At 55.9% G+C, this 69,805-nt stretch overlaps 1 protein-coding gene across 1 annotated transcript; it reads left to right on the forward strand.

Moving 5' to 3' along the window:
• Positions 1–16,038: 16,038 nt before the first annotated feature.
• On the forward strand, positions 16,039–56,847 carry KLF13 (KLF transcription factor 13). The gene is made up of 2 exons (XM_081228463.1): positions 16,039–17,174; positions 56,353–56,847. Exons 1-2 carry the CDS (start codon positions 16,586–16,588, stop codon positions 56,640–56,642), a joined length of 879 nt encoding a protein of 292 aa, XP_081084589.1. The 5' UTR covers positions 16,039–16,585; the 3' UTR covers positions 56,643–56,847.
• Positions 56,848–69,805: the final 12,958 nt, after the last annotated feature.

Below are 69,805 nucleotides of genomic sequence, written 5' to 3' on the forward strand. Positions count from 1 at the left end.
TCAATACCTACAATCAGCCAACATTTGTGGAACTAGATCCACTTTACAACTGTATTCCAGTGGGGAACACTGCAGTTACCCCGGCTTTCAGGAGAAACATTTAACCTTGTGTGTGTTTCCAGCTCACCTGGAAGGGCAAGGGTTGGGCTGGCCACAGAAGCAAACGCGCCCACATGCCTGGGGGAGCGCACGTGGCCTTGACAAGGATGCTAGCAAGTAGGGAAATCACAGGGACAGGACATCCCCTCGGGGAAGTAAGAGCAGGCGAGGGGCCATTACCATCCAGGGTCCTCATGGGGCAGGAAGGCAGTGCCTGGAACCGGGAAACAGCTGAGTGGAAAGGGGTTCCATCAAAGCCATGACCTGTTCCCAAGGGACACAGCCAATCTACATAGACCCCAGGGGAGGGCCCCTCCTCCTCTATCCCTGTGATTTCCTTCTGGGACTCCTCAAAGTCCAAAACCGACCAGAGGCCCAAGGAAGGTGGAGGGTGCCTATGATCCCCGGTGGGGCAGGTGGGGGTCCTGCTGGAGGAGCCCAGGAGCACAGCCCCCCTGTGAAGGCCTGAGCCCAGCACAGCTAATGACAAAAAGATGTGGCCATGGGCAAGATAACTCTCATCAGCTGGGGAAGTCAGGGCTGAGCCCGGGCCTCAGGAGGAGAAATGGGGGCCAGAGAGGAGCACAGGCGAAAATGGGGGTGTGTTGGGGGGAGGCTGCAAGGAGAGGCTGCAGGTAGGCTGGGCCTGGAGGGGAGAGGGCTGGCTGGCTGGCTGGGAGTATTGGGAGGGGTCTGGTCACCCCAAGCCTCAGTGTCACAGTGCAAGGGCGGCATTTAGGGCAGCCTGGCCGCTGGACCAGGAATGGAGCCCTTGCCAGGGCCACTCACTTTACAGTGATCCTGTGTGACATCATTTATCTTAGCAGGAGAAGGTAGAGCCCTGATGCATAGCTGGAGGAAGAAGGACCTCCAGGGGATCCCCCGTCCCACCTACGGAGAGGTTCCATGTGGCCACTGCCACCTTGACCAAGCCCATGGCGAACTTGAAAATCCCTCCAACAAACAGGCCATCAACCCTCACCATGAAAACCCTGGAACATTTCAGAGATGGGCCAGAGGTATGGAATTAGAAACACCACATCTCTGCCCCTTCCCACTAGGAAAACTAACCCCACACGCCAGAGCATGCTCATTTGCTAAGGATCCTATGAAACCTTACAGGGCACTGTGAATTTCAATGACTTCCTGGACAGTCCCGAATTGGCAAACACCCCGAGTCAGAAAGCAGGCTCTGTAACAGGTGCTGGGTGGGTTGGGGGGTGAGGCAACATGGGACATGCCCCAGAGAATTGCTTCATCAATCTGCTCAGAGACTGGCATAGCCAGCTAAGATAAAGCAAAAGTCTTCTGGGAAAGCTGCTGCTTCTTACAGAGGGTATAGGTCATGTTCTTCTGTGTTTCCCCCCAGCCCCCAATGCAGCTTCTAGCTCCAGTTGCAGACCTGGAGCTGTGGCCAGTGTTTCTAGAGCAAAACGCCAACATTTAAAGATGGTGAAGGGGTAGGGAGAAGATGCTGGGCCCCCATGGGCACCCTGAGCACTTCTCCAGCCCTGTCATCTTCTGATGGGAGATCCCTGTTTATTTAAGTGACTGTTGACTGGGTTCTGTTACTTGCAACCCAAAGCATTTCCAACTGGTCAGCTGGGCTTGGAATCCGGACAGCGCTGCAACCTAGGCCCTGGGTGTGACTTGGTGTGGCCCCTACACCTCTCAGAGAGGGCTTCCCCTGTGCAATGGGAAAGTTATCCCCTCCTCACAGGCTGCCTCAGTCAGCTCTGGCTGCTGTAACAAAATCCTGTAGGCTGGGTGACTCAGACAACAGACATGTACTTCTCAAAGTTCTGGAGGCTGGGAATCCAAGATCAAGATGCCGACAGATTCAATATCTGGTGAGAACTCTCTTCCTGGCTTACAGACAACCAGCTTCTTGCTGTGTCCTTATGGGGTGGAGAGAAGAAGCTCTGGTGTCTCTTCCACTCCTGAGAAGGACACTAATCCCATCATGGGGGCCCTACTCATGACCTCCTCTAAACCTAATTACCTCCCATCTCTTAATACATTGGGGGTTGGAGCTCCAACAAATGGATTGGGGGGGACACAAATATTCAGCCCATACCATGGGGCCATGGTGGGGACCAGATAATAGTGCTTGGTGTCATCCGTGAGTGGACAAATGTAGACTACTGATTTCTTCCAGACATAATCCCCTTCCTTCTGGAAGGCAGTTTGAGGGAGGGGATGGGTGTTCTTCTCTGTCTTTATAAGAAGGAGTGAGATGGTGACCAGGTGGGGACAAGGCTACAGATGGCTGGGGGCCTGAGGGCAGCCCTGTGCCTTGAGATAGCCCAGGTCTACAGTCTAAAGACTTGGTCTAAAGACCAAGCCGCTTAAATGTAGGAAAACCCATGGCGCCTTTGTCAGGGCTCAGTTCCATCCCTTCAGGGCCAGACCAGGATAGCAGGGGGACAGTGAGATATCCTGGTCTCTGGTGACTCCCTCACCACCCCCCACCCAGTGTCAAGGTGGGCAGGCTCCATAGAAATACCTAAGGTGGGGCATGTTTGAGTGAGAGTGTGGCTTTCTCAGTTTGATTGATAAAGAAGAGATGTGTGGCCAGAAAAAAAGCTTAAAAGCCATTGCAAAAAATTTAAATATGGTTTGCATATTATGTAATTACCATAAAAGGACGATGAACTTCTTAGATGCAATTATGGCTTTGTGGCTTCTCAAGGAGCAAGTCCTCATTTTTGGAAATATTTATGAGTAAGGTGTCATGATGTTAACAACATACTTTCAAACGATTCAGGAAAAAATAGATACAGAAAGATATATGGAAAGGGAAATAAAGGGAAGCATGGCAAAAACTCAACAACTGGTGAATCTGCATAAAGGGTGTTCAATGCATTCCTCTTTCAGGGTGAAAACTTTCAAAGTAAAGTGTTGGGGAGAAAAGCAAGAGCTGTTTGGCTAACTCTGTGGTGCCCCCGAGTTTGAAGGTGTCCAGGACAGCCCAGGCGTGGTTCCACCCACACCCTGCCCTCTTGTCCCTTCTGCTACCACTGGTGGCTGTCTCCCATGGGTGGGGCATCATCCGGAGCCCTTTCTAACACTGGGGTGTTTATCTTCTGATGGAGGAGGATGCTTCCGATTTTAGGATGCGGATGCCAGGTGGTAGAGGTGGTCCAGCTGGGTCTCCAAATCAGACAACCCCTCCCCCTCTGATGGCTGCATCACCCCTCTAGGAAGCCCCCAGCTCCAGCTACACGCTTCTCCCCATGCTCCCCCTGCAGCAGGGTGGATCCAAGATACTCAGCGGGGCAGCTGCTCTGCTGACAAGGGCCCTCAGGAGGCCTGCTGTATGAAGCACCCAGCAGCAGGACTGTCCCTCCGTCCATCAGGCCTCCTCCTGGGGCTCTGTTCCCTGGAGACTCAGAGGGTCAGCAGAGGGTACTGAAGCTGAGCTGCATGGAGAGGGCTGTGAGAGGAAGCCCGGGGTGCAGGAGCCGATGTGCACAGCAGGTGGAGAGAAGCAGCCGCAGTGCCCACAGAAGGAAGGACCCAGAGGACGGCCAGGCAGCTCTGCTGTCCACATGTCCCACTGTTGTGCTTCCCCAGGCCTTATCCCTCCAGGCCTTCCCACAGGAAGCCCCAGCACACACGGCGAGCAGAAGGTGACAAGGGTCCACCTCTCCCTGTCCTGGGGTTTCTGGGACGCCATATCTCCATGGGCCCCCTAAGATCCCATTGGTCCAAGTGGAGTCAGAGGCGTGCCTAGCTCTGAGGGAGGCTGGGAAGACCAGAGATTAAATTTTATCCTGTCTCTCCTGCAAAGGCCCTGGGAGACACATCCAGGGTGCAGCAGAGCTCTGTGGGGGGCACTCTCAGCATGTCCCTCTGGGAAGTGGCCTTGGGTACCATCTCAAGAACTCACCCTCGGACTGCTGGAACCTCTCTTCCACTGGGCCCAGATTCCACAGTGACCACAGTTTGAAGCGGAGACGTATCTCACCTTGACACATAAAATTATAGTTTATCTTTAAAAGAAAATAACACCTCTTTTTCTCAAAAAGAGCTTCGGTTTCTTGGGAGGAGGGAAGGGAGATAGGGCTGTGGCTTTTCAGGCCTCCCCAGTGTCCTTACGAACTGCAGTAGAATTAGACACCATCCCACTTCAGCAGGGAAAGGCCTCTGGCACCCTCACTCCTTATGGCAGGTTTTATTTCCTAAAGAATGCCACAGAAATACATCCCATCCCATACACTCTTCTAGAACCTTGCTACTCACCCATCAAGAGGCGTCCTCCCTGAAGCAGGGAACCCTGTGACTGCCCCAATCCAGAGAGTACTGTGGAAGTAAGTACTGCCATGTGACTTCTGGGTGCCAGGTTTTAAAAATGCTGTGCCCTTCCATCTCCATCTCTTGGGACACTCGCTCTTGGAAGCCGGCCCACCAGGCTGTGAGGAAGCCCAAGCAGCTTGTGGAGAGGCCCACTTAGAGAGGGTCCATGGGCCCAGCCCCACAGCTCTGTCTGAGCGCCCAGTGGATAGCCAGGACCGACTTGCCAGCCCTGTGAGTGAACCATGTTGAGGCAGATTCTCCAGCCCCCATTAGGCCTTTAGATCAGCGGTCCCCAAACGTTTTGGCACCAGGGGCTGGTTTCGTGGAAGACAATTTTTTCATGGACGGCGGGCAGCGGGGATGGTTCTGGAGGTAATGCGAGTCATGGGGAGTCATAGGGAGAGGCAGATGAAGCTTCGCTCACTCACCTGCCACTCACTTCCTACTGTGAAGTCCAGTTCCTAACAGGCCGTGGATCTGTACTGGTCTGTAGCCAGGGGGTTGGGGACCCCTGCTTTAGATGACTGTAGTCCCAGCTGACGTCAGGACTATAATCTTATGAGAAAGACCCCAAGCCAGAATCCCCCCAGCTTAGCCACTTCCAAATCCATAGAAACTGTGAGTGATAGTAAACGTTTATTGCTATCTTGAGCCACTGAGTTGTGGGGCACTTTGTTATGCAGCAGTAGCAGAGTAAGACAGGAAACAATTAACAATGATTGTCACAATGAGTAAATAGAGAAAACTGGTCTGTAGATGGAAAAGATGACAGAAAAGAACAAAGAAGGGATTCATTTCCTGGAGAGAATGGAGATTAATAGCAATTTTTACTTTTTAAGCTTTTGAATATTTTTCAAATTAAATAATGTTACAGTAAGGATGCCATTGAAGGGACTTCCCTGGTGGCACAGTCAAGCTCCCAACGCAGGGGGCCTGGGTTCAATCCCTGGTCAGGGAACTAGATCCCACATGCAAGCCGCAACTAAGGAGCCTGCTGGCGGCAACTAAGACCTGGGGCAACCAAGTAAATAAATAAATTAAATAAATATTATTTTTTAAAAAGGTTGCTTTTGAAGCCTGGAGTTTTAGAGAGTGTGTCAGAGGGGCTAGGCCTGGGACAGCCATAGTCCCAATCACCTTCCTGAAGATGCGGCTGCTGCAAAGACCCCAAATGGGTCATGTGCCAGATAGAGGTGTGTCATGGAGATGGGTCCACAGAATGGTCTCCACCCAGCCTCTCAGAGGAAGGTCTGCGGGTCTCGCCACTTGGGTGCTCTCCCTGAGCCGTGAGGGGAGTCTCAAGTCAGTCTCTAACAGAATAGGTCAAGTCCCTTGAAAATTCCTCAGCTCACATGTAGAGTCCAGACCTCAGACCCAAGCCCACCATCTTGGTCTTTCCCTCCCCAGGATCAAAAGACATCCCTTTACTTTGATCCAGGCTAGGTCAGTCATTTCTTGGTTTAACCCTAAATGTAATAGCCTAGAGCAACAACCATTGTTCTGTGGATCAGGAATTTTAACGGGGCCCAGAAGGGATGGTTTGTCTGCTCCACTGATACTTGGGCCTCATCTGGGAGGTCTGGAGGCGGCAAGACCTGAGAAACAGCTGCAAGATGCTTCTTCACCCACAGGCTGGCTTCCAGATCAGGGTGGTTGGAAGTCTTAAATGGAAGCTCAGGGTTCCAAGAGGGAGCCTGTGATGGGTGCACTGCAGGGCAGCCTGGGGAGGCCGTTGCCTTTTAGGACCAGAGGTCACACCACTCCCCTTGCACGAGGCTCTATGGGTTGAAGCAGTCGCCAGCTGCCCAGAGTCAATGCAAGCCTTATCAAAAGGTTTGCAGCCATTTTTTAAAACTACAACAATATTGCAACAATATTTTAAACTGCCTTGTGATATTGCAACAATTTCTGACTTGAAGAGTGAGCTCCCCTTCAGCTTGGCAGCCTCAGGGGATCCCCAGGTCCCTCCCACTTGCCACTGTGTCCCAGGCACGCTGAAACTGCTGTAGGTAGAATTGTGTGCATCACTGGGATGGTTCATATGAGCCTGGCTCCCTCCCTCTCCCCACCCAGGAGTCTGGGCTGCAGTCTCTGAGTCAGGTGCTCCCAGCTTGGGAGTTACTGCTTCATAATGACACGTGGGTGGATAAAGGTCTTTAAGGGGAGACTTCAAGGACACAGCAGAATGTGTGGACCCATTCACTGAGGACCCACTTCTTGAGGGACTGCATGCCCCGAGGCACTGAATGTCACGCAGCACTGTCCAGTGGCTAGCCCAGAGCCAGGGGCATCCTTGTCCCCTTGGAGAGAAGCCGTTGGAGGGCTTGCCTCCTGGTGACCCACCAGAGCCAATGCAAACCACTCAAAGGGCCTCCGTCAGCCGTTTCCAGTGGGAACTATTTCTGGACTTTCAGGAAATGACTTCTGGTTAGAGATGGCAGCCTCTTGGCTGCTCTCAAGTTACCTGAAATGTGATTAAAACTAATTCATTTTCAACTTCTCCTTTCCTTTTCCTTGGGGGAAAACACTTCTTTTTTTTTTTTTTCTCCCTGGAACATCAATAGCCCTGGTTGTGCAGTTCTCTGCTTTACATACGAAAGAAGTTTCATACCAAAGACCAAATCCCAAGTCAGAAAGCTCCAGTTCAAAGAGCCTCGAGTAGAAAGAACCAACACATACTACATTTGGAAAAAATTTTAAATCAACTCGTTGAACTGTAAAATCAGGTCTAATAGCTACTGACTCTCTCAATGTACCATCCTATGTAGGAAGCCCAAGCCCAGAAAACCAAGTGAATGTACGAGGATGTGGTCCCGAAGGTAACCACAGACCCCCGGTGCCCAAACTGAAGTGCCCACCTGACTGGGCATGACCCAGCCCCACTTTCTAACTCCCTTCATCACTAACAAAAAGAATACTGCTTCCCTTGTGTCCTGTCAATCATCCTTCGGTTCTTCATTAAGTCCTACATGCAGCCAAGAATCAGAGTCTTTATCCTACATCGTTCATGGCAAATCCACCCATTCCCATTAATGGGAATACTTATTAGATGGGATTCCCACGAGAGCCCAGAATGGACTAACCTGGCTCTTATTTAATGGAGCTGATAAATCCCCACATTAATTAGCTAGCTTCCCAGAGGCTGGGGATGCAGGTACCATGATGAGGCCAAAGAACCCGGGCTCTGCATCTTGCTAGGTATGGCCTTGGGGAATTCTCTCTGCCTGACTGAGGCTCGGTTTTCTCACCTGTAGAGTGGGAAGGAGTGGACCCTTTCTTGTGCCTTTTCCACATGTGTCAACGTGTCAGGGGAGCTATGAAGCATTACCTGAAGGTTGGGACTTACTGACCTTGACTGGTGCTGGGAAAGAATCTCAGAGTCAACTCAAAAGGATAAAATGCAGCATCTGGCCCAGAGCATCCACCAGGGAGGGGATTACGAGTTACGAATGGCAGACTACTAAGGGTTTATTGTCGGGGCAGAGGGGGCGGTTCACAAAAGAACAGACAATTACCATTGAGACCAGAGACCCTCCCAGATCATCGTGAAGTCGGGGGGGATCCCACGTCACTTGAGCTCAGGAGTGGGAGCCATCCACTCCAGCAAGCCTGGAAGGAACTATCCATCATTTTAACATGCTTTCCTCATACATTTGTTGCCGACCCTGTAAATATCTCTTAAGTCTTTCGATGGCTGGGTCTCAGAAGCATTTCTGGTTTTAATCTTTCCCCATGTAAACGTGCACCAGATGTGAAGCTGGCTTTCATCATTTGGGCCCTGATGAATTATTCTGCACTCCAGGACCACTGGGAGACAGGACGTGGAAAAGGTTTTCTGCTCCACCCCCATGTCATACAACAGAGAATGGCTTGTTCTCCTATTAGCATGGCAAGCCGTCAGTGACTCCCTGGGAAGGAGGAAGGATGATGCCCAGAGCTGGCACCCCTGGCTGTCACCAGGAAGCCAGCCCCAGAGAAGAACACTATAGCACAAAGCACAGACCTCACTCCACCTGCCACCAAGCCCTCTCCTCATATGCCTTCTTCTGTTGTTTTCCTTCCATCCCCTCCCCCCTCCCACCTTTGTATTAGTGAACGTAGGCTAAGCTGCAGTAACAGGTAGGCCCTGGATTATTATGGCTCAAACACAGTGACCATCTGCGAGCACCCTGGGCCAGATTTCTGGGTTCCAGCCTCCTCTATTTCGTGACTCCACCATCCCCTAGGGCTTTGTTTATATAAGCATCCAGCAGGCAGAAAAGAAATGAGAAGATGCAGGAGAGAGATCCACTCTCTTAAAAACCCATAGCCCCTCTGCTCATAGTCCCGCCCTGGGGACCTAATTACCTGGTCACACCTAACTGCACAGGTGTGTGGGAAGTATGGTTGCTCACTGCTGTGGAAAGAGGGGATGGATTTTGTTGATGTCTTAGTCCATTTGGGCTGCTGTAACAGAATACCATAGACTGGGTGGCTTATAAACAGCAAATATTTATTTCTCACAGTTCTGGAGGCTGGAAGTCCAAGATCAAGGTACCAAGCATGTTCAATGTCTGATGAGGACCTGGTTCATAGATGGCTGTCTTCTCACTATGTCCCCACACGCAGAAGGGGTGAGGGAGCTCTGTGGGGGTCCTTTATAGGGACACTAATCCCATTCATGAGGGTCCCACCCTTAATCACCTCACAAAGGCCCACCTCCTAATAGCATCACTGGGGGTTAGGTTTCAACGTATGAATCTGGGGGGGACACAAACATTCCACTGAAAGTAGTTGGGAGGCTGGTAGTCTCTGACATGATCTTTCAATTTTAGTTTTTCCTTACATCAAAGTTCTACATGAAGATAGCTTAAAGCTGCAAGGTTAGGAAACATAGTCATCCCTAATCCCTTCCCTTCCCTCCTTCCCCCTCCCCAGAGACAATCCTACTTGCCTCTTTTACCTGATCGTTTCCACAACTCAAACAGTATATGCATTTGTTTCCTTCTGCTGCATAATAAATTGCCACAAGCTTAGCTGGAAACACACATTTACAACCTGCGGTTCTGTAGGTCAGAAGTCTGGGCATGGTGCAGCTGAGTTTTCTGTCTCAGGCCAAAACCAAGGTATTGCCTGAGCCATGTTCTCCTCTGGGGCCTGAGGCCCTGTTCCAAGCTCAGGTGGCTGTGGCAGGATTCTGTTCTCTGTGGTTGTAGGACTGAGGTCCTCTGTTCCTGACAGTCTGCTGTCAGCTGGAGGCCACTCCCAGTCCCCCATGTTCCTTGCCATGAGGCCCTTCTACCTTCAAAACCAGCAACAGAGAATCTCCCGTGCCTCAAATCCCACTCTTGCTTCCAATCTCCCTGACCTCCCTGTCTCTGACCCTAGACCCAGATGAAAGGGCTCATGTGATTGGGTCAGGCCCACTCAGATAATCTTCCCCATCTTAAGGTCAACTGATGTGGCCCTTCATTCACATCTGCAAAAGCCCTTCACAGAAACACCTGGGTTGGTGTTGGGCTGACTGGAAGGAGGTGTGGACACCAGGGGTGGGGAGGTGGGGGGCCACGGTGGAATTCTGCCATCACACACGATCACACTGCCGCCTCCCAAGGTTTTGGTCTGAGGTGATGTTGGTTGATCTCCAAGATGTAGGTGTGGACTTGGCTTCCTTTCCTCCTGCTGCCTCTGGCCACGCGGGCATCTCTGGGGGCCTTGTTCCTCCATTAGATCAATGTTCCTTGTTTACAATGATCATTACGGAAATACTGTCTGCAACTGAACCAAGTGGTCAGTGACAATGGACTTTCTTTTGTTCTCTCTGGAGCTCTTGATTATCTTCCGTTTGCTTAGTTTTCTATCTCCTTACCATTAATCCATTCCCAAACTCTTCGCCAGTTTTCTCAATAGCCTCTCAGGTCACATCAGGTTTTGTGTAAACCATTAATGCTTTCGGCATAGCTCAGCTCCTTGCCTTCTGGGGACATCGTGGGTCTGCCCCTGGCTCCCTGTGGGCAGGACGGTCCATGTGACTAGCTAAGAGCGCAAGTGATGTGTGTCATTTCTGGGCCAAGCATTTAATTGCCAGACCTTCCTTCTTCCCTCTGTTGTGGTGACTGCCAGTGTTCCAGAGAGGGATTGCTCTGTCCATCTGGATGCTGGGGTGGGAATGATCATGCCACAGAGCAGAGTGCTCAGCCAACCCTCCAGGTACTAAGAACTAAACTTATGGTATTTCAAGCCACTGAGTTTTGGAACTATTTGTTACTGAAGCATAACTTAGCTGCTCCTGACTGGTACAGAAAACGGTAACCAGGAGTGGGGCATGGCTGCAATAGAAAAAAAGGCATGTGACATTGGCATAAAGGCTGGTCCAGTGGGCAGTGAGGACACTGATTGTGGAGGCTGGAAGGATGGCCATCACATAGCCAGTGGTAGAACGTTGGGTACATTGTCACCTGGGATAACTTAGAAGTTTCAGAGACTAAAGAGACTTGAGGGTGTTCCTCTACCATCAAAGACCAAGAGGCTGAAAGAAGCTGCAATTCAGTTGAGACAAATATGTCTTGTGAGGGCGTTGAGAGTGGCCATTGACAATGAAGCAAGCTGGAATCGAACAGATTAGGTAAGACATTAACTAGAGTTTTGAAGAACTAGTAGGGCAAAATAAACCATGTACAAGCACTAATACAGTTTGTGGCTGGAACTTAAGATGACCCTTCATCTCTAACCTTCTACAGGCTGAAAGCGGGCTGGGGAAACTGCTCAGTCTCCAAGGAGGACATATTCCCATTGCCCCTCTCCCACAACATGCAGCCAAGGAGGATGATGGTGGAGGAGGAACCCCGCAAGGTGGAGCAGGGCCCGTAGAACAATTGGGTGGCCGGGACTCCCAGGGAGCGGGACTGGGACTATTCACCCAGTCACTCCAGGATGAGGGGCAAAATCTGCCCAGCAGGGTCTCAGGATTGCTAATAGACACTGTCTGCTGGGATCTCCCCCTCCTCCCCTTTCTGATTTGGGCTGTTTGTTGTGTCAGTCTGTCCCTTTCCATCACTGAATGTTGAGATTGTGTATTGGAACTGGGAGTGGGGTGGAACAGCCTACAGAGGTCCTGGATCTCGAGCAGGATGCTACCTCCCTTGGCCTCGCATCCCTGTTTTCCTTCTCATCACCGATTTCCCTGTCTCTGGCCCCTAGGTCAGGATTTAAAAGTTTTCCCACCTGGGGAGGGGGACAGTGTATCTTGTGTGAAAGAAGGCATGAGGGACACCTCTGGGTCCCTCTACCATGGCGACCAGCATGTTCTAGACAGAGGCTGCTCCATCAACCTGGGTGTCCCCAGGCAACTCACGATGGAGGTGTAGCACGGCCAGAAAAAAACTTTGAGATTTGCAGGTGGTTTGTACTTTGGGCCCAGCTTCTCCTGATGGGTACGGGGATCCTGTCTATTTCACCTTCTGAAGAAGTGTCCAGGGAGCATTTGACCTGCTCCAGCCTGGCCTGGTGGCTCTCTGCACCCCTCCCCTCCCTTCTGCATTGAATGCCTCCTTCCTGGATCACATGCCTCCCTCTTTTTCGGTTGGCTTCTTTATTTTGGTGAAGAATTATCTCTGGTAGCATCCTACCATGAGAAAAAACCCATGGGTAAAAATTTTGAGATCTCATTCATCTCAAAGTACTTGGTTTATATTTTCACTGGGTAAAGACTGGAGAATAATTTTCCTTTAGATTCTCAAGGCTTTGCCTCTCACCTTCTGGCTCCTGACCGTCTCTCTGTGACCTACTTCTAATGTCAGGACACTTTGGTCTCCATTATTCTGAACTTCAACAGTGATGTGCCTTGGGGTAGAACTATTTTTTCCCGTTGAGCTCCCTATGGGCCCTTTCAGTGCATGCTCCTGAGTTTCAGAGATTTTTTTAAGGATGAATTAAATGATGATTCCCCCCACTTCCACCCCCCACCCCGCTACCCATGTTTCTCTGGTCACTCTTTTGGGGTTCCTATTATTTGATCGATGGACTTTCTGGATGGTCCCCCTTTATTTTTTTCTCTCCTATTTCCCATTTTTGGGGTTCCTTTTGTTCTGCTTTCATAGAGATTTCCTCAACTTTATCTTCCAATCCCTCTCTGGAGGTTTTTTTGTTTTTTTTTTTCATTTCTGCTACTTTAAATTTCCAAGAACACTTTTTGCTTGTTCTCCGAATGTTTCTTTATATGTGGCCTCCCTTCGTGGGTTGCCATATTTTCTCTGATGACATTATTGATGACTACTTTGCCATGTACTTCTCTCTGCAGTCTCTGTTTCCTCCAAGTTGCTTTTTAAAAATCTATTGGGGCTTTAAGTTTCATGACGCAGGCTTTCCTGAGATGCTGGGTCAGCTTCGGCTGCCTGTGAAACCCCAATTAGAAGCTCTGCACACGTGGGGGCTCATTACTTGCGCCCTTCCCTCTAGGGTGGTCTGGCTGCTCCCTTGGGTAACCACAGGTGTCAGAAAGTTTAGGTGTTCCCCTCAGCCTGGTCTAATGCCCCAGGAAAGACCCTTTCAGCCTCCTGGCTGCGGGCAATCTGAAAACCCAGAAGAGGGGATGGGGCATGGTCTCAGCATCTAACACTTATAGGTTCATTTAACCCCTCTGTTCCTACTATGACACCTCTGCCCTTAATTGTGAACGGTATCTCTCAGCCCAAGATGTGCCCTTTTACCTTCTTTAGATGACAGACATCCAGTCTTTTATCAGGATGGGGAAGGCAGCACAGATATGGTGAGAGGATCTGGGCATCTGGGTGCTTCTTAAGCAGACTTTATGCCAGTTATTAGCTTAGCCCCCATTCACACCCGCATCCAGAGGTGCCTATTGCCATCCATTGGTGAACATTCTGGGGACTCCAGAGTTTGTTCTTGGCTTTCCTTCCTGGCTACCATTTCAAGATTTCATTTTCTCAGGCCTGCTAAGTATTTTAGCTTCAACAACCGTGTTGCAGTTACTTCTTCCCTTGCTTGCCCCATTCTTGCCAATTTCTGCCTTAGAGCAAAGCAAACTTACTGCTGTGTCAGGAGGCTCCAAAAGTCAGAGTCAACACATACCATCAATCCACCACCTCCAGCGGAAACCTCAGCCCCCTTTCCAGTCCAGCCTCTTCACTCCAGACACATCCCCATCCACTTTCTCTGGGCTGATCCTCCCTACCCTGCATTTGTTTATCCTGTTCCTTCCATCTGACACTAGATCCTCACCCATCTCATACATACAGAAGCCACCTCTGTCAAAATCCTCTTAAGCAAGGAAAACATGGGCCGGTGGCTATGGTGAGATTTTCCTCTGGGGAAGACAACTATATGTATCTGGAAGATATTCCCATGTGGGATTGGGGTAGTCTGCTGGGTCCTGGGGCCTCTTCCATAAACAATCATTTATTTATTTATTTAATTTTGTAAAACATTTATTCATTTATTTGGTTGCACCCGGTCTTAGTTGCGGCATGCATGTGGGATCTAGATCCCTGACCAGATATCGAACCTGGGCCCCCTGCATTGGAAGCGTGTCTTAACCACTGGACCACCAGGGAAGTCCCCATGAACAATCATTAAAGGCCTGAGAAATAAACCAAGGGGCTGAGTTTTGCCTCCAGAATGCCACGGGGGCACAGCCAAAATCCTCAGGGAGGCTGCATCCATGCGGAGGCCTGTGGGCTGTTTCGGGCTGTGGATGGGGCTGGGGTATGTGTTAGTGCAGACGACCCTTGACCCAGGCTTGCCTCCCCTCACCCAGGGCAGGTGTCTTGTCCATGGTCAAAGCCCAATGCCTAGAAGGGTGCCTACTCCTAGGTGTGTGCAGGCTGGGGTGTCCCGAGGGATCATGGAGAAAGTGGGGAGATGTGGTACCTTGAAGACTGGGCAGAATACTGCTGGCTGGAGAGGGAGGGGGAGGGGATGGGTGGCTGGTAAGTCAGCTAGGGCCAGCGCCATCCTTAATGAAGTGACTGATTGTGACATGTGGTGAGACTGCTGGAATATTCTGAATTATTATTTGGTCAGAACACAAATCTCTTAAATGTCATCAACACAATCTGCCTGGGAGAAGAATGACTACTTCCTGCCAATAGGAGACTGTCTTAGAGGAACCTGACCCAGCTGGCTGGTACAGAGCCCCCCCCCCCCCCGAATAGCCTGCTGTGTGGTCTTCCCGGGGGAGCACGGACTCCACCAGGGAGAGGGAACTTTAGGGTTTTAGTCACAGATACCCAGGGCGCCCAAACGTCCACACCAGTTTACAGGTCACCATGACATGCAACGCAGAATGCCTGTCTCCGTTCCTCCTTAGTGACCTGGAGAGATTTTTCTACCCAGGCCCCAAATTAATTCTGTGAGAATGGCTGCTATTAATTTTGTGCGCAGAATGACTTTGTCCCACCCACCCCTCTTCTCCGGTCCGCAGGGATCCAGTGCCTGGGCTGCCCTCCCTCTCCAGGCTCCCCGCGGGCAGCTGACATGTTTGAACGTCCATTAAGAGCTGCAGACGCCGGCCAGTCTCTCCGGGTCAGGGGCTTGCTGCGATCGGTTCCGGCCTCTACCCTCTATGATGATGGCCTAGGCCTGTAGCAGAACGGCGGGGGGGAGGGCCTAGAGAGAGTGAGGGTGAGGGCCAAGGGCAAGTGGGCGGGGCGGGGCAGGGAGCATTTCCTCCGCCAGGCCCGACAGTGGGTGGGTGGGTGGGTGGGGCGTGGTGGGCGGGGCCCCCGCAGCCGGTGGCTTTTGAAGCCTCCCCGGCCGAGGTGGGAGAGGGGCAGCCGGGAGAAGTTGGCAGCGGGCCTGGGGAGGGGAGGCGGAGGAAGGGGCCCTGCGTTCCCTAAGCGGCGGCGCCGACGCCCCGGCACGTAGTTCACTCCTGCGAACACAAGACGCGGTGGACACATCACCCACACTGCCAGGCTAACTACCAGCTTGGGGCCAGTCGGGCTCCGGATGACCCGGGCTCAAGGGCAGCTCGGCGCGGCTCGACCCCCGGCCGCCGGACGGTGGGGGAGCTCCGGGTTCCTCCGGCGGGAGTGGCCCCTCCCCGCCCGAGACCCCGCTCCCGGCCGGGCAGGGCCGAGCGCCGGACTCAGCAGGGGAGGAGCGTGCAGCGGGCGTGCGGTCTTTCTCGCGGCGAGGCCGCCCAAGAACCCGGCTTCGGCGGGGTTGTTCCGCGCCGGCTGGAGCGGACACGCCTCCTCGCCGGGCACCTCACTCCGGAGAGAAAAGGGAGAAGCGGAGGCGAGCCCCGCAGGGCGAGCTCTCCGCCGCGCCCAGCACAGGCGGGGCTGGAGGGACAAAGGGGCGCCCTTCAGAGCACTCGTCTCCGCGCCGGGGTTCAAGGCTGTCACGGTACAAAAGCTCCGACAGGAAAATACCCCGCGGGGTCCCCGCCGCCGAAGGGAGGGGGCGCGGCCCCGCCCCAGCCCGCCGCCCTCGGACGTCGTGCGTCAGCGTGCCCGGCTCCGGGCTCCAATTTCCGCCCCTCCTCCCGCCGGCCAAGGGGGCACGCCCATTGGCACGCGCACGCCCCGAGGCCGGGTGGGCTCCTCTCTCTGTACGGATTGGCCCTGCCGTGAACCCGCGGACCAATGGCGTCCGCCTTTGTCCTCGGCCACGCCTCCTCCCCAGGCGTGGGCGCGTGACCGCCCCATCCCGCCGATGCGCGCTCCGGGATCCCCGCCCCCTCCGCGTGCGCAGCTCTCCGCTGCCGCCGCCGCCGCCTGTAACCTGCGCCGCCAGGATGTGGCTGGGGGCTGACGTCGGGTCCAGATGTGGCCCCGGCCCCGCCCACCCCCGGGGCCGGGCCGCCCACACCGAGCCGCGGCGCGCGCGGTGGCTGTCCCGCCTGCCACAATGCGCGGCGAGGCTGCGGCCGCGACTTGGCGCGGTCGTCCCTAACGTCGCCACTCGGCATCCTTAGGACAGGCCTCCCCTGACGCCCCGCGGAGACCCCACTGGCCCGCGCCCCCCATGCGCTCACTCTTCGGTGCCCAGCCAGGCGGGCGCCTCGCAGACGCGGAGCCGCGCGGGTGACGGCAGAGGCGGTTGCGCGCCCAGCCCAGCCCGCGGAGAGGGCGCGCCGCGCCCCCGCCCCCCGCCAGCTCTCCGGAGGCCGTGGGTGCGGATGCGCCGCTGACGACTCGCAACGACCAGCAGTGCCGTCCGCCCGCCGGCCGGAGCCCGCAGCATGGCAGCCGCCGCCTATGTGGACCACTTCGCCGCCGAGTGCCTCGTGTCCATGTCGAGCCGCGCGGTCGTTCACGGGCCGCGGGAGGGGCCGCAGCCCGGACCCGAGGGCGCGGCCGCTGTCGCCGCCACGCTGCCCCGCGTCGAAGAGCGCCGCGACGGCAAGGACAGCGCCTCGCTCTTCGTAGTGGCGCGGATCCTGGCGGACCTTAACCAACAAGCGCCGGCGCCCGCCCCCGCGGAGCGCAGAGAGGGCGCCGCGGCCCGGAAGGCGAGGACCCCCTGCCGCCTGCCGCCCGTGCCACCACCCGCCCCCGAGCCCGCCTCCCTCGGCACCGGTGGCGCGGCGGCCGCGCCCCTCAGCCCGGCGTGGAGCGAGCCCGAGCCCGAGCCCGAGGCGGGGCTGGAGCCGGAGCGAGAGCCGGGGCCCGCGGGGAGCGGCGAGCCCGGCCTCAGACAAAGGGGCCGGCGGGGTCGAAGTCGCGCCGACCTCGAGTCCCCGCAGAGAAAGCACAAGTGCCACTACGCGGGCTGCGAGAAAGTTTACGGGAAATCCTCGCACCTCAAGGCGCACCTGAGAACTCACACAGGTCAGTGGGGCGGCCCGGGGCCAGTGCGAGTTGCGCAGCCACGCCCCCGGAGCCGCCGGCGGGTAGCGAGGGGAGGTCGGGCGGGGAACGGTAGGAGCCTCGCCCCTTTCCCAGCCGCTTGGGGCTGCGGGCGACACCCTGCGCACCGCGCGAGGCGGGTCCAGACATTGGGAGCCGGCGCCCGCCCGGCGACCGCGCCCCCGCCGGGCACGCCCCCTCCCCGGGCGCGCTCGGGCGGGGCCGCGGGGGCGATTATCGTCATCAGGGCCGGGGGCGGGGACCCCGCCCAGGACGGGGGGCGCAAGGGCAGGTGCCGGCTAGCTGGGTGGGGGCCGAGGTTGCCGCCGGGGGAGGTGGGCGGCCCGGGAGCTGCGGGGGAGGGGTGTCCTCTCCCGGCCCCTCCCCCGCCGGCCGGGCGCGCGCTCGGGTGGGGAGGGGCCGGCCCGGGCGCGCGGCGGGCGGAGTTCATGCGGGGACAGGGCTGCCTCCAGCCACTCGGCACATTCTTCGCTCTCCTCTTCCTGTAATTTTTCCAGCGCTCTAAGGTTTAATTTGTCGAAACCAGAGCCAGCGGCGGCCGACGCGGGGGGCGGTCCCGGGTCCTCTCCCGCGGCTCTTTGTGGGAGCCCCGCCCATCCGGCCGGCGGGGGCGCGCCGGCCCCGAGTGACTCTTGGGGCCCGCTGCGCTTTCTCCCGAAAGGAGCGCCCTGCCTCCTGCCCGTGGGTCTGCGCCGCCCTCCTCCCCGCCGTGCTCTCACCTGCTGGGGCCGGATGCGGGCAGGCAGCACCTGCACGGGGGCGGGCGGCCGGAGCCGGCAGCCTGGGATCCGCGGACCGCCGCCCGCCCCCGACCCCAGAGCAGCATTTCCCTTCGCGCGAGTCCGGGACTTTGTTGTTGATTCCTCTGTGGTTTTTTGTTTTTTAAACACAAAAGTGGAGACAACCTTTTAATGGTTAAACAACCTTTCTTTCCCAGTTTGGTTTAAAGGATTGTGTATTTCATCTGAGCTCACGCGAACTCTTCTGGACACTTTGGTATTCCACCTTTGAGACAGTTTTTAAGCCTTTATACTATTAACTTCGTGATCAAAGGTTTAGTCTTCTCATTTGTAAAACAACTCACAAACTGATTACATGACTGATTTAAAAACCGCAGTAGTCTTCAAGAACCTAGAGCTGAAAGGCTTTTTCTCCCGGTACATTTGGAACTGAGTCGGCCCGAGGTCTGCGGGTGTCAGGTACCGCGGATCTCACGACCTCTCCCCCCCGAGGCTGTCCCCGCATTTCTGGTCCCACGCTGTGGCCGCTCAGACCACGTGGCAGGTGGTGGGGTCGCGGGTGAAGGCGGGCCGTTTCTAGGCTGTCTGAGTCAGAGTTCGGGCTGTGTGGACTCATGAGGGGGGTGGGGACGTTACTGCAAGAGTGGGTGTGGTCGTGGGGGAGGGGCGAAGCTAGGTTTGGAGCCAGGTGGACCCCAAGTACCCGGGCGGGGCCAGCGTTTGGGGTGCGGCTGAGGCGAGGCCAGTACTGGGTAGGGAACTTGATCGGAAAACCTTTCTGTAGCCTCTTTTACTGTGGCCTTCCACCAGGCAGCACCCGGTAGCCAGCTTCGCGAATTGCAGAGGGACTGGCCCGGGGCGGGGCTCGCCCAGGCCTCTGCCGGGGGATGCCTTCCGGGTTGCCTCAGCCCCCCTGGTCCAGGGTCCATGTGCCCTGCGCAGCACAGGGCAGGATGGCTAGATGCTTGGGTCAGGGGTGCTGGGAACCCGCGTCTTCGCAGTGGGGTGGAAGCCAGCCTCTCTGGGGTGCCTGGAAGCCCAAGGCAGCCAGAAGAGGATGGATCCATACTTTGCCTGCAAAGTGCTATGTCTGTTCTTAGAGCAGGAAGCCGGCCCCAACCTCCAGGTGTGCAGAACTCGGAGCTCTACCTCCAGAGCAGTTGCAGACCTCCAAGTCAGGAGTACACAGGGTTCCCTTGGGGCCCTCTGAAATGCAGATTTCCAGGTCCCAGATGCTGACTGCAGTTTAAGGGGTTGCCCAGGTGAATCTGCTTATGAACCAAGAATCTATCTCTGGTCCAGGGCTCCTCCAGGAAGCCCATTTCCAGGCTGAGCCCAGGTGTGCAGAGCATAAGTCACTGGTGTTCATAGAGGGGACAGAGGTAGCCCACAGAAGGGAGAGGAAAGGCAAGTTGGCTGCAGGGGGTGACCGAGAGGTGATCCTGGGAAGACTCGAGCAACAGACCCTGGTTTGTGGGCTCCCAGAGTGTTCTGTGGTGGGAGGGGTGGTCTCTGCAGGCAGTGGCTCAGGTCATGCCAGGCCTTTCATTAGGGACACCCCTACCCCCATAGCGATTGTATGGTGGGGAGTGAATACCAAAATGACCTTTAGCCAAGGAGGCAGTTGGCACCTTGCTCTGCCTAGCTTTGTGACCAGGGACTGGTCCCCAGGTCTCCCTGCAGCTTGGTGATGTCTCCCTTGACCACCTGGAAGGTTTGCGGGAAACGAGGGTGTGTGTACGTGAAATTCCTTTGGGAGTTCCTAGGGTCATCTTTTTTTTTTTGATGTGGACCATTTTAAAAGTCTTTATTGAATTTGTTACAATATTGTTTCTGTTCTATGTTTTGGTATTTTGGCTGCGGAGCATGTGGGATCTTAGCTCCCCAACCAGGAATTGAACTCTCAGCCCCTGCATTGGAAGGTGAAGTCTTAACCTCTGGGCTGCTAGGGAAGTCCCCTAGGGTCATCTTTGACTCTGGGGGAACCTGGGCTTCCTGGCTCTGCTCTAATCTCCCACTCCCACCCCTAACCGACTGCACGCAAAGAGCTGCTGCTTGTCCTGGTTAGCTCTGTGGCCATGTGGTCCCCCAATGGTCATCCTAGGAACTCATGACCCTCTGTCACATTTAGGTAACTGTTGATGTTATAGCAAACTCATGATAAAACAAAACAGAGACACAAATGTCTTTGCAACTTGAGCCCCTTGTTATTTGCTTGATCGTAGCTTCCCAGCCCAGACCTGGGAGGTTTGCTAAGACTCGGTTTGGGAACTGCCTAGACCAGGAACAGATTTTCTTCGTGGCTGAAGGGCTTTGATTTGAAAATTCAAGGACTTAGAGAAGGGAAGCTCTGGATCCCTCTGAGGGCAGACTCCCCACCCGCCCCCAGCAGCTGGCCAGGTTGCACATATTGGAGGAGGTTCCTGCCTGTTGTCCAGGATGGGGTGGGGGGCAGGGGGTGCTTGGTGAGCACCAAGCAGAGTGGCCCCAGTCTTTCTAGGCAGACATATCACAAATACATTCCTACCTATTTGTTCCCACAAAGGATTGTTTTCAGAATGCCTTTGTGCCCTGTTTTCCCTCCAGCGCTAGTAGCCAAAACCTCTCCTTGCACCCTGGGCTGGGCCCGTCTCAGCAGCTCTGGGGGCCTGGCCAGGAAGGTGGGCACTGTGCTGGACACAGCCCCTCCCTCCTGCAGCCCCAGAGAGATGTTCCTAGCCACCTGGCCCTGTGTGGGGTGGGGTAGAAAGTAGAGTGAGACTTCACTGTCTCAGCCATTTCCTGTGATAATTTGGGGCAGGATTTGTTTGAAATTTACCCTGACCCACTGAACGAGGGATTCGATCCCCAGTGAGATTACTGGGGCAAGGATTTAGGTCCCCTCCCCCAACCCAAGCTCTGGCTTTAGAACATGGTTTCCAAGCACACTGCCCCTGCCACCCCCCGGACTCCTGGCAGGTGCTCCCCTGGGCAGCTGCGTTGGAAAGGCAGCCTGTCAAGAGTGGAGGGTGGCTGGCCGGGATCTCCTTCGCCCAGAGCAAACCAAGCTGGCAGGGGGCCAGCACTTTGTCTAGGACACGGCCAGGCCAGCAGCTCCCGCCCCTGCTCGCCCACAGTCCCAGGCTGCCAGTGGGCCTAGTTGTGAAACTCTTCAAACAGTGCAGAAGTGTGTAGACAGAATGTGCAACCCTCTCCTCCCCCAGCTAACCACTGCTGCCCTTTACTGGTGCGTCCCTTTCCAGACCCTTTTAATGGATTTTTGTGTATACGCACAAGCACGTGCATCCATAGAGTAGGTGATTTAAAAACACACATGTAGGGCTTCCCTGGTGGCGCAGTGGTTGAGAGTCCGCCTGCCGATGCAGGGGACACAGGTTCGTGCCCCGGTCCGGGAGGATCCCACATGCAGCAAAGCGGCTAGGCCCGTGAGCCATGGCTGCTGAGGCTGTGCATCCGGAGCCTGTGCTCTGCAGCGGGAGAGGCCACAACAGTGAGAAGCCCGCGAACCGCAAAACAGAACAAAACAAAACAAAAAACACACATGTAGGATCCACCAAACACATTCCACCAAGGCTTTTGTCCTGTGTGTTTGCTCAGTGAGGCAGCTTCATTCTTTTTCCTGGCTGCATAGTACTCCACGGTGCGGCTGTGTGGCTGTACTGTCATTTACTCAGTCTCTTACCTGCTGGAAGCACAGCTGCGCTGCTTTTCTTGTTTGTTTGCTGTTAGAAGCCATGCAGCAGTAGACTCTGGTGCGTGTCTTGGTGTCCAGCTGGCATTCGCGTGGGATTGAGACCTGGTGGTGGTGGTGATGGAGGCATAGGCGGTGTTTAAATGTGTTGTAGAGCTACTATGTTGATTTAAAGGACACATTATGTTTTGAAAGGAAACAGGCTGACAGATCTTGGTCTCCCCAGTGCTAAGTTTCCTGCTGTGTCTCTGGCTGACTTTTTTTTTTTTTTTTTAAACTTCTCCCAGTTCTCCATTTGTACACGTGAAAGCATCATATTGAGAACATTCGAAACAAACCCAACAAAACCATTGTTACTCTCGCATCCCTCACGACCGGCTGTCCTGCCGTCCTGACTCAGCTTACCCAGAGACCTGCAGCCCCTGCCGCAGTGAGGTGTGCCTCCGGGGGCCTGCTGGCACGGCCTGCACTGGGCGGGGGTGGGGGGCACCGATATGATGCCATTTGCTCCCCCCTCCCCTGGCTGAAAGCAGATTTGAGGCCCTCCCTCCTGTGTGAGCATCTGATAGGACCACGCTTCACTTAGCCAGAGGCCCAGTGTGTGTGGCTTCAAGCCTCTGGAACCAACAGGGTTGGGGGCCCTGCCCCTTCAGAGAAGGTGCTGCTGAGTCCACTCGTGGCGGCCCACATGCTCTCAGGGCCTGCCTGCTCGGACGGGCTGAATCCTGAATCCCGGTGGTTGTTTGATTCCTAGACGTGGCATATCAAAAGGGCAAGGGTGAGATACGTTGCTGGTGCCTAAAAGCAAGGGAGGAAGCAAACCAAAGGGTTATTCACACGCACGCATGTGTGTTTAAATATATAACTTGAGAAACCCCACAAAACCCCACAGCACTAGAGCAGATGCAGGGCATCTGCAGAGGCTGCGAGGTCCTCCCTGCCGTCCCCGGGGCCTGCGCTCCGTGACACCTGACCTTCCCAACAGAGATCTGGAGCTCTCAGGGCACTGTTAAGGTGTGTCTGGTTTGTGCCCTAAGAAGGCAGTGAAAATAGTTTTTAAAACAAAAACTTGTAGAATGACACACTCAGTGCTCACGCTGTGTCCTGCACATCCGCGCGGCTCACCAGGGGCTGGGCCTTCCGTTTGCAGTACTTTCCAGTACACTGTCTCATGTTCACAAGGACCCTATGGAACATGCACTGTAATTATTACTAGTTTTTAGATAAGGACACGCAGGCTCAGACGGGTTAAGAAATATGCTGGAGGTTGCACAGCAGATGAGGGTGGAGGCTCCCCGCTTCGGGGTGTGGGTGTGCCCGCGTGCCCGTCTCCACCGGGTTCCAGGGGACGGTGGATGAGCAGGGCCTCAGGGTGTTAGAAGCCCAAGTGTCCCTCGCACACCGTTTCCCCCACAAATTCTCATTACTTCTGAAACGTTAAGGGATTGTACGATGAACATTCAAATACTCCTCAAGTCATTAGTTAATACTCTGTCACACTTTAAAAAAATCCTTTCTTCCCTCTTTCCCACCTTCTCTCTCTAAATATTATGTTTTTTCCCTCCCCTGCCTCTCATCTCTCTAAATATTACACATTATCTAACATACAGTCCATATTCAGTTTCCCTAGTGACCCTCCCAGGTGGCCCATACGGGAGCCGGGATGCGGTTAATCACACATTGCATTTGGTGGTCCTAATTCTTTAGTGTCCCTCAATCTGACACTAAGGGACACTAATGTGCCCCCCTCATCTTTTGGTCTTTGGTGCATTGGCATTTTAGGGATCCAAGCCAGTTATCTTATAGAACGATCCCACAATCTGCATTGGTCTTGTTTCCTCGTGATTAGATCCACTTTAAACAATCTTTGGTCAAAACTACAACGCAGGTGATGCTGGGCCCTCTGTGCACTACAGTGCTGGATCGCGGGTGAAGGGGTGTCTGCCAGGCTTCTCCGCCGTACAGGGCTGTTCTCTTCTTGACAATAAGTGACACTCTGAGACCGTGGCTTCCCAGAGGGCCAGGGTGCTGCTGGTCCTTCGCGGAGCCAGGTACCGTGCTGGGGCGCCATCTGCTCACCTTTATTCAGCCCCTTCTGCCCAGTCCACCTGCCAGGCTTCTGTTCATCGTCCAGTGTCCTTGACTGGACAGGTGCTGGGTTTTTCAGGTTTGTTGTTGGAAGTCTTTTTAAAGTAAAAGGGCAGCTCAAGAGAGTCTTAGGAGCTCCTTCCCCCAAACAAACCAGATCCCCTGATTTTACGTTGAATCAGATGTTTCCAGATGGTATTTGGAGCAGCTCAGGAGGTGTTCGTGGGCATGTTCTTCTCCTTCAGCCCACCCACACCTCGGCTCTGTGCCTACTGGTGACCTGTCTCCCAGGCCTGGGTGCGCGGGGCCTGCAGCCGGTGACACACTTAATTTCCTGGTGGGTCTCAACATGCTTTCCAGAAAAAACCCAAATACGGATCTAAATCCATACACCTGAGCCTGTTTTCCTTTCCTTTCTTAGCCTCAAATGGGGTTATTTTCTTGAGAAGTCAATGTCCCGTCAAGATGGGAACAAACTTCTGAGTGTTTGCCTAGCTTGGTGGGTCAGAGGCAGCTGCTGCAGTGTGACTGGGATGGGGCACTGGGGACAGAGGCCCCCAGAGCTGAGCGCTGGGCTCAGAAGGCCTTGGCCACTGCTCTGGGCCAATACAATGGAGGCTGGAACTCTAACTTTTTACCCTGCAGGCAGTGATTTGACACGAGGCACTTAACGTTAGACATAAGGACTCCTCACCCAACCCCGAGTTTTGCCACACACACACACACACACACACACGCGCGCGCGGTACCCTGTCCGTTGTGGCTGACCTGAGCATCCAAGGCTGGAGCGTGTTTCTGTGGAACCCATGACTCCCAGTTCCATGGTCAGTTTTACACGTTGGGGCCCACCCTCCCCCGCAGCATAGAGGCCCTGCAGTGAGGGGGCTGTGTCCCCTCGCTCCTCTGGTGGCTGGGCTCTGCCGTGTCCTCCACCTGCTCCCGGTCCCCTGCTGAGCCGGGTGGGCTGGGGCATCCTCCCTGTTCGCCATGGGCCTCCTGTGCGTGATGCGGGCAGCCTGGCCCAGAGCGGCGTCTGCGCTGACATCGTTCTGAACGCACAGCACAGGGCACGCTCCAGATTTTTACTGTGATGTGTGTGCAGGGGGTGGAGGTGGGGATCTGTTTATTGTTCTCCTTTTTTGAAGTTCATCACGCAAAAAACACTCGCTAACCAGGAACTTGGCCGCACTCCGTGGCCATTGGCCAGTCTGTCCCAAGGTGACCTGTTCGGAAAAGTGCTGAGACTTGATGCCTCAGTTTAAGTGTCCCTGCGCTGCTGCCACAGGGGCGTGGCCTGCCTGCACAGATGGGCGACCCGTGGCCCCCGAGCACAGGGCCCAGGCCTGGCTCCTGGAGCCAGAGCCCAGGGCGCGTGGTGGGAGAGCTTTGCAAGTTGGCAGTCACTCACCAGAGAGCGCGTGGCTCTGCCTGTGTCAGGCTCCTGCCTCGGAAGGGGCTTCTGGCGCGGGCCTTTGTCCTGCAGACGTGGCCAGTGGGAAGGAAGCTCAGGTGTGGAAGAGGGTGAAGCGGTCTCAGGAGCTCAGGGGGCTTCCTGCCCCCACCCAGGGCGGGGCCCCAGCAGGGTGCCGGCTGGGCAGCCAGGCAGGGACCTGGGGCCCGGTATGGGGTTCCTCATGCCCTTGGGTTAAGTTGACCCAAGGTCATTCTCCTCCAGTGGGAGCAGTACAGGAATTTCCTCCTCCTGTAAATTCCTTCTCTGAGCTTTTCACCTGTTTTTAACTCTTTTTTGTTGTATAAATGCTCACTAAAAAAAAAAAAAAAAAAAGGATAAAGAACTTGTTTGGGGGCCAGAGGAAGAAGCTAAAGTTAATGGCAGATCGAAAATAGAGGTTTTTGCAAGAAAGTGTTGGGAAAGAGAGGAACCAGAAAAGGCGCACACAAGCCGCAGCACTCAGCCCGCTAGGAGGGGCGGAGCGGGGCCCCAGGGGCCCAGGCGTGTCCTTGGTGGGGAGTGGCGTTTTGCCTGGGCCTTTGGCTGGCTGAGTTGCTCAAAACCAAGTCTGAGATCAGGGAGAGGGTCTGGGAGGTGGGGGGTTAGCACCGTGGGTGCTCCCTTATCAGCAACAAACCTCACGGGTTTTCACTGGAGGAGGGACAGTGAGTGTGAACGAGTCAAGTAGTTGCCACTGATACTATCACCGAGTGATGGGCAGTCTGGCTACTTAGGAGCCCCACGTGCTTCCCTAACTTCTGCCCATTGTCCTCCATCCCCAACCGGCCACTCTGGTTTGCCCACTGGTCGTGGGTGGTCCTCTCCCACTGGGCATGCTGAGTGAGCACGGCAGGGCGGCGGGGCTCAGGCGGGGTAGATGCCATCCACAGGTCCCCTCCACCCATCACTGAGGTCTCGCCCGAGTCCCACTCTGGAAGGATTTCCCCGTGTTTGTTCATCAGTTGCCATTTTTGTCACTGAGCACAGGCGTGGTGGTGTTAGGAGGCCCCCAGGGACTCCAGCTCCTGCAGCCCGCCCTGGGTGCCAAGGGTGGTTCCCCAGGTTTCCTTGTCTTTTCCAGAGTGCCCTCTCTGGGCGGCTTGCATGGCAAATCCTGTTTTCAAAAGTTGCCTTGGGAATTCCCTGGCAGTCCAGTGGTTAGGGCTCTGCACTTCCACTGCAGGGGGCAGGGGTTCGATCCCTGGTTGGGGAACTAAGATCCCGCATGCTGTGCGGCACGGACAAAAACTTTTCAAAAATAAAGTTGCCTTGTTGCTTGGCCTAAGGCACCGGGGGTTTTCCCCCGGGAGAGTCTGAGGGCCTTTGCAGGATGCCATCTTTTATGATGATGAAATGTCTTTAAGCATTTTCTCCGAGCCCTCTTCGAGGTGGGGCCCCGAGCGTTCACAGCATAGGCCTCGTGCTGTTGTGTTGGCGATCAGGGTGGTTGCCCTAAGTTACTGTCAGGCCTCTGGGGTTTGCAGGAAATTCAGCCTTGGCTTCTTACAGGTGCTGATTTGAAGCTGTCCTTCCCTGATACTGGGCTGGGTGTTCCGTGCTAGCATCCTGCTTTGGACAGGTTGCATCAGTCTTAAGTTCACTCACTTTAGCCTTTGGAAAACGTCACCCTTTCTCTCCCTTTCCCTGATCGTCTCCCTGACTTATGAACCAAGTGTTTTAACTCCTTCCCATATTCAGCTCCTCCCGTCACGTGTTCAGCACTGCACGGGGCCTCGGGAGGCAGACACGTGTGTGCACGTGTGTGTGTGCGAGCATGCGTACCAAAGCTCAGGACAGTTGTTTCTGTGGAAGGAAGCCCGGTCGGGAGGCCTCTGGCCAGGTGGCTCCTGCTGCGGCAGGCAGGGGGATTGTCATGCTGAGGCTTGCCCTGCAGGAGCCAGGAGGAAGGCGCAGCATGTGTCCAGCTGAGGCTATAGGGGCAGCTCTGGCCTTAGGGTGGAGTGGGCACCCTGGAGTCGAGCTGGAGGTTGTGGATTCCCGGGCCTCAGTGGGGTACTTGTTCTGGGGCCATTCTGCCCCCGATCGGGGCCAGCAGCCTGGCATGGGGGTCTGGCTGTGGCTGGCCGGAGGGACCTGAGCTGAGCTCTGTGGCTGCCCAGTGGAGGGTGCAGCCTGGTCCTCACATTTCCTCCTCCCTGCGCCCTCCTCCCCCTCCTCCTTTCCTTCCTCCTCCTCCTCCCCTTCTCCCTCCACCCCCCTCCCTCCTCCTCTCCTCACACCTGGGGTCTAAGCACATTTTTAACCTGCCCTCAGGGGTTTCCAGTCCTCGGGACAGGGGACAGGGGAAGGTCGGTGTGCTGGGGAGCAGGGCCCAGGAGGCTAGGGAGGCCTGGAGACGCCTCTCCTTTGTTCTGTGGCCTGGCTCAGCCCGGGAGACCGACCGGCAGAGGTCTGGGGTGGGGCTGTGGCTTCCTCCTCTGTCCTCTGGGCCCCTGGGGACACCCTGGCAGCCCTTCCTGTGGGGTGTTAGAGGCAGTGGCCTAGCTGTTCCTGGTAGGTCAGCATCCTCCTACACAGCAGAGGGAGAGGTAAACACTGGGTCCCCTTGGCAACCGGCTGAGCCGGGGCTCAAAGTACTTGTGGCAAGAGAAGCTCTCGTTGTCTCATGTTTCTAGGATGGGCTTCTATTTTGATTTTTTTTTCTTTAATTAGCTGGAGTGACTAAGATACCAAGATGCCTGACCTGGTTGCTAGAATTTCTTAATAAACATTTATATTCCCTTTACAGGAGGCATGTTTCTTGCAGTGATTCGTGGGCATTTTCTTTTAAACTGTGGAGAGGCCCTGGCATGGCAGGGCGGGGGTGGCACAAAGGGCCCCCACTGCCGACAGCTGGCACGGTCGCAGGCTGGGGCGCTGGCAGGGTCCCGGCCCGGGAGTGCTTGCGTAAACACTGCCCCAGGATTGTGTGGACTTGGAGGTTGATGACACCCCATCGAGAGCTTTGGGGAGATGCCTCTCTCATCTCAGGATGTTCAGAGCCCCATAACAAGCGTCCAGAAGTCTGTCTGAGCCCAAGCAACGCTCTCCCCACCACATGCCAGGTTCTCCTGAGAGGCCAAGGTATGAACTAGTTTACACCTTGGTACAAGGTGACACTTTGGTGTTTGATGTTAAGCCCTAACTGCTCTTGTAGGTGGCTAGGCTGGATGTCGCATCTCAGTGGGAGTGCCTGAGAGGGTCCCGGCCAGGACGGGGGCACCTCTCTGTGGGTGAGACTCGGTGGCAGGCCTTGCCCTTTACCCGGGGCTGCCTTGGGCTGCCCTGCTCCATCCACCTGTGAATTAGCTCCTGCAGAGGCGCCTGCCCCCACCGAGGAGGTGCCACGTGAGTCTGCAAGAAAGCTGACCTCACCGATTTTACCATGAGTGGAGCCGACCCAGGAGGCCGTCTGCAGAGGCACGGCAGGTTTGTGTCCAGGGGCCCATCTTCACGGGGGGCATGCAGGCCCCTTGGCTCCCTACCCTCGGTACAGACAGGGCTTTCCCCTGGGCCCCCACTCCGGCCTCCCTGTCGACCCCACGCGTGTAGCTGCGTGGGAAGCAGCTCCCTGCGGAGGGGTCTGTTGGGGTCACCAGGGGCAGGGTGTCAGGGGTTCTGTCTGGTGCCCGGTGCCCTGTGCCCTTTGTAAGTCCTGACCATCTGGACTTTGATTTGGAGTCCCGTGCTGTTGCTGCGTCTCGTCCCGGGCTCACGGAAGCTTGACTCCACGTGTGCTGTGTCTTAGTAACCTTGGTCAGGAGCCTCTCAGTGTTTTGTTTTTATCAGAGAAAGGCCTTTTTGTCTGATTGTGCATAGTCATTTAAACAGAGGCAAAGTGCAGTATTGCTGAGGATGCCTGGCCTTGGAGGGAGAACAGATGGAGCCTGGCTCCATGTTCTCAGCTGTGTAGCAGGTTGGGCATGCTGACCTCTGTCCTCTGAGAGTGTGTGTAAGGCACCCACTGGGAGGTGTGTGTTTGTGTGTGGTGTATGTGTGTTGTGTGCATGTGTGTATATGGGTGTGTGTGGTGTGTGTGTCTGTGTTTAACCTAACCTGTGGGAGCAGAATTTCAGAATGGACGGACAGTTTTCCTGACTTCCCTTTTGGAAAGAAACAGATGATTCAGAACTACTTCTTTGAAGCAGGTGCCAGCTCATGTCTCAGGGCCTCCTGGAGCTGCCCTGTGGCTCTGCATGTGGGTGAGCTGTGTCCCAGCCTCAGTTCCCGCCTGTCAGGTGCCCGTCCGTCCTGGGCCACAGAAAGGCAGTGCAGACAGTCTGGCTCCCAAGGCCTGTTGCTATGGAAACCTGCTGCCCAGAGGCTTTGCTTAGGCTAGGGAGTGGTGCCCATGCAGGTGAGCCTCATTTGTTACCAGGTACCAGCCGCTCGGCCCTGGCCACAGTCTTTAAAGACAGAAGCTGCTGAACTGGAACCTTGTTTTTTTTTTTTTTTAATTAATTAAATTTTGGCTGCGTTGGGTCTTCGTTGCTGCGCGCGGGCTTTGCCTAGTTGCGGTGAGCAGGGGCTACTCTTCGTTGCAGTGCGCGGGCTTCTCATTGCAGTGGCTTCTCATTGCGGAGCACGGGCTCTAGGTGTGCGGGCCTCAGTAGTCGTGGCTTGTGGGCTCTAGAGCACAGGTCAGTAGTTGTGGCGCACAGCTTGTGGGGCTTAGTTGCTCCGAGGCCTGTGGGATCTTCCTCGACCAGGGCTCGAACCCTTGTCCCCTGTGTTGGCAGGAGGATTCTTAACCACTGCGCCACCAGGGAAGTCCCTGAACTGGAACCTTGAGGTGACAGCCCAGGTCCCCGTCCCCAGAGCAGCTCTGGGTGTGCCCGCGGCCTGGGGTAGAAGTAGGGGTGGCGCCCTCCACCTCTTCTCTGCTGGGCCTCACTGGCCTCTACCGTCTCATGGTGATGAGTGGCTATGCCATTCCTGCCAGATGACTCCACCCGGATGGACGGGGCGCTCTGGGTGGGGCTTCCAGAAGCCGGCCGTCGTTGGGAGAGGTGCCCACCTCGGGGAGGCCCCAGCTCCCTGATGGCTTTCGTGACTGGCAGCCTCTTCAGTCGGAAGGCTAGAGATCTTGTTTGCAGTGGAAGCGGCCCCTTCAGGTAGAGGGCACCATCCCCGTGGCCAGGGGATCCCCCTCAGGACTGGCAGTCGCTGTTTGACGGCTTCCTGGGCTGCTGGTCTCAGCAGCATCCCGCCTCTTATTTGCAGGGGTAGTTGCTCTCAGGAGCTTTGGGCCATCTGCGGATTTTTTTCCCCCTTTCTTCTCTCTTTTTTGGGCCACAGTTTTATGTTTTCAGATACGAGAATTGTTTCCTAGAGGGAAGCATGAAAGCACTCTTGAGGCTGGCTTTTCAGCTGTGGAACCACAGTTCGTGCCCCTTTCCTGCTAGGTTTTCACCCTCGCGTAAGTGCGTTTGGCATTAAGATGCTTCCCGTGTGTTCTGAGGGGACGACACTGAAGGAGTGTGAGAGCTGAGGGCCTGTATCCTGAGGTGACACCTGGGCACCAGCGTGGCCGTCCTTCCTCTGTCCTGGCATCTCATTTCAGAGGACATTTGTGAGTGCCCCAGTGGGGCAGGGGCTGTTCCAGGGGTTTGCTCGGCCGGAGGAGCGTGCTGAGGACCTGTGTTCCTCCCCTGATCGTGTGGGCTGGAGTGACCGGCCCTCCGTGTGGAGAGGCCCCTGAGCCCGGCGCACCCAACACTCCTGTAGCTTTGTACCTGCAAGGGCTCACCCTGCCCTGCCACGCCCAGCAACACCTGAGCCCCTCCCCACCCCTGCCCTCAGGATGCTCACCTGCTTGGGAAGGCAAGGAGGCGTGAGTGGGGTCCAGCCTTGTGTGGGGACCACAGCGGGAAGGCGCTTCTGCCCTCGCATGTGCCTACCTGTGCCGGCAGCACCCTGGGCCGCAGTGATGCCGACCAGGATTCATGTGTTAGGGTACGATTTCCAAGCACAGGAAATGACCAGGGAGGGTTTTTTGCTCACACGGCCCAGAGCTGTTAAGAGCCGGCCAGCCAGGTCATGGGATGCTCTCTGGTTTGCGGGCTCCAACGGTGGTCCCTGCTGACCCCGTGGAGGACGGAGTCTCGCAAAGCCTGGGGCGGATGACCCAAGGACACCTTGTCTCCCAGGCCGGGATGGGGGCAGAGTTGCCCCTCAGGGGCGCCTCCCTGCCCACTGTACCTGGTGCCTGCGTGGTCGGAGCCTGTTACTCCTGCCCCAGAGGCAGGCCTCGCACCCCTCTCTCCTGTGCACACGGGGAACCCGGGGGGGGTCACCCCCTGCTCCGGAGCCTGGGCTGAGGGACCTGTTTCCACCGGTGAGAAGGGAGAGCTCCGGAAGGCCTGGGCTGTCCTTCAGCACTCCTCCCTGAGGCCAAACCGGGGTCACAGGATCTGTCCTGAGAATGTGGAGAATGAGTCCTGGTTCTGAGGCTTACAGATTTTTTTCCCTAAAAGCAGTAGAACCTTTCTGTCAGCACATCTCAGTAGATTCCAGGGCAGTAAGGAGCCAGAAGGATGGCCGGCAGGGGTGGGGTGGGAGGGGCTGGGGCCAGGGCCCCTCTGTGCTCCTGAAGGATAGTGCCGGCCACCCCAAGGCTGGGGCAGGGTCCTGCCTCTACACGGCGGGCAGAGGTCCAGCCCCCGAGGCCGCAGGCTGGGTGCCCCGACGCTTGGGGCCAGGCCGGGGAGTTGGGGCCTGTGGTCTGGGGCAGGTGCTTCTTCTCGGGCCTTTCACAGGCTTGTGGTCGAGGAGGCAGTGATGGGACCCGGGCCACACCGGGGGGCAAAGTGGGCCGGCCAGGAGGCACGTGAGGTCACACGCTCTCGGGCAGTGGGGTCCCAGTCCCCGCTGCAGCCCGGCCCAGGAGCACTGGGCTGTCGAGGGGAGAGAAGGGCTGCAGGTCAAGGTGACAGGGCTGGGGCTGGGGGCTGGCCTGGCCAGTGGCCCACACGGACCCACGTGTGCAGCTGTGTTTGTGGGGTGCCTGGACAGTGCTGGGGCGGGGGGCAGTGGGGGATTCTTCACGGTCCCCTGAGTGCCGCCGAGACCCTGCCTGTGGCCGGCATTTCTGTCCCTAGAGGACTTGGTGCTGCACGCCAGCGCCATGAGGCCCTGTCCCTGTGAGCTGCCCTGGGACTGGGAGGCCTGCGTCTCTCCCACTGTGGGGCCCTGTGCACAGCGTGTGGTGAGGGCACCCTGGGGTGAAAGGAGGCACTGAGTGAGGGTGAGGAGTGGGTGGGGTCTCGAAAGGCGGAGAACTGAGCTGCTCCTGCTGCCCCGGCCCCTTCACCGGCGACAGTGGGGGGCCTGATGTCCCCGCTGGGCAGCAACCGCCTGGCCTGGGGGTGTCGCTGCCGTGAGGCCGAGCTGAGTCCCCGCAGCAGGTGCGGGTGGGCGCCTCCCAACACAGGACACCGCTGACCCAGGGCACCCGCTCAGCTGGCTGGTGGCAGGTCTCCGTGTTTTATCCGCACCTTCCCATGTATGACCGGGAGCCCTCCTGGGTGGGCCTCAGCCCCCACTGGCTCGTCGCCTCTCCTACCCCGTGGGTGAAGTCAGTGGTCCCGGACTCTGATCCCAGTTCTAGGGGAAGGGCGTCGGAGGACAGGCTTCCCTCATGCCGTCCCGAGCACCCGAGTGTGCCCACGAGCCCCAGTCCTGGCAAAGGCCCCTGCCACCCAGCACCCGGGTGAGCCTCCAGCCTGTCTGTCCCCACGGGAACCCGTCCTTCTACACAGGACACCAGGTCGATGAGCTGGGTTCCACTGCTTCTGGAAAGATCACCCATCTGTGGTTGCAGAAAGTATCCTCTTCCTTTTCCTGACCTCTCCACCCCCCCACCCCACCCCCCACTCTCCCTCTCTCCCCCTCTCCCCCTCTCCCCCTCTCTCCCTCTCTCCCCCTCTCCCCCTCTCCCCCTCTCCCCCTCTCCCCCTCTCCACCTCTCTCCCTCCCTCTCTCAGCTCAGTGCATCCTTAGCACCAGCTGCCTTTCCTCCCGGCTGGTCCCCGTCCCCTTGGTGAGAAGCAAGACGGACGTGCTCAGGACTCCGCCCCGTGCCACCGTCCACATTCGGTCACCCCTGGGCCACCGTCCCCAGCTGCAGCCTGGCTCCACTCATCTCCCCGGGCCCAGTCCTGCTGGAGCCCCACTGCCACCTCTTCTTTCTCTCTCTTCCTACTGGACCTCGGCCTCTCGGCCTCGGGGGCTTCCAGGCCAGGGGCGAGCCCTGCCACCCTCACCCCAGCCTCTGCTCTAGGGAGGGGCTCCCATGAGGTGATACCCACGTTGTCACAGCGGCTCACTTCCATGCCTCCTCTTTCAAAGGCATCACCTTCAACTGAAGAAGAAATGAAAGCATCACCTGTTCTCTGAACCTTTCAGTTTCCAGACAGGGACGGCCCGGGCCCCTGGTCTTCGGCCCATGTGGTCAGTCCATGGGTGGGCTGGTGGCCCTGCGTCTCCAGCTTCCCCGCCCACTGCGCCACAGCCCCTGCCATCGGGGAGGTGCCTACAGGAGCAACGGGTTGGGTGGCCGGCAGGGGAGGGGCTCGGTGTGTGGGGGGGGCACAGGGGCCCTGCTTGTTGGCCTTCAGCCAGGGCTGTGGTGGGCCAGGTCTGTGACGGGGCCACGCTCAGGAGGTGGGAGTGCCTGGGGACTAAGAGACCGCTCAGGGAGGCACGGAGCTGGGGCTCAGTGTCTCCCCGGCATCACAGGCATCCCCCCAGAGCTCCTCTGGCAGCACCAAGGCTCCGGAGGAGAAGGCTCCTGCAGCCGAGCCTGGTGACCACTTGGGAGACCAGGGTCACCAGAGTGCTGGCTCCTGTGCCGAGGCCACGCTGGGCTGGCGGAGGTTTGGGAGGCGCCATTCTTGGTGCTTGTGGGTAGGGAGAGGAGATGGGGGGGTCTTTGCAAAGCTATGAGCCAGGTTCCTGTAAGGGAGGGGGACTTGGGCGTGGACTCTGGGGGGTGTAGGAGCAGAGAGGCACCGCCCAGCCACTGGGGGGGTGGGGGGCAAAGGGCAAGTCAGAGGGCCCCCTCCGGAGGCAAGTCTGGGCTGGAGGGGTGTTGCCTTGGTGATGAGAGCCAGGCCCAGAGTGTGGGCATCCAGGGGTCGTGAGGGATGGTGGGAAGGGGAGTCCTGTGCGGGCTCCTTACCAGCAGGGTCTGGCTGGGGGCACCAAGGGAGGGGAGAGAAGTGGGGGGCGGAGCGGCATGACTCAGGAGGCCAGGGGAAGAAGAAAGGAGAAGTGGGCGTCACGGTGCTCTTCGTGTCCCCCGGCTTCTGGGCCTCAGGACCGCATGTGTGCCCCTCCCCTCCATGGGCGTCTTTGGGGGATGCACAGCCCCCGCCCAGGAGGAGGGAAGGTGTGTTTCTAGCAGCCCTTCTCATGCTCGCGTGCTTGCAGCCCGGCTTTCCTGACGGCTCCCCGCGGTCAGCCTCAGCTCTGGTGGCTTCCTCCTCCTCTTGCTGGGCACCCCTTGTCTGCTTCTGAAGGCAAGACCCAAACCCTGGGTTTCTCTGCTGGTGCGGAAGGTGAAAAGCGCACAGGACTTGGCAGGATGTCAGGCTGCCCACGGGAGGGAAGAGAAGAGGATCCGGCGAAGCCCACCGGAGTGGCTGGTGGCCCCTGCCACCCCCTCTGCCTTGGCTTTGCGCTCAAGCGACAGCAGAACCCACCGCCCAGCCTAGTGCCCCCTGGGAGAAGGAGGCCACGCGTGGCCCACGTGCACACACGTCCTGACTGAAAACGCTACGTTAACTGTAAACGAGCTGGGGAAGGTTAGAAAAGCTCAGAAAAGAGAGATTATGTGGCACCCAGTTGTACCTCCCAGAGCAGTTGCTTGGCCCTGTCCTCACCCTTGGGAGACAGTTCGCTGGCGTTCAGCCCCGGAAGCCCTCCCGGCGCCCGGGCCTGGCCGCAAGGTCACAGCCGCACAGCCACCTGCCCAGACGTGACTGCTCGCCAGCCTCCACGCCTTGGGCTCTGCTTTGCAGCCGTGGTGGCTGCCATGGGCTGTTTGTGGAGGCCTGTGTTCTGTCTGGAACTGAAGTGCAGCTGTGGGGAGGAGTGGGGGCCTACCGCCCACCCACAGGGGGTTTGGAGCATCACAGTGTGCGGCTGTCCTTCCGCCGGGGGCGTCCTGGGACCCGTGGAAGTGCCGCTGCCCCGAGCTCTCCAGGGACCCGCCCACGGTCCTGACCCGGGCACTCTGTTCCCAGAGCATCTCCTGCCCGGCCCCCGTGGGAAGTGTGTGCCTGTGGGGCTGCGGTGGGAGGAGTAGCCCTCTGGTCGGTTGAGCGCCGTCGTCCAGGGGGCCGGGGATTTCAGGCGTGCTTGCCTTGTGCTTGCCCAGCCCTGGACCCCGGTCTCTGGGCCTGGCCGGTGTCAGCCTGTCAGCCCTGGTTGGGCCGCCTCCCCTCTGATGCTTGCCCTGGCCTCTTGCCGCGTGAGCCTGCGGGGGTGCCCATGAGGTGGCTGAAGAGGAGATGGGGGCCCAGCGGGAGGATGGGAGTCAGAGCGCGGGTGGCTTCAGTCCCTCCAGGCTGTTTCCCAACCCTGTCTTGGGCCTGTGGGGCTCCCTGGGGTCACAGCTTCCGGCGCCTCTCCAGCCAGTGTGAGGTTGGGTGTGAATTAACTAAAGCAGACAAGGTCGAGCGTCCCTAGAATTCCATAAAGCCGGACGGCAGAATCAGCAGTCGGCCGTGTGTCCTTGGCTGAACCAGGAGCACTAGGAGAGTTGCCGAAGCCACCAAGTCCTGGGAGAAGCCGTCACAGAAGTTGTGGCCATTCCTCTGGGCGGTGTGGCTCTTCCCTACTGTGTGAGGCCCTTCGGAGGGTCCCAGAGTCCCTGAGCTTTCAGAGCGGTCTGGCCTGTGGCCTCTATTTTGAAGCCGGTATGCAAGTTGTAGGCCAGAGGGGAAGGGTCTGCCTGAGTCACAGCGGGGAGTGGGCATGGGGACCCAGGGATCCTGGTGTGGGGGAGGGTCGTCCCATAGGTGGCCCAGGCTCCTCCACATGTGGACAGCTGTCCTCAGTGGCCTGGGGACGTCTGTGAGCTTCATCTCATTACAAGTCTCAGGGGACGTATGTGAGGTTTCAGGCAGGGTGCCCCCCTTAGGTCCTGTCTTCACCCACTCGTGTTTAGAGAAAGCAGTTGGGCGTGTAAAGAAGCCTTCTGGCTGACTTCAGGGGGTCCACAGGGTGGCTTTGGTGTGGGGACAGCCTTCTAGGAGGGCCTCAGGGGTGGCCCGGGCCAGTGCAACAAGCGAGACCCACCAGGTTCTGAGATGCCCCGCAGCCAGGCCAGAAGCCAGGGTGCTGGTGGGGCTGCAGCAGTTTTGAACTTGTGAGGAGCCCAGCTTTGAGGACCTTTCTGCAAGAACACAATAGTGACAGCAAGACTAAGGACACCAGGAGGGTGGACAGCCACGCGGAGAGCTCCATAGTGTCCCCGGCAATGACATGCCTTTTCAGATGACCCAAATCCACCATCCCTGGACCGGATGGCAGCTTCTGAGTTGGGTCCCATCAACAGTTGGAAAATGTGTGCTCCACCCATGTTATGACTTGCTCTTGGTGCTCTGGGACCAAGTTAGATGTGAGAGTGTTCCTGTTTCTCGTAAGAAGTTGACTTTACTGGAAGGCTGCAATTTCAGTGCATTGCATTTGTTTTTATTTCTGATTTAAAAAGTCAAGCAGGGCTTCCCTGGTGGCACAGTGGTTGAGAGTCTGCCTGCTGATGCAGGGGACACGGGTTCGTGCCCCGGTCCGGGAAGATCCCACATGCCGTGGAGCGGCTGTGACCGTGAGCCATGGCCGCTGAGCCTGCGCGTCTGGAGCCTGTGCTCCGCAACGGGAGAGGCCACAACAGTGAGAGGCCCGCGTACCGCAAAAAAAAATTAAAAAATAAAAAAATAAAAAGTCAAGCATGTTCGTGAAAGAGGATTTGGGAGACAGGAAAGTATTGAGAGAAAACTTAACAAGGAGGAAAAGCAATAACTTTAATCCCACGAGTTACTACGTTCACAGGTCAGCCTGTGTCTATTTTAACATAAAACGTGGGATCGTCCCACACGGTCATTTTACGTTTGGCCCTTTCCCACTCTCTGTAACATTATGTCACGGTCACATCTCCAAAGTGTCTACTGGGTCTTGGACCTGGCCTTTCACGGTTGCCCAGTGCGTCCTCATCTGTTCGTCCCTGGTGTCCTAACCGGGCCCTGGGTTGAGGAGCTGTGACACCTCCTGTGACTCGCTCTTCTGTCACCCAGGTTGGGCTTGTCCTTGTGATTGTCCTGGGAGCCAGCAAGGGAATGTGCATTTAGGAGCAAATTGCCTTCTAGAAAGGAAGAATGTGTGTGAGAGCACCCAGCCAGCACCCTGGCAGGAAGGGTGTTCTTAGGTGTCCAAGGTGATAAATGGAATATTGATAAATGGAATGGAATATTTATAAATGGAATATTTCCTGCCATATCAATAAACAAAGGATGTCACAGTCACCAGTGATTGCAACCCTCCAAGGAGAGCCGGTGAGCCCTGAGAAAACTCAGGGCTGAAAAAGATACCTGCCTTCTAGCAGCCATCAGACTGCAGCCACTCCCTGTGGTGAGCCCTGAGGAAACTCAGGATGTGAAAATACAGGCCCCAGATAGCTGAGGTGCACATCAAAGGAATGATTTCAGTGAGCCCAGCATCTTCCCACACATAGAAAAGCGCTAAATTCCTTAACTTGAGATATCTGGTTTTCTTTATTTAACAAAAATTTTTTGACGTTCCCAATTACCTGCTCTTTGTTGCAAAATTCCTAGGTATCCTGGCTCCCTCCCGCTCCCCTTCCCTCCCTTCCTCGGAGCAGTTTCTCAGAGCTCTCTGAAACGCTGTCTCCTGGGCTGCAGTCTTCATTTTGCCCCAAATACAACTTAACTTGGAGCTCTCACGTTGTGCATATATATATTTTTTTAAGTCGACAAAGGGCTTTGCAGGACTTGGCTGGCTGGGAAGGCCCCAGACCCACTCTTTATCCCAGGACGCTCAGACTGCCCTGTCGTACACCCCACCTTCCGGCCCTCAGAGCTGGAGGGTGTGTGGTTTGGCCTCAGACGCCACTGTCTCCTGGCCCTGGAAAGGCGGCCGCAGAAGCTTCGCTCATCTCTGGGGCTCAGGCCACGCCCAGAGCTTTCCATCTCTCCTCAGCGCTGGCGTCCCCCGGGGACTCTCTGCCTGGACTCCGATTCCACCCCTCAAGACCCCCTGGCTCCCTGCTCTGAACACATGGCTCTGGTGGCCAGGGCGGTGGCCGGCCAGGCCCTGGTCAGCGCTTCTGGAGATGTAAATGCAGCCTTGGCCGGCCCCCCCGGGGGAGTGTGGGTCTGGGCCCTCCTGGCTAGGTGTGGGCTGGCACGCGCCCTGCGGCAGCTTCAGTGACTGAGATGGGTGCACGTGTGACAATGGAGTCACATACGTTGGCTCCAGCTCCTGGCCCTGGGCTGGCCCCGTGGAAGGGTCTCCGGCAGCCGCTGTGTCTTGGGGACGAAGCCCCATCCTCGGGGCCAGGGCCTCCCCGTGGCCTCTGTGTTCCAGGCCCCTGCGGGCTTTAGCGAAGGCTGTGCATCGACAGGCCAAGCCGAGTGCCCTTAGAAGTGAAGGGGGACGTTGCTTCCAGGTCCCAGGACCGCTGGGTGCGACCTCTAGGGGAGTGCGGCTCCCTGACCACCTAGTGCCGATGAGGCCGGCTGCCCTCCCCTTGTCCATCTGCGGCCACCGTGCAGCCGGCCCCCCTGGGGGCGGTCAGGAGTCAAAGCGCCCTGCCTCCTAGCCACGCCCTGTGTGCTCAGGGCCTCTGCCTCCCCCCCACCTCTTCCCCTCCCAACCCCGCTGTGTGACCTGGCGTGTCGCAGACCCTCGTTGGGCCTGATTTCCGGGTCTGTCCCCAGACAGTTTTACTGGGTCAGGTGAAAAGGCGAGTCCCCCTGGAACTAGGCAGGAGCTCAGAGGCCTGGCTTCACGGCACAACCACGGGGGGTTTACAACCGCTGAGGCCCGCCGCCCGCCCCCCCCCCCCCCCCCCGCCTCCATGGGAGAAGAAGTCGGCCAGGGTAGTGCCAGGGAAGTCATCAAGGCCATGGGGGAGAAGGCCCGCTTGAAGGGCGGCAGCAGGAAGTCCCCGTGGGAGGGAGGAGGGGAGCCCCGGGAGGGGCCTTGCTGGGCAGAGGCACTGCCATCTGGCTGGCCCACCCCGAGCTGCCCCGTGTCTGGCCTGGTCCCGGCAGGGGTTGGGCAGCTTCCAGGTTTGTTTTCATTTTCAATTCCCTTTATTGCTTAAACCACCTCAGGGCCACAGAAAACAAATCGTTATCCTCAGCCGACCTCAGATTCCTGGCCTCAATTGTTTGCTGTTTGCTAATTTTAGCTTCTGATCATTTCCACCCTCGTCCTCCCCCCAAAGGGAGACACACACCAAGAATAGCGCCAGGAAGGGGGGCGGCGGTGTCTGTGGCCAGAGTTCCCACAGCCATCTGGCCGGGAGTGGGGGCGGCCCGGGGCCTGCCGCGGGGACCCCCAGGCTCTCTCAGCGGGGACCCTACACCCTTGGGGCACGGACGTGAGGAAGAGAAGGAGGGCTCTTCTGTTTCTCCTTTTAAACAGAAACCAGGCTGTTTCTGGGAACGCTCCCACTCCCCCATGGCGCTGCCTGGCTCTCGGACCCCTGGAGGCTGCCACTCCCCAGCCTCCCAGCCTCCAGGGCCAAGGAGACGTGGAGAGTCTGGGGTCCAACATGGCGCTTGGCTCAGCCAGGACGGCTCCCCGCCCAGTGCCCAGGGCCCCAGCCCGGCCTGCAGGCCACCACCCTGGCCTCAAGAGGGCGGGCCCGGAGCCACTGACCAAAGCCCAGCCTGGGGCGCAGCGAGTGGGCCTCAGGGACTGGGGGAAGGGTAAGGTCCATCGATTAGGGTGGCCTCCTGGCTAGGCCTGCTGGACAATTGAGCAGAGCCTGCGAGCAGCACCCCGCAGCCCCGCCGCCCTCCGTTCTCTGCAGGGGATGCCGGACACCCCCTAACATGTCAGAGCGCCCCCATTCGGAAACCAAAGTCTAACGTGTTTCAGGCTAGAGTAGCGCCGTGTAACGTGGAATAAAGACAGTCAAAGCCCGAAGCGCGTCCCCCCCCCACCGGTGACCACGGAGCTGGGGAGTGGGGAGGGTCCCCCACCTGCCCCTGCGCCCACCCACTGTCAGTGCCGCATCACGGGGAGCAGGCAGCTCCCAGGACACAGCCACCTGACTCCTGACATCGGTACCTGATACACTCCTCTCTCCTTGGAACTGTGGGCGCGTCTCAATCGGGGCTGCCTGGCCCAGGTTCCGGTCCTGAACGTGGCCTCGTTGCCCGCCCTGGATGACGGCCCACCTCTGTGTCCTTGGGCTCTCTGGGCTCCTTTACCTGGATCCTTCCATTTTCTTACTTTTGCTCTCTTGTCATCCATTTATTTGTCTTTAGCTCTTTTTCTGTGAGATTTTCTCAGTGTTCTCTTTGCAACCCTGAGATTGAGATTTGAGTCTCTGCCGAATTCCCCTGCTGTGTCCTTGCATTCAGACTCAGTTTCTGGGTCTCCTCTCTTTAAGGAGCATCCTGTTCTTGCTTCACAGACACCATATCTTACCTCTGAGCATGAGTGACAGCTCTGGAAGTTTCATCTCCGCCCCTCTGCATCCCCTGGGCTGCCTTTTTCTGCTGGCCTGTTTGGCGCTCTGGCCCGCCCGCCCATGTCAGAGGCTCTTCTCAGATGTCTGATGGTCGGTGGTGACTCGGAGCGCTGCCCAGAAGCTGGGAGCTGCCTGGGGGTGTAACTGCCGCAGCGCTGGGAGGGAAAGCCCCTTCCCGCAGGCGCCACTGCTGCCTTGGGCTGCGTTGTCCAGCCCGCCAGCCAGGGCCCTCCTTTTGTTTTTGTCTAGAGATATTATCGAGGAAGGACAGTCAGAGCCCCAGCCAGAAGTCTTCTCAGGGCAAACAAGAAGGCAGCTGTGTGGGGAGAGGAGAGGGCTGCCCCGGAGGGTGGTGATCACATGACTCTACTGGTCCTGCAACGTTGGAACTTCCTCCGGGCTGGGAGGACTCACCTAGGCAGGGGGGACTGGCTCCAGGTGGGGAGGACGTGCCCTGAGGAAGCATGAAAAGCAGAGTGGATATAGCCCCCGTCTATCATGAAAATGCACCTAGTGGTTCATCCAGAACTCATGGGCCAGAATCAGTTTTCGAGGCCCATCATAGCTGCAAGGGAGTCGGGCAGGAAGCATTTTAACCTGGTGCATTGCTGTTGCAAAAGCTAAAGCCATGTTGTCTGGAAAGAGAAGACTCTAAAATACAAAAAAAGCAAAACAGAAAGAAAAAGAAGACCCGGACAGGGGGTGCGGAGCCAGTGGGCACTTAGCTCTTTCTGCCACCGTCACCAGGCAGCTCCTACATGTTTGTCCTTGGAATGGCCAAGTGTTGAGCAGGGAAGTGTCTGGCTGGCAAAGGTGGCCACTGTGTGAGCCAGTGCTAACGTATCCAAGGCACCTCGGAAATCAGTTACTTTCACCAGCATTTACTCTTTTACCCAAGTGGCACTCTCCTAACCCTTGGCAGTATCTAAGAAGTACTGACTTGTTGCTCAGAAATAAGCCACACGGTCACTGCTGTCGTGATCGCGAACTGCGAGTGCAGTGGGTTTTCTGCAATTCACTGTTGGAACTACAGCCGTCAGCTCTCTTTAGGCTTCTCTTGGCTGGGACAGGTTCCCAGACTTTCCTTGTTTCCCCTGACCTTGACAGTTGTGAGGGATGGTAGCCAGGGATTGTGTAGAATGTCCCTCAGTTTGCACTGGGGTTTATGAGACTGGGTTTATGGCTTTGGGGGGAAACTACCGCAGAGGTGAAGTGCTCTTCTTATCACTTCATATCACTAGGAGACTGGTACCCACGTGACTTACTGCTGATATTTATTTTGTTGCTCAAACGTTCCAGCCTTGCGCAGGGACTGGGTCAGGTTAGCTGCTGTGTCCCTTGGACCTGCCCCCCCTCATGTTGGCTTCTGTGCACTTCTTCACTTTTCTGGCCTCACAAGCTGCTTCAGGCTCGTCTTGTGTGTTTCCTGCTCTAGTCCTAGAATGAGCCATTCCTCCAGAGATCCCTGTTTCCTTTTACTGGAAACTGGTATGTAGAAACCAAGATCTGGGTGCTGTGGTGCTCCTTGCTCCCAGGGTGTTGCTGCTTCTAGCCCTTCCCGGTGGACAGAGCCAGGAAACACGGATGAGTCCTAGCCTTTATACCGTTACTCATTTATCCCTCTGTGTGCACTCGGGTCTAAGCATGGGTTCACACTGTCTCATGAGTTCATGACGCCTCCGACACCAGAGCAGCCCCCCAGGAAGGGCTCACTGGCCTCCCCCTAGTTCAGCTATAACCACCCTCTCCAACAGCGAGACACAGGCTCCCGCCACCCACCACGCGTTCACCTGTTTGTTCAGCCCCAGCGTACGTATGAAGCATTTTGGGGATTGTCTACCCTGGATTCTCGTGAGAAGCTAGAGCTTTGTCCAAGTGCAGTTCCTCCTGTCGGCTCCTTGTCCCTGCCCAACCCCCCACCCCCAGAGGCCATGCCATGTGTTTGTAATAGGGCCAGAGTCTGCTGTCCCAGTCTGCCTTCCATCCTGGGATCCCCAGCCGCCTTTACAGACTAAACATTTGCAAATATTCAAGTGCGTTCATGGTGAAGTACAGTCTATGGGTTTTGACAAATGCAGAGTCTTGTATCCACCATCCCAGCACCAGGCACAACAGTTCCATCGCCCTAAAAATGCCCCTGTGTGATCACCCACTTCCCAATCCTTCAACCCCTAGAACCCCTGGTGCATGTTCTGTCCTTAGAAGATGTTGGGGGTAGGAGTTTATTAATTAATTTATTTATTTTTGTTGTGTTGGGTCTTCGTTTCTGTGCAAGGGCTTTCTCTAGTTGTGGCAAGCGGGGGCCACTCTTCATCACGGTGCGCAGGCCTCTCCCCATCGCGGCCTCTCTTGTTGCGGAGCACAGGCTCCAGACGCGCAGGCTCAGTAGTTGTGGCTCACGGGCCTAGTTGCTCCGCAGCATGTGGGATCTTCCCAGACCAGGGCTCGAACCCGTGTCCCCTGCATTAGCAGGCAGATTCTCAACCACTGCGCCACCAGGGAAGCCCCCTGTCCTTAGTTTTTACCTTTTGCGGAAGGTCATGTGAATAGTCATACAACGTATAGATTTTGGGGTCTAGCTTTTTCGACTTAGCAAGATGCATTTAAGACGCATCCGTTTGTGTGTGCATGAATCAGTGGTTCCTTTCTTTTTATGGTTGAATTGTGCTCCATTGTGTGGATGCAGCTCGTGTTCATCCACTCACCTGCAGAAAATGCTGACTTCCAGTGTTGGCCGGTTGTGAATAAAGGGTCTTTCCCGTGGCGAATGCCTAGGGTGGGATTGCTGCCTTGTCTAGTGAGTCTGTGTTTAACTTCATGAGAAACTGTCAAACTGTCTTATAAAATGACTGTCCCACATTGCATTGTCACCAGCAGCAAATGAGAGTTTCAGCTACTCCACCAGCGTTTAGCACGGTCAGTTTTTTGGATTTTAGCCACTCTCACTTGTGTGTAGTGCCATTTCATGGTTTTACTTGCATTTCCTTGATGGCAAATGATATTGAGCGTTTTTCACATGGTGTTTGCCATCCGTACATCTTCTTCAGTTGAGTTTGGGTCTTTTGTTCAGTGTTAATCAAATGTTCACTTATTGTTGAGATTTAAGAGTTCTTTATATATTTTGGATACGAGTTCCCTTTGCTTTTGATCAGCCCCATGTGAAGAACATTTTTATCAAGTAAATAAACCTGGATCTTTAATTTTGGATTCCAAACTCATGTCCTTGCCTTTCTGGGGTGTTTGAGAAAATCTCTGATGAGATAGCCTGAAAGGCCTGAAATGTCCCTCCCGGGCTGTCAGCAGCTGCCAGGGCTAGTGTGCAGCAGATCACAGATTCCCAGGCAGGGGATGCTACCCCCAAGACTGCAGTCAAGGGGGCCGGGGCCTTGACCGAGTTGCTCCCCTCAGCTCGGGGAAGATGCTCACAGCTTCTCTTTGGAGGCAGTTAGTGATGTGACCATCAAACAGAGAGGAGAGAAGTGGAAACATCTGTGTCTGTTCTTTGGGCTCAGCTCACGAGTCGCTCAGGGCATTCAATCACCTGGAGAAAGTCCCTTGTGGGTAGTAGTCCGGGGTCTGGAACCTTTTGGGGTGGGAGCCGATATGCCTCTCCCTGCATGTCCCTTCAGGAGAAACATGGGGTTGTGAGTCAGTCGTGTGTGTGTGTGTGTGTGTGTGAGAGAGAGAGAGAGAGAGAGAGAGAGACACACACACAGAGACACAGAGCCAGACTCCAGAGCCCTTTTCTGGAGTGGCTGCTGGCCACCTGCTGGCAGAAACCATTGGTATTTTATTATTGCTGTTTGAAAGGGGACCTTGGGAACGGAAATTTTCCAATGTGTTTTGTAACCCTTAGCAAGCGCAGGGAAAACACCTTTCTGAAATTCCTGGCATGTGGTCCTTTTGACCTTTGCAGGCATGTGCGCCCGTGCGTGTAAATGAGTGCTGCTCCCTCACCAGAGGCCAGGGGTGCTGGCTTCCATGGAAGCAGGCCCAGTCAGCTGAGCTGGAGTTTGGTGAGACTGTTATTCTGTAACAGAAGTCTGTAATATCTGTATATGTATATAGATATGTATGGACACGTATGTATTCGCCGCTGGTGTATTGCATTCTTTCTGACTGCAAAAAGCAGTGCAGTTGAAAACTATAGGAATTCAGAAAGGACATGTGTGAGTCCTGTCTTCCCTAGATCACCCCAAAATAACCGTGCGTCCTTCCTGCAGTTACAGCTCTGCAGCACGTGCGTCTCCCACGTGCACAGGACAGTGGGGCTCAGCCGCTCTGTGGTCTGTGTTCCTGGTTAGCCCGTGGGAATGGAACTGCGTGTGTAAGTGGACCCCTGCCTGTGGTTTGCGAGAACATCAGAGAGACAGCCGGCCAGCTCCGTGCTCACCCACCCCACCCAGCACGTGAAACCTGGTTCCGGTGACCTTGGGGGCGACTCCAAGGAGCACCATCTCGGGGTCCCGGGGGGAGGAGGCAGCTTTCACTGGCCCTCCCTAGGCATTAGTCCCCTGCAAACCTGTAGAGGAAGGGGTCGCTCCAGCCCTGAGGTTTCTGGGGGCACTGCAGGGGTGGGGATTTCAGAATGGCTTCTGCTTTCCTTCCTGGTCCACGTCCCCAGGGTCAGCTCCCTTGGACACCTGCTCCAGGCTGGGCCAGGGGAGGGCATAGGCACAGGTGGAGGGCCAGGCAGGATGTGAGGAGAAGGGCAGGCCCTAGCCAGGCCTGTGACAGGGGAGGGGCCGGCCTTTGTCCCCTGATCTGGAAGGCCGCCGAGAGTGCTGTTCTCCCCCATCAGAGTGGGCAGTGCGGATCTCTTCAGGTGGGGAGAGGGCGGGGCGGTGGGTGGCCCCCCGTGCGCCATGTGTGCAGCCCGGGATGCACGGAACAGCACCCAGGTTTGCTGCAGGGCAAGGCCTCCGGCCTACTGCTCCAGCATCTGCTCTCCGCAAACAAAACTGGGTTTAAACTGCTCCAAGCGGCCGAGGCTAGCCGGGCACTGGTGGGTCTGGTGACCGGGGCTGCTGAGGGTGGGGCCCGGGAGCTTTCCTGGGCTCCTTCCTGGGTGTCTGGGGTAGGTCCTCTGCGTCTTCAACTGTTGTAGCAAAAGTAGGTCAGTGACTGAGGTTTTGTTTTTGCATCAGCTCCCTCAAAAACCAAAGGCATTTTAGGACTATAGTATAATGGCTTATTTATTTTTATTCTGATTTATTTGCTTTATGAAGTCAACTCTGAAAAGTCCATTGTTTGGCTCTGTTTTGTTTGAGCCTCGTGACTCTTTTCCCTGAGGGAAACAGGGCCTGCTTCTTGCACCTGGAACAGGCCAGGTGTAGGTGCTGGGCCTGGAGGCGGGGTGCCGGGCTCTGGTTTTGAGGGTGCTGCCTCTGGGTGCCCAGTCCTTGCAGACAGGCCAGCCTCTCAGGAGAGAGCCGCCCGGCACTTCGCACATGTTGGGTGCAGGCAGGGACACCCCTGCCCAGACTAGGGGGCTGCTGGCTCCTCCCTGGGGAGCCGAGGGGGGCCTTCTGGGGTGAGTGGGGAGGGTGGTCTCAGCGGGGCAGGTGCCGGCCTCTGGGCCCCGTCTGGGTGATGGGCCAGTGGCCTCCAGGGTTCCTCTCCTGCTCTCACCTGGGACGTTGTGGCCGAGGTCAGCATGGGCAGCTGGCCACAGCCGAGCCCGGTCCACGGTGGGGAAGGAGGAAAGCTGGATGCGGGCCAGCCTCGCCTTGTGTGAGCTGGGGGAGGTCACTCTGACTTTCGACCTCAGTCCCTGTCTCTGAGATGGTCCGTCCTGACCCCTGCCTGCGTCTTGGGGTGGGTGGGGCCCCAAGTAGCACACCTCGAGAGTACACGCCTGTGCGCCATGGGGTCCCTGCCAGCCAGGCCTACCCGGCAGGCACAGCGGGGAGGAACTGAGGGCTGGGGGAGGGGGCCCAGGAAGAGGAAGTGGGGCCAGAGTGGTTGCACAGGCTGTGTGGAGAAGCGGGTAAGAGCAGGGCGCTGCTGTGCCCGTGGTGAGTGGCACAGGAGGGGGGGTCACGTAGCCCACTGGCCCAGGCCCTCTCCCAGGGGCCCCGGCTGACCTTGAAGAGTTGGCTTCTTTGGGATGGGGGTGGCCAGGTTGGCCAGGGGCTTGGCCTGCGGTCTGGCTCCGGTGTGAGTCTCCTCGGACCTCTCCGTGTGTCCGCCGGTGACTATGCCACCCCCGATGTCCTAGTCCCGCAAGGCTCCAGAGGCTCTTCCACTCTGTGCCTGCTCCCCCAGCCCCGCGCATGCCCTGCCCTCATCCTGGCTTTCTTTGGTCTGAGGGGAAACCCTTTCCCAGAAGCCTGAACAGGACCCCCAGTTCCTACCTCTTCACCGAGCTCTGGCAGAGGACACCGATTCTCCTGCCTGGAACTTGGGGTCTGCGTCCTGACAGTGGGGTGAATTCGTCTGGGCTGCAAGGCGAGGAAGGGTGGCAGCTGGCACCTGCCCCATCCACCTGGGCTGGTTCCAAAGGGTCAGTCAGTCGTGGGAGGGTGGACAGAGCGACTTTTATGACAGGAGCCTGGGGGACCTCCAGCGCATGATTACAGCCCTGGGTCTGCTGCTGTTAGAATGCGTCACCATGGTCTTCTAAGTCAGGCCAGGTCTGTCAAACTCTTTATCAGGGAATGCCTTCCAACCCCATTTGCAGTGGGACCAGGGGCTCTGGAGCCCTGGGGTCCTGCCCTGGGAACTCCTTCTAGAAAAGCAGATTGGACTTAATTGCTGTTTCTGAGTTTCTCATGCTCTCAAGCCCACCCCCCTGCCAGGTTCTAAGGGGAGCCCTTGGACTGGTATCTGTGGCGGTGGGATTTGGGATGTGCTGTGGAAACAGCCTAGCCAGGAATGCGAGCGTTGTTCATTTAACACCCGCTTTTCAATTTGTGTTATTTGTGGCTACCGTTTCCTAGTTTGCTACAGATTTCTGTTTTTAATTTTCTGAATAGGTAAATACACTGTGTGTTTCAAAATCTGGGGGTTTAAGTCGTCTCCCAAGGAAAGTTCTCCAAGTCCTCCTTGCCCTCTGTGCACTCAGCTCTCTGCCCCCACCGTCCTCGGCTCCAGGTTCTCAGATGCCCGCCCAGAGCACCTCTGCAGACACAGGCAGACACGCATGGGTGTGCACGCAGTACTCAGCCTCCTGACCGCGCGTTCTGCTTGGGACCTTGCTTTTCTCACTCAGAGCTGTCCCTCAGAGACCTTTCCGTCTCAGTTGAGAACGTGTTCCACTCCTTCTTCACAGGATTCTGTCTTATGGGTGTCTGTTAAATTTATGTAATGGGCCCTGGGAGGGCATGAATTTTCTTGAGGCTTTTGCTGCACCGCATAGTCAGGCACACATCCCATCTTGCAGGTGTGCAGGTGTGTCTGTAGGATAGCTCCCCCAAGTTGTGAGTTCAGAGGATACACACGTCTGTCATTTGGATAGTTATTGCCAAGTCGGCCTCCATAGAGATTGTAGCAGTTTGTACTTCCATCAGCAAAGTGTGGGAGTACCTGTTCCCACCGTCTCAGCACCCTGATAGGTAAAAAGTCAGGTGTCTCTGGGGGTTCATTTATATTTGTCTCCTGATGGGTGATGTTGAGCATCTTTTCAGATGCTCAGGAGTCATTGTACCTCCTGTTTATGAACTGTCAGCCTCAGCCCTTGCCTATTTTTCTATTGAGTATTATGTTTTCCTTTTAATTTCTGTGAACTCTTCCTGTATTGGAGATTAGCCCTTTGTAACAAGAGCTGCAGATATATTTTTCTCAGTTTGTTATTTATTTTTTGCCTTTCCTTGTGACTTTCTCTGTGGAGACATATTTTAGACTTTGTTGTCAAATTTATCGATCTTTTCACTTACGGGTTTTAGACTTTGATTCATAGAAAGAACTTCTATCTTAGCATTTTAAAGGAATGTTCTCAGGTTTTCCCCTAGAACATCTGTGGTTTCACTTTTCTCATTTAAATCTCTGACCCATTCAGAACTTAGCCTGGTTTAAGGTGTGAAGAATGGACTGGTTGTTACCTAGTTATCCTGAGACATTTTTGGACACTGCCCCTCTGCCTTGCCTTAGGTGTCACTGCTTTCTGCTACACAGCTCCTATGATCTTAGAATCTGGTCCAGGCATTTCCGCTGTGCTCCACTGCCGGTCAGCAGCTTCTGCAACGGCATGTTGTATCTGGTGGTCCAGTCCCCCCACCTCATTCTTCTTCTTCAGCATTTTTCTGGCTGTTTCTATTTGTTTATTTTTCTGAATGAATTTTAGGATCAAGTTATCCTATTCCAAAACAAAGCAAGGCAAAGCAACAACCCAAAACGTCTACTTTTAAAAATACACCTGCATCCATTGTACAAACGTGGAGACACACGCATCTGCAGAAGGCGGATTTTCTTGTTTAACCCGTGCCCCCAGGCTGTGTGTAGCAGTCTCCAGGCAGCTGCCGCCTCCCTTCGTGTCCTGCCAGCCCTGGCAAGTGTGAGAGTACACAGGAGCGTGTGATGAGCCACACGCGTGCACCACAGCAGCGGTGGAGGAGGGCACCCGGGGCCAGGCTGTTTCAGCAGAGATGAGTCCTGGCTGCTGTCTGGCCGGGGACGCTCCCAGGAGCCCCACCACTGATAACAGCATATCTCCTCTGAACACCTGTGTGTTCTCCCTCTTAACCCTCACAGTTACTGTGAGATGCGGCCATGACAAATGAGTAGGAGCGCAGGAGCCGGGGAGGGGCAGGCGCTGACCCCTGCAGGGGCTGCTTCCATGCCGAAATCGCCTCTTCTGCTGCCTGCTGAGTCCTAGGGTGAGGGGGACCCCACTGAGTGGCAGCTCTCTTTCCTGGGCCTGTACAATGGTGGGTAAGAGCTTGCAGCCTGGACTTCCCAGGAGACGGGGCATCTGTGTGTCAGCTCCATGTGGGTCTGTAAACCACCGGCAGAGTAGCCGAATGTCCTCCTAAAGAAAATAGGAAAGTCAGCCTCCCCCTCAGAGGACAGGCCTTTCTGCTGACCCCAACCAGCTTGGCTTTCCTTAGAGGCTGGCGGTTGATTGGCCCCAGTGGTCGGCCATCTGCCAAGATGCCTCAGAGTGGGAGGGAGAGCGGGCCTCCCAGGAGTGAAGAACGTGGCCGTTTTGAGGTTGGGAGCTGGAAGCAGCCCTATGCTGGCGACCACAGATTGGAGCTATCTATTGATGAATGACAGGCCTCTTGCTAGCAGCGAGTAGCTGGGGCCTGGGAGCCCGGGAACAGCTGTTTCTCTGTGGAGGCCTCTCCCCGTGCCACCCTCTGACTCTCTGGACCAGCCCTGCCTCTCACCATCACCCCCCCCCCCCCAGACACACACCTGTACGGATGCCTTGTGCTCACTGAGTTCTGCTCTTGCAGGCCTGGGTACCCCTGCACCATCTGCTTTTCTGTCCCGGGGCCCCTGGTCAGAGATGCCTCTCCTCCCTTCTCGCTTCCACGGAGGGAAGCTCAGCCAGGCTTCCCCGAGCTCGGGCTAGTAGAGCCCGGCACTCACTGCCCAGAAGGGGCCCTGTCCTGCAGATGTTGCTCTGGTCCTGGCTCAGGGCACACACACACCCCAACTCCCCGCCCCTGACTGCCCACCAGAGGCTCACAGACAGAAAAGGGCCACGACGGTCTTTTTTATAGGTGCTGTTAGAGCCAGCACCTCCCTTCATCCTGTGGAGGCTGGCAGTTTGGCCGAGGCTGGATGGGGCGAGGGAGGTCATGGGGAACACGGCCTTGAGAGGGCGAGCAGGAGGCGGTCTGAGCCGGAGCATGCGCACTAGTGAGCCCAGCTGCACCTGCGGGGGGCGGGCCTGGGGCGGGGCCAAGGGGGGTGGCTCCGCGAGGAGCCTCTTGTGGCTTCTCGGAGAGAACATACTGTTCCCGCCCAGGCCTGCGGCTTGGGCAAGAGTGTGGGACGCCCTGTTCCCTGATAAGATGAGGCAACTGCTCTCGGCCGCCTCGCAGGGTGCCAGGGAACATTTATGTAACCCCCGCCCTGCGTGCCCCCGGCCCGCCCCCACGGCCCGCTACCTGCGTGCGCCCGCCCCCAGCTATCCCCCTCCCGCCACTGCATACCCCCAGGTCCGGCCCCCCAGCTCCTCCCCACACAGCGCCCCCAACGACCAGCACCAGCAGGTCCTCGACCTGCCCCCACCGTTACCCACACCCCTCAGTCCTGGCTCCCTGGGGCCTAGCACCCACTGGCGGGTACCCACCCTCCAGCCCCTGGATCCCCAGCGCCCCCCACAGTGACCCTGGCCCGCCCTCCTCCCTGTGCATCCAGCCCCCTTCCTCCTTCCCTCACTAGGCCCTCTCGCCATCCTGTCCCACTGCCCCCTCCGCCCACACACCTGCCGCCCTCCTGGCTTCTGAAGGAGGGGGGCGGGCAGAGCGACCTGAAGTGCGCGCACCCCAGGCTTAGGCTCCAGGGAGGCTGCAGGAGGCCTGGGCTCCCTCCAGGGGTCTGGGGTCTGGGTCCCTTGTGCGCTGGGCCTAGCGCCCTCCGGTGGCAGCCCCGCGGTACCGCTGCTGTCTCCCGGTCACATCCCAGCAGGAGGCAGGTGCGGAACTTGAGCCTGGCCAGGAAGAGGCTTGGCTTTGTTTGGTGCACGGGTGCACGCCCCGCCGTCCTGGACCTGCTGGCCCCTGCCCCGCTCTGGGTGCAACCGTCCCTCCCCTGGCTCAGCTTAGCCACGTGCCACCTGGGTCAGTCCCCGAGCGGCAGTGGCGGTTTTCAAAGTGAGGCCCAGAGACACCTGCAGGGACTCCAGACCCTCCAGATAAGGTCAGAACTATTTTCTCAACAATAGCATTATTTGTCCTTTATTTTCTCAAAAGAATACAGTGGAATGTTCCAGAGGCTGCATGAGGTGTGATGACATCATCCCTCTGACAGCTACTGGAATGTGTGCTTGAGTTTAAATGTTTTTGTTTTAATTTCTATGATAAATGTCAATGGACATAACCCAGGTGAACAAAAGCTCCCCGGGTTCCTTACTAAAAGGGTGAGCAGTGCTGTTGTGGAGGTCTCTGGTCTCTGTCCCCCTGTACAGGCTGCCTTTGCCCCATCCGTTCGCAGTTCTCCCGCTGCCCCTGGTCAGCCTCCCGGGTGCTGCTTGAATGTCACCACTCAGAGGCCAGCCAAGCGAAACCCGGTGCTGCTCCTCGCCGGCCTGCATCATAACTTCTGAATGGTTTATCCGTCTGTCTGTGGACCAGCTTATTGGCCACCTGGAGCGGGCTGACAGAAGAATAGAGGACGGACCAGGGAGAGCCCTGTCTGTCGACATCACACCCACGTTCCCAGGGCTGGGCATTGCTTTTGTGCTCCATAAAAGTGTCATGCTGCTGATGCCCCAGTAGGCCAAGGGCTGCGTGCTGGCTGAGTAGCGATGCTGGGCTTTCCCCACCTTCTGCCACCAGGCTGCCTAGCACCAACATCCCACCCTGTTGGATGCTGCCTTTCGCTGCCGCCCTGGGGTCATGCATCCCATCTCTAATTATATACATCTAACGTGCCTCCCGGGGTTGCAGCAGAAGGACCCTGAAAAGGACAAGCCTCCCAGTGAGGACACAGGGTTTATTAGGAAGCAAGACTGAGTGTGGCTTTGGGTTGGTTCTGTGCCCAGCACCCCCAACCCCTGCCCCTCCCGGCAGGCCCAAATCTGAGGAGACCTAGTTGACAAGAATAATAGATAAGAGCGAAAATAACATCTCGGGAGTAAGCACTGGGCCTGTACCAGGCACAGTGCCAAGGGCTGGTTGTGTGCAACCCTGTAGAATCCCCACGTGGACCCCACTGTGAGGATGGGACACTGTGTTCATTTCCTGTGGCTTTTGTAACCAATTAACCACAAACTGGGTGGCTTAGAACAACAGAAGTATGCTCTCTCACTGTTTTGGAGCGCAGAAGCATGAAGTCAAAGTGTTGGCAGCGTTAGTCCCCCCCTCCCAGTGTCTGGTGGCTGCCCCAGACTCCGAGTCCCCTGGCTTACGGGTACATCACTCCCTGGAGTCCTTTCCCCTTTTCTTCTGATGTGTGTGATCTCATCTCATGATCCCTACCTTAATTGTATCTGCAAAGACCTTTTTCCCAAATAAGGTCACCTTGACAGGTTCCAGGGGTCAGGACTTGGACGTATCTTTGGTGGGGCCACTATTTACTGCCCCCTGCAGGCAGTGAGGCCTTTGTCTGAGGCCACGCATCAGTACACCACGGAGAGAGGAGCTGAGCCTCATCTGTTGGACCTGGTGCGCTAGAGTCTTGAGTGCAGCGCCGGTCACGTGAAAGGGCAGCACTGCATTTCGTGCTGGACTTTTCCAGACACGTAAAGGGTAACTGTGCACTGTGAAGCTCCTAGGGTGGGATTAGTGTGCGGCACTTCTCAAACTTTGTATTGATTCTTTCTCCCCCCCAGAACCGATTAACAGTTTTAAAATTCTGACTTTTCTCTAAATATGGTTTGGTGTTGGGCTAGATATTTAAAGAATAATTTTTCAGCATTCCTTTTTATTGTTACCAAAGACATAAATGCATATGATTTTTTTAAAAGACACATAACACAAAAGAGTTTGCAGCAGCAAAAAAATCCTCTTCCCAATCCAGCCTCATTCTCTAGAGATCAATACTGCTCTGATTTTAGTTGTCTTGGTGGTTACTGCCATAAATAAAACTGAATGACTTTATTACTGTTTCTCATTTTATCAACTTTAGATGCCATCCCTTATCTCCCTACCCTGAAATTGAAGGAATTACCTCATTCTTACCTCTCCCCCACCTCCTCTTGAATTGATGGTTATATGATTGTTTTTAATTCTTTTGTTGATTATCCTTATAGCTTTTAACCTCATTTCGAGATTTCCTTTGACTGCACGTGGAGGTATTCCTACCTTTCCCTTAAACCCACATTCTCTCCTGGGGCCACGAATCAGTGGTATGGGCTTTGTCTATTATAAGATCGATTCTAAACACTGACAAGCAGTGCTAGGGTTCACATGATCACGACTGTGTGAAGACTGCTTCCGTATGCCAGGGCCTGTGTTTGGAACTGCATTCCCTTCTGCCACTTCATGGGGTTGTTGTGAAGGATAAATAATACACAAAAAGCCCCTAAAACAGTGTTTGGCTCGGAGCTCTTCCCTCATTGCTCGTAATCATGTGGCGTTTTAGTTTGCTTCTAATGTACACAATTTTCTTACATGTCTTCTATTTTTCCTGGAGTTACTAATTGCCTCTCTTTTTTCCCTTTACCCAAAGAATAGTATGTGCCTTGGCCATGTCCTGAAATGTATTCAGCCTCTTGATCATACTCTATGGTACATGGAACTCCCTTTCTTCTTGTAACCCTCCCTCTGTGATTCCTGGCCCACAGTTCCAGTGGCCCACCAAGTCTCCCTCACTCTTGTCCTAGGATGACCCTTCATTGTTCACTTACTTCCCTGGCTTCTCAGTTTTTTCTTATTTTTGCTGGAGTGTGCAAGGTAAACTTGGGAGGCTGTGTTTCTCTCTCATCTAGCAGCTAGTGTAACTTACGAGAAGTCTGGTGTGTGTCCCAGCCTTGTTCCCTCCCAGAGGACCTGCTTCTCCCCTTTCTCTCCAGTAAGTTTTGGGATCTCCTCTTCTTACCTAGTGTTCTGACACTGCAGGTATTCTCACAGCAGGAGCCTTTACTCACTCCCTGGCCCACCTCTGTACTAATAACCCTTTCCATGTTAGTTTCCTGTCTCCTTTTTTTACTCTGACAGGTACTGTTCTATTGTTTCTTTGGTAATTTCCTCTTCTCCATTTTTTTTGTTCTTTTCCTCAGTGCCTTCTGTTAATTAGATGTCGAACCCACAAGATTGATTCCCTGTGATGCTGAACTTCTAGCTCTTACTGTTAGTAACAGATGGGAAGTGATGGTTTGCTCTCTTGCTTGATTGTGAAACCACCCCGCCCCACCCTGCCTCCCCCTCATAACAGAAAATCAATAAGGAGAGCAAACAGAGCCACACACAGCTCTCAGCTTCAGCATTGCTAGGAGACAGAGAACACTGCAGCATTCACATATTTTCTAGAGCTGTTTTTTTGTTCTTTTTTTCTGGGATATTTCCTTGAGTATGTTTCCAGCTTTTCTATGGAATTTTTGTTTGGGCAGCAATACTCCCAACTTCTAAACACTATTTTTTGTTCTCTGAACTTCCTTTTTATCCTGTTTGCTTTATGCATAAAATTTTATCTGAAATTTCTTTGAGAATGCTAATTAGAATTTTTAGCTTAATATTCTCTTCTGTTTCCCGGCTTTACTCTATTTTCCTCTGGAGTCAGTGGTTTTGTTGCTCTTGGCCTTTCCCTTTCATGCCACTGGTTTTCCTTGGACGTCTGGCCATCTTTGGGTGTCTGTTTATATTTAAGGTTGATGGGCTCATTTGGAGTGGGCGGTGTAGATTTCCTCTGCTGAGCACTGGTGGACCAGCTTCAAGGGCTGGCTCTCAGCTTCAGGGCCAGAGTCCGGGAGGGAGGGGGAGAAACGGGGCAGGAAAGTGTACTGTGTGGCCACCCCCAGTGCCAGAGGGCTGCATTCTGGGGTGCTAGAACCCCATGCTGGTTCTCCCTGTGTAATTGATGTCTTTTGTGTGTGTGCGCGTGGTTCAGAGTTTGCCCGGGTAAAGGCTGGCCTGCCCCTTGCCCTGAGCAGGGGATGGGAGGGAGGGGTGAGGTCCTGACTGTAGCCAGCCTTCCTTACCTTCCTCTTCTAGGTGTCACCCCGCAGCCTCCTCCTGTGCTGCCTGTTGGCCATGTTGGAACATCTCTGAGAGGAGGAGCAGCAGACTCTAGTTGGAGCCTGCTGCGGTAAACAGACATCTCGGTCATAGACTCTCAGGCCCTGGAAATAGTCCATCCTGACCCATTCATGTTACAGATGAGGAGACTGTGGACCGTCTGAATGGTGGCTGGACGCTGGCGTCAGCAAATTGTCTGCAGGCCCTGCAGGGCTTGGGGGCTCTGGAGTAGGGCTCCTGGTGGGGCCAGGGTGGTGTGGCCAAACTTGCAGGCCTGCGAGCTCTCCCTGACCCCTCCACCCTCTCCTCCTAGTTTCCCTTCTTAGAGCCCAGGGACCGGCCTGTGCTCCCCGCCACTGCCTAGGGACAGCTGACCCTGCAGAGGGTGCTGCGTGGCATGCGGTGCCGGGTACTTGAGGGGGCCGCAGCACCTGGCATGCTGCCATTTCCTCCCGGGAGATGTCTGCTTACATCCACCCTGCGGACAGGAGGGCGCTGGCACCCACACCTGTACCCTGAAGGATTTGTCACCGAGGCTGTCGGAGATGGGGCACCGGAGATGGGGCACCGAGGGAGGCGCGCAGGGAGGGAGGGGCAGGCTTGGGGTGTGGGCTGTGACTGACCCTCCCTCTGCCGTGTCGCCCACAGGGGAGCGCCCCTTCGCCTGCAGCTGGCAGGACTGCAACAAGAAGTTCGCACGCTCTGACGAGCTGGCGCGGCACTACCGCACGCACACGGGCGAGAAGAAATTCAGCTGCCCCATCTGCGACAAGCGCTTCATGCGCAGCGACCACCTGACCAAGCACGCGCGCCGCCACGCCAACTTCCACCCGGGGATGCTGCAGCGGCGCGGCGGGGGCTCGCGGACCGGCTCGCTCAGCGACTACAGCCGCTCGGACGCCAGCAGTCCCACCATCAGCCCGGCCAGCTCTCCCTGAGCGCCGACGGCGGGGCGGGGCCCGTGGCAAGCCGCGCCCCATCATTGCCACGCCCACCCTAGGCCCCGCCCAGCCCCGCGGCCCCTCCTCCTTACCATAGCCATGAGCAGATGCTCTCACCTCCTCCCGTGATTCCGTGTCGTTTCCTTTTGTAATCAGAAGAGAGTACTTTATGAAGTCAATAACAACAAAACGATTTTCTTCACCTCAGGTGTCAAATTTGTAAGAAAATAACGAAAAAATTCCAAAAAACACCATCCACGATTGCACAAGAGACATACCCACGAAGGTGATTCAGCGGTGTTGAACCCCCCCTTTCTCAGGGATGGACATGTTCCACGAGGTCAGTGAGGACACCCCCTTCCTGCCGCCTTACTCTGTACATAGATTTGCACTCTGGAATTTCCTTTTAGGTTTGGGCACACACTGGGGGCAAGGCAGTGCAGGTGGAGCTCAGCACACGCGGCGGATAGGCCGGTTGGTTAGTTTGGAGCCGTGGTCACCGAACTTGTGCTTCCAGGGCAGACCCCTAAGCAGGGCCCGCGGCTCCCTCTTCCTGCCCCCCGCCCAGCTTCAGCCTCGCCCCAGCTGGCAGTGGGCTCAGAATGCAGACGGCTCAGAGGGACGCCTTAAGCCGTGATGGGTAAGGGGAGCACTCCCCAGGGAGACTGTCGGGGTCCTTGCCTCCGGGACCCTGCCCTGGTCCCCCTCGGAGCGCCGGAAGCAGAGATGCAAACCCGTGTTGGGCAGCTGGCCGCACCATCTGATGTCCACATGGCCAGGGCCCCCGCCCGCTGCTGTGTCCCCGCAGAAGGCCCCAGGACCTTCCACTATTACACCACGTTCTCTGACTGGTCTCCTACAAGGGTGTCCGAAGGTGTCATTGGTGCGTCCAGTTCCCACGTTCTCCCCGACTGGCCCTGCTCTTGGGATGCCTTTGTTTGACATGATGGGTAAAGCGAGGCCACCTGGCCAGACGCTCTGTGTGTGTGGCTTGCTGTGGCCGCGCTCGGCACTTCACAGAGACTGTTCCGTAGCAAGAGACCGGAACATTGTGACTTGGAACTTTGGGGGGTGGCGAGGCGGATGTCATGGGAAATGCAGTCGGAGAATGTGCATTCTCTTTCCTCCCTGGGGAGCACCGGACGGAAGTTGTGGGAAGTGCTTTTTTCAGACCCACCGTGTCCCCAGCTCAGAATTAGCGAACCCTCAGCTTCTCCATGAGCCCTGTGTCCCTGGACTCCTCCCTTCCCCTCCTCCTTTTTCCCTCCTACCTGGGAGGCCCCGGCCTGTGGGGCACTGGGGTGCAGGGCCCCCACCGCCAGCCTTCCCGTGCTGACGGGGGCGGGCAGAGAGCCGGGGACGTCTCTCCCGGAGCTCTGACCTGGGCAGGTGGGTCAGGCCGGGCTCCAGCGCACTCCTCAGTGGAGAGCTGAAGCCACCACCTGCCCAGTCACCTCCCTTCCCTTCCTCCAGGGAGTCGGGGCCTGTAAATACAAGTCCCCAGGACAGTGTGTGTGAGTGTGTGCGTGTGTGTTGGGGCAGGGAGTGTGGGTTTGGGAAGGACTTGGGGTATCTTGCAGAGACCTCTGTTCATTTCGATGAGGAGGGATGATTCTTGGGACCTCAGAGGGCCGTAGAGGGGCTTCCCTGAGCCCAGAGTGCCTTGGTTGTGGTCATCCTGCTTCCACCCCCAGCCAGTCACAGCGAGGGATGCAGCACAGAGGAACCCCGGAGACCCAGGCCCAGCTGGTGCTCGTAGCCCCTGGGCGGCTCCAGAGCAGATGGGCACCCTCTGTCCCTAGCAGCCAGAGGCAGGCAGTCTGCTGTCTGCAGCGCTCTGGTTGCCATTTCTAACTCTGCTGTGTGTCAGCTGGGATCAGCCAGTGGTGTGGTGGTGGCTTCTGAGTAGCATGGTAGCTCCCGAGCTGGGCGGGAGCATTGCTCTTGCTATGGGTGGGAACCAGGCGGGAATGGTGTGGGGTGAGGAGGTGGCCCCACCCTGGCTCTCTTTGGGCTCTGTGACAGCCCTGCTCGCATTTGGTCCAGGAGAGAGAACGGGAAGTGCTGGCCACCTGGACGGAGCCACGCCCTGAGCACCTGGGGTGAGAGCTCTTCACGCCCGGTTCCAAAGTGAGGCCCGGAAGGGCCCTCGGAGGTCCCTCCCAAAGTTGTTTCTGGGTGGGGCAGAGAAAGCCACACTCCGAATACACTTCATGTCTCAGGAACTCACATTCCAGGTTCAGGAATTTTATTCCAGAGTCCTTTGGTGTGCTCGCCACGCACGGGTCCCTGAAGGCTGGGAGAAGCCACGTGCCCCGAGGGGCCAGGCTTCTTGTGACCCGCCCGCAGCATCCCGGAGGAAGAAGGGTTTCCGACCCCCCCTGCTCTCTGCGTATAGGAAGGGGGCAAAAGGACTCTAAACCCAGTCATCGTGGAATAAAAGAAGAGTGGTTTGTTTTAGAGGTGGGGTGGGGGGTGGGGGAGGGAGAGCGGGCGTTTGCTGTTTCCAAAGAGAGCACTTAATTTAATGTTTCCTCTAAGTGACCCAGGGCTGTTCCGTCTGATAGATGGAAGGGTGACATTGCCTTAAAACAGAAATATGCAGGCGTTGGCTATTTTCGGCAGATGAGTGTGTCTTCGTTCCCAAAGTAGTTCTCGTCTAATGGCAGGTTGCGGTCCGGTCCTTCTGAAGTGGGCCTGTTTGGGAGACAGGCCACTGCTCTTCTGCCTCAGGGCACCTGGAGGGAACTCCCGCCCCGCAGCCCCAAGCACTCGGCCTGGGGTTCCAGCCAGCAGGCAACCTGACTCATCTGGGGCTAAAATTCATCTCACTTGAAGGGTGGGAAAAATCCATGTATCTCAGGCTAAGTTCGAATGGGCTCTTGCTAGTATCTCATCATCACGACCCGTGGAGTGTGTTTGGAAGAGAAGAGTGCGGTGGCAGGCCCTGGAAGGCCGCACTCGCTCAGACCCCCACGGAAACACGGTGGGCGACCCTGCTGAACAGCCTGTATTTTTTTCTAAGATGTAGAATGTCTTCCCGGCCTGGGTCTGTTTCAGGGTCTTTCATTTTTCCGGTTTATGGCCATGTTTGCTGGCTTCAGTGTGACTGAGGAACCCCCAGGACTCCTAGAAACAGTAGTGAAAACTCGAACCTTTCTTTTGTGGCCGACTCCAGCGCTTGCAAGGCCAAGGGGGCGGAGATCTCAAAACAAAGGTTGCCTGAGTGAAGGGAGAGTTCCCCTCCAAAAAGGCCTACAAGTGACCCTGGACTCAACCAGGGGGCTGGTGTTCAGCCCATCTCCCAAACAAGGAAGCCCTCTTTGCGTCAGCCATAATTATTGGGGTTGTCAGCTCCCCATACACCTACCCTACTCTGCAGCCATCGGGAAAAACGCAGCCCCTTCCACAGAGGGCCCTGGGGTCCTTTCCTGTTGGGTGCTATGTAGGAATGGGCAGTGATGCCCTTGATGGGAATGTGGTCCTGGAGGTGCCCTACCTACATCCTGCTGCACCCCACCCACGGCACTCGGGGTGCATGATGACCCCCCTTTATTCTGAGGCCACGCATCCGGGCAGGTGCAGGATTCGCCAGGGTGCAGCCTCCAGGTGCAAACTTCAGCAGCACTGGGGTCCCCAGTCCTCCCCATGCCCTGGGTCACAGCTCAGACCAGGGAAGGTGATTCGGAGGTGGGGACAGACAGCTGGGCCACGGGTGCCCCCAGCCCTCTTCTGGGGACACACAGGGCTGGTGGCTTTCTGGGGTCCAAGTGAAGTGCGGCAGAAGCGGGGTCTCCAAGTCTCCTCCATCCCCAGCCCAGTGTCTCCAGAAGACTGGCCGCTTTTCTTGCCAGAAGCAGGTGCTAAGGTGGCTGCCAGCGTCAAAGCACGCCCCAGGGACTCGCCCCTAGAGCTCAGCAAACGAGAGGGCCACCGAACAGGGAAGCGTGATCTGAGCAATAGCGTCCCCTCATTTCTCAACTCCTGGTTTCGGCTGTGTTTACAAGGCTACCTGATGTTTTTGACTTCTGACAGCTATCACTTTTTTTTTTTTTTTTTTTAACCCTTTTTCCAAAGTCGTTTAAAAGACTGAGTGCTGGAAGGTTTGAAGGGCCTGATATATCCGTCACATTGTAGCCGGTAAGAAATGCTTTGCAGGTCACCCACATCTTTCTGTCCAAAGATTCCACGTGCGATTCTGGTGACCATATTTTCCAAAGCTAAAATCAAGGGTGTGGGCTGACCCTTTTAGAATTCAGGATCACCCTGGGAAAAGCCAGGTCCTGTAACTGATTTTCCCCATTCTGAGGCTGAGTTTTCAAAGGTTTGTCCCAGACACATCCCAGAGAATTTTGTACCAGAATTCGGATGCACAATCCAGCTTACTACTGATTAATGCCTGAACACCGTTTAGGGAGAGGCCCTTCCCCCACCTGCTACTCTGTCTCTCATCAGTTAGAAGAGTTGGACTCGGTGGGAGGCGTGAGCCTGGGGCCACACTTGGTTTCTACTGACCCCCATCGAGGTATTGGACTTGCAGTGTTCCCCCGACCCCACGCAGCCTCTCCCCTTCTCATGCAGCTTTAAAACCTTACTCCTTTTATTTAAAGATGAACAGAATGGGAGAAAGTGGCTTCCCCTGCCCTGCGCATCATGCATTCCCTGTGGAGGACACAGGATGAAGGGGGGCGGCGGGGCCGCGTAAGCAGCTTTCTCTCAGGGCTTGGGACGTCTTCCTAGTGACATGGCGACAGGCTGCTGCACGTGCTCGTTTGGAAACCAAGCTGAATGCCTGCCTGGCAATCGCAGGTCTGGGTGAAAGCCATCTCTCCCACTCAGCCCAGGGCCGCCTGTCCGAGGCCCGATGCCTCCCTCCCCACCCTGCCTTCCATGGAGCAGGGGGCCACTTCCCAGTGTGGCTCAGACACCCGGGGGGAGGCGTCCATTCCTAGGTCAGGGTGCCTGTCTGGGTGTGTGGGTGGGAGGCTTTGCTCCCTCGCTTCACCTTAGAGAGTCCCTTGTGCCAAGTGCCGAGGACCCTGAGGGCTGGAGGCGTCGCTCTCCCGAGCAGCTGTGGGTTGTCTGGCGCGGGCCGCTGTGGCTCCCACGGGGCCGGGAATTGCTGTGTGGGTGGGCTGGGTGCACGCGGGTCTCTGCCACCCCCGGACTCTGCACAAAGGGCCCCTCCTCCTCCCAAAGCCATTGATGGAGCTTCTCTGGAATTGTTTGCCAAAATCCCAAGGTAGAATCCAAGGGTCCAAGACCATTTCCATCGAGCACACGTCTTCCTTTTCCATAGGAACTTTTTTTTGTTGTTTTTTTTAACCACCACACCATGCTTCCGAAGGCCATGTTTCGTCTTTCCTGGATCACTACAGTGAAGTATTACAGTTGTACAGTTCCCAATCTGGCCTTGGCTTGCTCGGATAAAACTTTGTATGTATTTTGTAAGGCATAGATTCTATATTGTAATGATGTCCTATGCAAAAAGAAAAAAAAATGAACTAAATTGTAAATTTTATTGTTTTAACGTGTATGCATGTTTAGTGACGTTTACATTTTGAAATAAAATTTATGATTCATTATTTTATTTGCCAGAGCTGGTCCTTTGATGGGCATGCCTTGGAGAGGCTCTGGGAGGGAGGGAGGGAACTGAAATGACGCAGCTCAAGCAGTTGGATGTAGTTGGCTGAGGGGCGCACACCAGCCTGGAACTGGCAGGCCTTAACACGGGGAGAGGGAGAAGGCTTTACGGGGGGTGAGTGCTCTTCTGGCCGTCTACTACCCCGGGGTCCTCGGCTCATCACATTCCCCACCCCCACCCCACAGAAAGCTCATCAGCCTCAATCCCCAGGAGCGCTGAAAAGAAAGGCAGGTTCCCGTGCAGGGCATAGCGCTTGTCCAGAAAATGCCCTAGATGCAGCCCACCTAGGTCCCCCGGGCCAGCCTTGGAGACCGACCCCGAAGTGCTCTGCCACGGGGGCCAGCCTGGCACTGTGGAGACAGGGCCAGGGGTCCCCGGGATCTGGGGGGAGGGACAGCATCTGTTGATGCCAGAGCCCACTTAAATCTCCCATGGTCATGAACTGCCCCAGCCGCTCTCCAAAGCAGGGCCTGTCCAAGACGGGCAGGGCAGGGAGGGGGCCTGGACCACTGCTGTGCTTCCGCCCCACGGTCGCAGCTCTACCAGGCACAGACCCAGGACTGTGATTCTTATCACCTCTTCTTCATACATAGGCTACGTGAAAACCATGAAGAAACGTAAAATAGCAACAACGGAAGGCCTTGCAGTGGATGAAAGATGCTTTTTCCTAAAGCTCCATCCACACCGGCAGGCGTTTCCTGATGAGAACTTGTTTTCTGCGTTACAGACAAGGAGGAGGGGTGGGAAGGGAATGGCCCCCGGCACACACTGAACTGTCAGGGAAACAAGCACACGTTTTCAAACAAAAGTCTCTGGTGCCGAGACGTGTGGAGCCAGCCCTGTCTTGGTGGGAGCGTGTTCCCAGGACGGCTGTGATTGCGCCTTCTTGGAGACGGTTCCTGGTTGCTCAGAACTCCCTGGACAGCAGCACGAGAGATGGAGCCGCTTCCATAAATAATTGTGTGCTGAGAGCCCAAAAGGCTTCAAAAACATTGATGGGAAAAAGCAGCCATCCGTCCTGATGTCACAGCAAAGGTTTGAAAGAGGTCGAGGGCTCTGCTGGGGTTCCTTTCCAAGAGATGGGGGTGGTGCCTGGCGTTCAGGAAGCCTCCATTTCAGGAACCTGGGATCTATAGAGACCCAGAGAGGCCCCCAGTGGTGTAGAAGGAAGAAAATAAACAATAGGTTTTCCCGGTGCTTGAAAAGCGGATTTACTCGTGCGTGTCCACAAACAGAGCACGTAAGCAGTGTGGGGGAGGGTCTGTGGGGACAGGACCTCAGCCCTGGGCAGTGAGTGACCAGGTGTCAGATTAAAAGGTCAAACTGAAGGCAGTTAGGTGCAGCGCTGAGGGCGTGGGGGAAGTTTGCACAGAGGCGTGGGGTGCACTAGGCCATGTATTGGTTAACAGAATTCAAAACAGCCAGCAGGCCAGCAGGATGACAGCAAGTCCCTGACCAGAGCTGACTGGGCACGTGCTGCTCCCGGCTGGGACAGACCCACATCACCGAATAAGGGGGAGACCCCGCCCGGCCAGCCTGGCCTGCTTCAGGTCTCCCGTGGTGGGGATGACCAGAGAGCTGCCTTTGAACAGGTAGTGGGGTGGCATCTGGTGCAGGACGTGTCCTCCCGGAGGGCAGAGGCTGGCTGAGCATTTCCCAACGCCTGGCACTGGCCCACAGGCTGTGAGCGCCCTGCTGCGGGGGGCGGGGAGGGGGGGTGGCAGGGATCTGCATTCTGCAGGGGAGCCTGATCAGGAGGCAAAGGGAGGGCTGCAGTATTTTTCAGGGGGAAACCCGAAACTATCTCCCCATGGCCTTGGCAGTCCTGTTGGGGTGTGGGCTGGCCTTCGGTGAGCTGGGCTCGCGGCAGAGGGCCTTGAGTAACAGGTTAGACTGTGTAACTTACTCTGGGGACGTGGGTGGCTCAGTGCCCCCAGTCAAGCCCCCTTTATCTATGATAAACTTTCAGCCATTAGCACCACTCCGAAGGCTTTCCAAGTGGAAAGCATCTTGACCCAGTGACAGCAGCCGGCTGCAGCCTCGTGGAACAGACAACCTGCAGCAGCGGCCCCAGGACCGGCAGGTGTTGATGGAGACGGTGCCGGAAGCACAGGGCCCTTGTTAGTTTCACCTCGTGGTCATCCTCATTCACGGGAGAGAGAGGCCCAGAGAAGCAATGCTCTGGGCTTAGCCTGTAGCCCCTGCCCCCATCACAGTGTCTTCCATTCCCAGCCTCAACAGTGGGGCAACGAGTTATTTATGAATTCCACAGGAGTCCTGGGTGAGTACCAATAATAAATACCAATATGATTTGCATAATCAACAGGCTTCCCCTTGGACCTCCTAGGAAGAGTTGTCAGCACACGCACAAGTCACACAAAGGCTACAGCTTAGTGATCCATTACTCCTTCGGGAAAATAGGTACTGAGCTCGGGCCCTGATGAGCGGAAGCTACAGCCCTCACTTGTCCTGCTCTTTCTAACCATAAGCTCATTCCAGAGTGTTAACTGTGTGGACCCAGCCTGGAGGGTGGCTCATCCAGGGCTCCGCAGCTCTCTCCCAGCCACAGTCTGGGGAATTTCTTATGCGAACCTTCCACTCTGGGAACAAAGCTGCTAGTGTGTGGCCTTTGACTGCAGTGGAAGTGCACCCCCCAAATTCTCGGCGGTGGGGTACACGGGCGGGGAGGCACACACAGCAAGCGTCGGCCATGATGAGCCCTCACTGGGGTGGGGGTTGAAACTCACACTTGCATTACATATATTCTTATGAATGCAGCAAATATTAAATAATCATAAATAACAATAATAAATAAAAATGAATAATAATAAATAATTAAAAAGTTAAAGTTATCTGTTAAAATTACCAAAATGTTTAAAACAGTATCAATAGGAATAGGGGGTTAGTTAAATGAGCTATGTGATGTCCAATATGCCCAATATTCACTATATTATTAAGTGAAAAGGCAGGTTATAAAACAACATGCAAAATAAAATGACTTTTTTTTTGGCTGCATCACTCGGCTTGTGGAATCTTAGTTCCCCCACCATGGATTGAACCGGGACCCTTGGCAGTGAAAGCGCAGAGTCCTAACCACTGGACTGCCAGGGAATTCTACACATTTTATTTTTAAAAAATGTTCTCTAGGGCTTCCCTGTGGCGCAGTGGTTAAGAATCCACCTGCCAATGCAGGGGACACGGGTTCGAGCCCTGGTCCGGGAAGATCCCACATGCCATGAAGCAACTAAGCCCGTGCGCCACTACTGAGCCTGCGCTCTAGAGCCCAGGAGCCACAACTCCTGAAGCCCAGGCGCCTAGAGCCCGTGCTCCACAACAAGAGAAGCCACCGCAATAAGAAGCCCACGCACCGCAACGAGCCCCCGCTCGCCGCAACTAGAGAAAGCCCGCGCGCAGCAACAAAGACCCAATGCAGCCAAGAATAAATAAATAAATAAAATTAATTAAAAAAAAAAAACTTAAAAAAGTGTTCGCTACAGCTGTATAATTGTGATTACATATTTATATGCACAGAAAAAATACTGGTAAGAGACATAAAAGTCAAGCAGTTGTTATCTTTAGGTAGTGAAAAATAGATTATTTTTGCTTACTTATTTTGGTTAATTCTCTGAATTTTCAAAACTCAGGTATAATGTTTGGAATTAAAATCACAATAGCACTTGTGTGAGGCTAAAAGCTTGCCCAAGGTAAGCTGGGGAGCACCCCATCCCCACCCCCAGGAGACATCCACCAGCATTCATGGCAGTGCCTTCGGGGAGAGCAAAACCCGGACACGCCCAAAGGCCCCCACGTGCGCCCACGTGCGAAGGGACATGCCCAGTGGCTGCCTGCACATCCGTGCAATGGCGCCATGCAGAACTGAGGGCATTAACCTTACGATATCCAAAAACAGTGCTGCACAAAGAAAGCAAGCTGCAAACAGGAAGGCTTCCATAGCATCGTGCTTGTGAGAGCCGGGAGACACATGGAGCAATGACCCTGTTCCTCGAGCATCGGTACCCACTGGCCAGGAGTACAGAGGATGCAGGGAGGACACGGTGGGGTGGCTCAGAAAGGCCCAAGAGGCTTTCAACAGTACCTTCAACACAGCATTTACTTAGGATTAGAACTAGGTAGTGGGACCTCTGGGGTTGTCTCTTTCTCCATATTTGCTTCAGGTGTGAAACGCTGGACAATTTTACATCGTCCAAGGATGGGGCCGGCGTGAATCATCTGGGCTCCTCCAGGCAGGCCTGCAGGCTGTCCCTGCACTGGGTAGATCTCTGCTCCCGAATTAGGGCCGCTGCCAAGGAGCCTGGCACCCAGAGCACAGTCACCGGCTGGGACATAAGCCATATGCAATGACCAGAAATAAAAATAGAACTGCTCCGGCCGGAGGCGAGGAGGGGGCCGAGCTCTTTGCTGGGAAGCCTCTGAAACAAGAGAAAGATTCACTGATCTGAGACTACAGAGGGATGCAGCCCTGAGTGCAGGGAGGGGTCCCAGTTACCTGCTCTGGTACCTGGAAGCATCCACTTGGGGGGTAGGGGTGGGGAACTGTTATAATTATTGTTATTCTTCAGCCACCCACCCACCCTGCCCCCACTGGCACTGTGCCCTTAGGTAAATATTTGAAACTGGTTTTTTTTTCCCCTTCTTGTATACAATAGGGTAAAGGATGCATGCTCTGTATACATGGGTTGTAAAACTAATTGAGAAAGTGCCAATGAAAATACTTCACAAAGTAAAACAGCAAACTGTGTTTACTATATGGATTGTCCAGTCATGAACTTTGTGGACTTTGGAAGTAATCTGATCACTGGTTTCATGTTTAACATTTACGAATTTTAATCAAAGTAATACGTATGAACAAGGTTAAACAACCAAATAATTCCCCCCAAAACGCAGTGATAAAATGTCTCTTTCCTCCCCCTCCCACCCCTGACCTTCCCCTACAAAGTTCCACCACTCCAGGGCTAGTCCTTTTTTTATCATTTCTGTTTTTAAATATCTTGTTGGTTATTCCCCGAAGCCTCAGTGGAATGCTTATCCGTCCTTGGGTTTTGTGATTAATGGGCTTCCTGATATGAAGGCTAAGTCTTCTCTGTGAACCTACAGTCACCCTCACTTCGGACCACTCCAGGAAGATATTTTTAGCATCCAGGGCCCGTTGGGTGAACACACTCCCTCAGTAGATTAAAATCCTATCTCATTTTAGTTTGCCTTACATTTGAAACTTCATTTGTAGTATACATGTTTTTCCCTGTAGCTTTTAAATACCTTTCTTCCTTCTTGTTAGTAAACTAATCAGGTGCCTCTCCCAGAGCCTCAATTTCTTTGTTCCCAAAGCTTCTCCCCAGCCCTCTCCCTGCTCCCGCCTGCAGAGCTGTCAACCCTGGGACTCCCCTTACCGCCCCCAGGAGGGTCATTCTAGAGTCCAAATAACATGTTTTTCTCTTAGTTTTCTTTCTCATTTTGCTGAAAAACATCCTCAAGTAACTGTCCTAGAAAGGATGCATGGGAGGTGAATTGAATCCTTGAAGGTGTGAAAATATCTTCATTCTGTCCCGTACGTGACTGATAATTTGGCCAAGTACAGGCAGACCTCACTTTATTGCACCTCGAAGATATTTTGTCTTTTACAAGTTGAAGGTCTGTGGCAACACTGTGTTGCCAGAAGACAGCATTTTTTAGCAATGAAGTATTTTTAACGAAGACAATGCTATCGCACACTTAATAGACTACAGTATAAACGTAAGTTTTATATACATTGGGAAGCCCCAAAGCTTGTGTGACTCGCTTTATTGCAGTATTTGCTTTACTGCGGTCGTCTAGTCTGAACCCTCAGTCTCTCCGAGGTCTGCCTGTATGGAAAACTAGGTTCAAAATTACTGTCTTCGTAACACCCACTGCTACCCAGAGGAAGTCTGGTGCCAGTGTGATTCTCACTCCTTTGAAGCAAACATTTTACTTTTACCCTCTATGGAATCTTCCAATCTTTTCTTACACTGTTGTTCCGGACTTTCATGCATATATTTCTAAGGGCAGGTCATTTTTCCTTCATCCTGCATTCCGTAGACCATTCCGTCTGAAGACTCTGTGTCTCTTTAGGACTGGAAATGTTTTCTTCTTTTATTTTATTGCTAATTTTCCTCCCTCCATGTTCTCTCCTTTTTCGTTTCATACTAGTTGAATGTAGACTTACTGAAGCAACCTTCTGTACCCCTGACGTCTCCCTTACACTTTTTCTGTCCTTCTGCATTGTCCTTGGATTTATCTTCGCTTTCCTCCTGATCTGCTCCCTGAGCTGGAACAGCCTTCTTTACTCAAATCTCATGCCTCCTCTGAGACCCCGGCCACACTGGGTGGTCTTCCAGCCTCTCCTGGCATCCCTGTCCCCAGGCAGTGCCCACGGCCCCTCAGCCAGAAGCACCTGCCCTGACCCTTACCGGGCTGCTGAAACGGGCACGATGAGCCTTCTCTACCAGGTGGGGGCTTTGGGGGTTGCGGCGGCTATGAAGGGGGTGGAGGGGCTCTGGGGCTGGGAGATGGGACTGTGGGGTGGGGCTGTGGAGGAACTCTATGGGGGGCTGTGCGGAGGGGGGCCGTGGGTCACTGCCCTGTCCAGGCCGGCAGGGGCTCCTAGAGGCAGGGACGGAGTGAGAAAAGGGCTGGGAGGGAGGGGCGGGGGGGCCTCTCTCGCTTCCCAAGGCTTCAGGAAGTTCCTGGAATTCACGATCTGCTCCCAGAGGGGTTTTCTGGAGAAACCAGGAAGGCTCGGGATTCCCGCGTGGGCGGGCGGGTGTGGAACAGTCGGCACCGGTGACAGCAGGGCGCTCCCTGCGAGCCGGACCGCCTGTCTCCGCGCCAAGCTCCCCAGGATCTGCCCTCGCAGCTCCGCGGGGCTCCCGGGGAGACACCCCCCGCGCTGCGTCTCCACCGCCCACCGCATCCCCGCCCGCGCCCGGTGTCCCCTCCCACCCCGGAGCGCCCCGCCCCCGGCCTCCCGCGCCCCGCCCACTTCCTGGACCGGGCGGGCGGCCTGGTCCCCCGCCCCCAACCCCTCCGGACTACCCGCGGCTGCTCCTGCAGCTTGTATTTGTAAAACCCCCGCAATGTCTCTCAGCCTTCTGGCTCTGAGGATATGTTGAAGCCACTCCAGAACACACACCCCACACACACACTAATTATATGATAGAAAAACGATGCCATAGTCTTGGGTAATAATGACGGTAACCCTCTTTTGCATTGTTCTTTGCACTTTGTAATTTCAAGGTGCTTTTACTCACAGGAGCTCATCTAATGCTGACGAGGATCCCCGAGAGAGGGAAGGAGACTCCATCCTTCTCGCTTCCGGGGGCGAGAGAGGGGGTGGTTCTGAGGCTCAGCAGGCCACGTGACTGGCTGTCTGTCGGTCCTGACCGGCCCCAGCCCTCTCCCCTCGACCCCACCAGCTCTTTGTAACCAGAATCGCCCAGGCTTCCCTGGTCCTGGCTTCCCTGGACCACAGTCCCCTGGG

The sequence above is a fragment of the Mesoplodon bidens genome, assembly GCF_964165515.1.
Source record: "Mesoplodon bidens genome assembly, chromosome: 3".
In the NCBI taxonomy this organism is placed as follows: Eukaryota; Metazoa; Chordata; class Mammalia; order Artiodactyla; family Ziphiidae; genus Mesoplodon; species Mesoplodon bidens.

Coding starts and splice junctions, on each gene's coding strand:
- KLF13 (XM_081228463.1), top strand. CDS start 16,586: ATGGCAGCCGCCGCCTATGTGGACCACTTCGCCGCCGAGTGCCTCGTG. Junction 17,175..56,352: donor GCACCTGAGAACTCACACAG/GTCAGTGGGGCG, acceptor TGTCGCCCACAG/GGGAGCGCCCCTTCGCCTGC.